Source organism: Symsagittifera roscoffensis, chromosome 10 (assembly GCF_963678635.1).
Source record: "Symsagittifera roscoffensis chromosome 10, txSymRosc1.1, whole genome shotgun sequence".
In the NCBI taxonomy this organism is placed as follows: Eukaryota; Metazoa; Xenacoelomorpha; order Acoela; family Convolutidae; genus Symsagittifera; species Symsagittifera roscoffensis.
Window position 1 is genome coordinate 34,595,566 of NC_087071.1, and position 72,089 is coordinate 34,667,654.

Genomic DNA, 72,089 nt, shown 5'->3' on the forward strand with positions numbered 1-72,089 from the left:
GTTCATATGACATTGGCCCCGCAAAGTCCAACTTCATGTCCTCATGTCCTCGTTGGATTCTAGTACTTTTTTTCCAACTAAATTGATGTGTTTTTTTTGTAATTGCTTCCAGTTTCATACATTTTACTCATAGCTAAGATCGCACGATAAACGCCAGAGAACCGGGCGAGCTAGGTGCACATATCAAACAGACGATATTTTAAGTGGGTTCGGATTTCTACACGCTCACCAACTACCAGCCACTCTGGAACACTCAATCGGATTCTGATATTGTATAAATATGTAGATTCCGTACGAACGTTTTATGGCCTCAATTATTTGTCTCTAGGAGCAGCCGCTTCAAAAACTCTATGCCACAAAACTTTGTGTAGTTTTTGACTGTATAGAGGTGTGTCGTCATCTTCTGTCACGGTGTTCGAATTTTTTTGCTTTGTGGTGTCTCGCTTGGTGAGCCTCCTCCGGGTATTCCTGCGTGTTCCTCTCAATGTTCACCTCATGTTCAATTGTTGTGATGTCCATTGTCATAGTGATTAAATTAGTTCACAGTCTATTTCAGTTCCATTCTATTTGTTGCAATCTAGTTAATCTATCTGTCTGGCGCTAACTGGTATTTAACCTTCGGAGTTGTCTGTCACCTTAGGATGACATCTATTTTATTGTCTCCGACTAATTTTCTGTATTACAGTTCTCAACTTTCTGTCTTAATTTAACCTATCGAAATTTGTTTCTTCACACCATGTTTCTTGTGTTACTCTATCGTTCGCGTCGCGGCTGCGGATGCACGTGTGTTAGTCTGAGCTCTGTCATTAATCGATTTTCCATTCGCCTGTCGACATGTTTTTCCGTGCGCCGTCTACTTAAAATGGTTTTTTTGTTTGTATTTTTTTCTCTGTGGGTGCTTTTTCCTTTTTGGATCCACCTTTCACGTTTAACCCAGGTGAATGTTTCTTCTGAGTTTCTTGGCATTATCTTAAAATGGTCGGTGGTTTATGCATATGTCTTACCATGCAGTTAGTTTTTGAAGTTTTTTTACCGACTCAACAACAATTAATAGATTCAACCTATTCATAGAGTACTTTTCTTCTTACGAATTTAAGAGACTTGATGCATAAAAAACTGCCATTCAACTTTCGACGTCGAATTGCTCCAAGACCAATCTGAAGCAACCTGTTGAAATGTTTCATAAAATTCTGATTTCCAAGTTTTGGTCGAACCGTCCAAATTTTGTGTTCTTTACTGCTAGTTTCTTAATTTTTTTTATATGTTTGTCATGTATCTATTCCAACAGAAAGCTAATCTTTTCCACTGTTTTAGATGAGATGATTAAACGATCGCATAGAGTTTTTTAATTGTTGAGTTTTTTCTGCAACTTGAGTTTTTTTTGTTTCATTCAGTTTTTTCATCAATGTCCTAACCCTTCAGCATTTATGTTGAACCCTAAACACTCCTCTAGTTTGGCTAACATATGGCGAACACTTTTGGTTCTAACTTATCGATTACGAACTGTAGCGCTTTTTGGTTTTCTGTTTTTTTTTAGTTTTTCTGTGCACGATTAATATGTCCAAAAAGGCAAAAATGCCCCTACAATTTGAATCCCTAAAAATCCTATTTGAACTTGATAAGCTTCTGTAGCTTGTCCGCCTACCAAATTAAACTTGCACTGCTCTGTGGTTTTTTTCCGCAGTAGGATTTGTGGGTATGTATATCTTAAGTTCAAACTCGAAAAAAAAATTTCTGCTTCAACTGCGTAAATGATTGCCTGATCGACAGTGTCTAATAGTGATTCGATGCATGGTAATTGATATTTGATATTGTCTATTTCAATTTTTATCTTTTTTGAGTTCAAAGCTAACTTGATGTATCAGTCTTTTTTAACTGTAATATCAATTGGCCTGATAAATTGTCTTCCGCTGACTTGTTCATAATCGATGAGTGTGTTGACTTCTCATTCTTGAAGTCTTGTTGGTCTTGCCTCGATTTTTGTTGTACAGCTTTTTAATTTCTTCAAATCCGGATTATTACCAAATGGATGTTTTTTACACCTCTCATTTTTTGTGCATTGAACTTGGTAGTGTTCGTTCACCTAATTGGCGATGAATGGGATATGTTTTTTTCGCATTTTGATGTTTTTTTCACCATTTGGTGTTTAAGTTTCGGTTGTTGTAGTCCCATATCAGTTTTTGGTAACAAATGCCGACAGAAATATCCATGTTCTACATTCAAGGGGTACAATCAGTCTGCGCAATGGTTCAATATGCTTACCTTTATAACAGAGTAAGTTTTATGGTAGTTTTGAATCTTGCTGCCACATGTTCATTAAAGTTAGAAATTGGTCTTTCTGAATGTGATGATCCAATGAGCGATACTTCCTCCCCTGTTGTCTTCAGTTTCGCCATATGCTCGCTCAGAACTTCTTCTTTGAGTCAGCCACTTTTTCTTATCGATTCCTTCCTTAGTTTCTATGAGCGTGTTATTATTGGTTGTGAACTCCGCGAATGCAACTGGTTCTAAATTATTATCAAGTTTTTTTCGATATTTGTCGTTCCTTTTCTCGCTTGGGTCATTCACACATAGTTTACGAATGTTGTTCGACAAGGTTTTTGAAAATGTCCATTTCTTCCTCTTTTTGAGCAAAATGAATCCTTTGCTGGACAAATCTGAAACTGTTCAGTTGAAATTGCAACGACACACTTGTAACATCGTTTACTTCTGCGTGGGGTTTGTTGACCGTTAGTCTTTGCTAACCTTTTTGTTTCTGGTTTCTGTTCCAGAGATTGATGCCTTTCCTTGTCCTCGACCTCTCTTGAATGAGGATTTGTTTTGTCCGTTGATGTTTGAATCCCATTTTGTTTGACATTAAATAGGTTTCCTGCTGAACCTGTGTGTCCTTGACTATTGTTTTTTGATTGCTTGTTGTGTTAATGCGTTTATATTGTTTTTGTTCGTATGCTTCTTTGGATGTTCCTGTCAACGCTAGCTCCTTGGATATCTTTTTGTGTAATACAAGTGCCGTAAATATATCCTTCCACCATTTTCCTCAGTGTTTCGGTAGCCCGCTTCGGAGGCTAGTTTCACCAAAAACGAATGTAATTTTTCCAGAGACTCAATTGTTTTCCTTCTGTTTTTCTGCATATGAAAGAGCATCTCTTAATTGCCATAAATTTTTTCCGTAACGAAGATATCTTCTAGTTCTTTCCAGATGCCTCTTGCTGGCACTGTTAGAATGTCTTTCTTTGGTCTTAGTTGTCTGAAATTTCGCTGTGCTTATTGTTCTAAGTATAACTAGAGGTAACAATTTGCTTTCTTGTAGGTGTCATCCCATGAGTTTTACCGCACAACACCCATTTGCTAATGATTCTTTCTTTTTCTGTTTGGGTCTATTTCTTAGGTTCTGTATTACCAGTCTACCTAGTGAATCTTTGTCTCATTTGATACTTGTTCTTTGTTTTTCTAGGAAGCGCGACAGTGGTCTACTCGGTGTACTCGGTCGATTTCATAAACGTTTTTGTATATCAATAAACTTTTTGGCAAAAACTGCCATTCGGTGTCCTTAATCATAATTGGATCGATCCACCGGAAATTCCGCTGTGTGTTTATTCCAGAATGACTGGATGTGTAGGAAACTTTTGCCAGCATGTGATAAATGCGCTATGTTAAAAGTATAGTTTGACTTCTATTGTATGAAATGTCCTGAACAGATAGATATCTGCTCTGAGTACATGAATAAACCATTAATGAGACAATGTATGAAGGTATATTGGATGAATATTTCTTAGAATGACATATCGTAGATAGCTTTACAAGTTCCCTGTAAAAAGTCATGATGAATTCTTTGGTTCTTCGAAGGTCACCAAACATCAAAGGCGATCGAGGCCGAACATAAATGGTAGAATCCGAAGAACTGAAATTAAAATTGTGTGACTAGCACATTTGGTCAAACCGGCAAAGGCCCAAAAGTTAAATATTTCAAGCTCAAAGCTTTCGAATCAGCAACCTTTTTAGTCCACTTTTTTGACGAATTTCAATCCATTGAAATATTGTATTTCACGAAACTGAAAATTTCTGGTTCGTATGGCTAAGACTTGTCTCGGGATTGCAGTAACCTACATGCACAATCATCCCTAAGATATATGCATACATCCCTAACTTCATGCATACCTACATAAATACATAAATATCTAAAAACACATACATACATGCATACATACATATATTATTACATGCCTACATTCAAACAAATACACACACACACATATATATGTACATATATATGTGTGTGTGTATTTGTTTGAATGTAGGCATGTAATAATATATGTATGTATGCATGTATGTATGTGTTTTTAGATATTTATGTATTTATGTAGGTATGCATGAAGTTAGGGATGTATGCATATATCTTAGGGATGATTGTGCATGTAGGTTACTGCAATCCCGAGACAAGTCTTAGCCATACGAACCAGAAATTTTCAGTTTCGTGAAATACAATATTTCAATGGATTGAAATTCGTCAAAAAAGTGGACTAAAAAGATTGCTGATTCGAAAGCTTTGAGCTTGAAATATTTAACTTCTGGGCCTTTGCCGGTTTGACCAAATGTGCTGGTCACACAATTTCCATTTATGAAAAACTTCTTACCATACAATTCCATACAATTTCTTACGTACAGAAAATTGTATGAAATCTCTCTGATTAGCATTTTACATATATGAAACTCGTATGACAAGTATTTTTCCATTAACTAAAAAGTAGATTTTTTGATAATTTTGACTTTTGAAAAACTTTGGATTGTGTTCGTAAGCGAACGCAAGTGACAAAGACCTTGATTTACTCAAAGCACCAAAAATTGGACTGGTCTTGTATTTGAAAAGCATAGAAAACGACATGAATTGTCTAAGTGCTATCTTTCCCAAATGATTTAACGAAAGTAACAAATTTTTAAATTTTGGCAAAGGTTTTCAATGGCGACCTTTTTAAAAAAAACTTCAGTTTTCAATACTCAGACATTGATTAGGGCAAAAATAAAACCTGCAATACAAAAAAAAGAGTATTGGGCATTTTTGAGAAAAAGTTATCCTGAAAAATGAAAAAAAAATCAATTATTGTGTATCCAGGACTACGTTATGCACACAAAAAAAAATTTGCATGCAAAATAGTTTTTGGAAAATGTTTGTTTGACTAAAAACTCAGTTTCAAAATTACTGGGAAACGTTTTTGTTGTTGCCATCAAAAAAAAAGCTAGTCATACAATTTTAAATTCGATATATAGAAATTGTTCAATTAGCATTTTTTTTGACAATTTTTTTTATTGAGTACGATAAGCTGACTGTTACGTCCGAACAAGAAAAAGTTATTTAAAATTTCGATGACACCATTTTAGCAAAACGTTTAAAATTTGTATTATTAAAACATTTTTGTTACAGTTTTAGTGTATGGAATTGTATGATTAGCATTTTATGTCTATGGAGGTCAACCCGGGAAATTATGTTATTGATCCTGCAAAAGTCAAATTTCAATTTTTGACTTCACAAAACAATTTGAATCACAAACTTGTGCTTAAAAACCGTAATGTTTATGGGATTCCAAAAACAGCAATCTTGCATAATTCGGAACCTTATCATACATAACAATAATGGCTAGAAAACAGTTTTACGCCCAAATGCAACCCACAGGAATTTGTGAAAATTGACTGATCGTAGCTGTTCATACAAACTCGTAGCTCGCTGGTCTGTTGCCGCATTGACAATGATAACAAGACTGCTCGTATCAGGGCGTAAACCCCGAATGTTCCGACTGCCTTTTAAGGTCTATGGAGCAGTAATAGCATGGAAAAATTAAATGTAATAAAGTAATATTCATTTTTTTATTTGAGATTTTTTCTGAAAATTATCACCCCATGCGCCATATTCAAAACAAAATGATAAGTTTTAGTCCTATTAACAAATCAATTATGGCAAATAAGCTTGTTTGAACCAATTTGGAACAATTTCTTTGACGGATTAAATATTCGCTTACGCATTAATAGCGTGAAATATATCGCGCACGTAATTGACCCAAATTGGCCAAAATGGCAATCTTCAAACCCCCATAACTTTACAAAAAATGATCACAGTGGTTGATATTTAAAAACTCCGTCAAAATGGCGTGTTAAAATGTCGAGTTTAGTCTGAAGAAAAAGAACAACCCGATCACAATTATTCCGTTACTTTCGTTACGAAAGTCGGAATAATAAGTATTTTTGTTATCAAACCTATGTAAACGCAATATACAAAATATGTGAAGCTATAACACGCTCGCGATCTAGCACACGACATACATCACAAACGATTGTTTTGTAACCATAAAATATCTCAAATTAAAAAAAACTTTGCAAAACAAACTGAAAAAACAGGTTTTTGGATATTTTATATACAATGCATAAATTATAACCACAATCTGAAGAAATTTGTATAACAAAAACCGACAAAATGTTACAAGACTTTTTTTTTGCAATTATTCGCACTTTGAGTTGTCCTGAGCATTTTATCCGAACTTTAATTCGTAATTCCCTTTTTCAAAATGATTCTACATAGTCTTTTTCAAGAGTAAAGAATAATCTTCTATAAAAAAGAGTTTGAGAATGTTCATCTTGCATTTAAGAAAATTTGATTAAGATTTTTCTGTTTTCACATTTCTTGAATGATATCTTTGTTTAAAACTCTTATTTAATTAGACACAATAAGCAACAATTGTGAAATAAATTTTTTCGGCCTTTTAAAAAATGATATGAAGCAACTTTTTTGTACATTTATTTTGCAAGTTGCATAGTTAAGATCTCCAGTAGGGAAAATTTTCTACAATTCTTATAAGAAGATCTAGGAAAGGGGAATTCCAACATGAGATGGGAGGAATCTGCCATTTTTGAAGGTTCCAGTAAGATTTCTAAATGATAAAAAAGCTAACAATTGAAATCTCATCATTTAAAAACCTGAATTGAAAAATTTGCCCATCACACAATTTTATACTGGGAAAAATGGTAAACATATTATTTCATTTACTAAAAAAATATATTACGAGAATAGCATGACAAGCATTTTTTCCATACAATGAAAATTTATAATGAGAATTTTCCCCCCATTTTGGAAATAAACCACAAGTTTTTGTCATACTTTTTTTATCACAGAGGCTTCATAAAAATAGCAGAAGCAATTTCTTGTACTATGAACTTGTATGATAAGCTTTTTGTTGATGCTACGAAACTGCATGATAAGTATTTTTTCCATAAATGAAAATACAAATTTCATTGTTTTACAACTTTGTGTTTCAATGGAAGCGCATTAAACAAGGATTTTTTGTCGTAAAAACCCAGAGTGTAACTGGAAGTTACCACGCTGATAAACTGAGTTTGGTGATATTAACCATGTATGTTAATCTCAAAGCGTATGCACAAAATTTTATAACCAAAACGTAATTTTTTGTATATGGTTTTAAAATTCGGTGGTTGAGATGGAGGCGCGTTTCTTCGACAAATTTATGTTTGTTGCACAAATTTATGTTTTCTTGCATATGAAAACAAAAAATAATAATTTTTCTTACAAACAAACCTTTTTGGATTTTTTTGAATGAAAACTCACCTGGACTACGTTATAGGCAAGAAAATTGGACAGCGTTTTCATAAATTGTACAGAAGCAAGTTTGCAACCAAAAAATGGATTAAAACTTTCTTACCTCAAATTAGCTTTTTTTCATAGAAAAATGCATATCATACACTTTTCTTTTATGAAATTGTATGTTTGTCAACTTTTGTCAAAAACAGTTATTTTGGGCCAAATTTGCTCTCATTTAGCCAAAATTGCTACCAGCTTATTTTGTTCAAGTTTTGAATAATTAATATAATTTTTGAAACCAAAAATTTTGATTGAAAAAAAGCTTGACATACAAATTTTTACTTTGAAAGTTGTATGATGAGCATTTTGTCTATCATCAGATGAATGAAATTATCTGAGAGGCTTTTTTTTCTATGGACGTTAAACCGGCAAATTAACAGTAGAACTGTTAAAACCCATCTATTAACAACGTTCACTAATTTTTTTAGGTTTGAATCAGCTTTCATTGTGGTTGTTTTTGAATTGTTTGAGAGATTGTAAAGGGTTACGAGAAATCAATATTACCATTAGTTTTTGGAACAAAAAAAATCATCATTAGCAATCGCGATAAAGCTCACAAGCAGCAATTTGTATGAAAACAAAATCAGAAACTAGGTTAAAAGTCAACATCAGCTGTAACAAAACACAAATTTACATAACCAAAAACATCACCAAGAAAAATTGGGGTAAGAAAAAGGTTTGTCAACAAAACTAAACAATTTAAATCATCTTTCATCTCAACTGCTGAAGTTACCATTAAAAATATCTGAATGAACAAGTTTATCTCAAAAATGGAGGAAGCTCATTTATTTGTATATCCTATTTTAGTTACAATACTGAAAGGTTTAAATCGTACGTTTTTTTAAATTCAAAAATTTGTTTATGTCGATACAGATTTTTGTTTAGGCTACCTACACGTAAGTTACAGCTCATTGAAATGAGTTGAATTTTAAAAAATTCGAATTGAAAAAAATATGTATCTCCAAAACCAACTAATTTTATCCACGTTTTAGTTTAAAAAAAGGTTTTGAAAATTTAGCATTGGGTTCCAATAACAAAAATTATAAACTTGCTATAAAACTTCACTCTAGCTAGATAATAAATCTAGCTGTAGTTTTGAAATATTTATGCAAAAGGTTTTTTAGTTCAGTGTTATAATCAAAAAGAAGTGTTATGATTACATTATCGGATTCCAGAGCAACTTGCTATATTCAATCGTTGCCGAATCTGCGAGAGAAATAAGTTGTCTTTCGTTTTCGATGAGTTACACACAGCATATTTTTTGCATATAAAGTGCTCTAGTTGGCCGTGTTTAGAAATTCGTTCTCTCTTTCTTTTTTTTGGAAAAAAACACGAAGCAAAATAAAATACCTATACTGATCCAGAGTTTGACCGAAAAAAGAGTGCGGCCAAAATAAATCATTCGCATCAGTAAGAAGTAAATAAAAAGTTTAGCAGCATTTGACACAAAAAATAGATTGGGAATTTCTGCCTACACCTAAATTACAACTCATTGCAATAATTTGCATTTTAAAAAAATCGAATTGAGAAAAAAATCTCCAAACCAACTAATTTTATCCACGTTTTAGTTAAACAAGATTTGAAAATTTAGTATTGGGTTCCAATATTAGTAATTATAAACTTGCTATAAGACTTCGCTCTTGCTACATATTATTCTAGCTGTAGCTCTCAAATGTTCATGCTAGAATTTTTTTTAGCTCACAGCAAGTTTTTAGTTCACAGAGCAGTTTGCTATATTCGATCGTTGCCAAATTTGCGACAGAAATAAGTTGTTTGTGGTTTTTGGACGAGTTACACACAGCAAATTTTGCGTAAATGCAGTGCTCTAGTTGGCCTTTGTGATGCAAACTTGTTCAGAAATTTTTTTTAATTTTCTTTTTTTTTGAAAAAAAAAATCATTTAATACGATCCAGAGTAAAATACCTATACTGATCCAGAGTTTGACAAAGAAAACAGTACGGCCAAAATAAATCATCCGCATCAGTAAGAAGTAAAAAAAAGATTAGCAGCGTTTGGCACAAAAACTAGATTGGAAATTTCTGCCGAGTGAATCTACTGCTCACCTGCAGAACGAGCAAAGATATTTGATATGATTGCAAAAACAATTGACCAAAAAATGATAAAGGCTTAAAGCACTAAAAAACTGAGTAACTGACACTAAAAAGTTGCTGCAGAGATAATTTTTTCACTGTGAGATTATTGAAATGACTGGAGCGAAGAACACAAATTTCGTTCATTTATTTTTTAAACAGGTCTGACTTTTTTCATGAACCAAAAATGTTGATAGCAGGAAAAATAACAACTTGCTTTGGCTTTCAAATTGTCACTATTTACTACCAAAGACAACTAATACAACTATCTAGTTATACTAATTTCAATTTGAACAATTACAGTTGTTTTTAGCTGATAATTTTTAACATTTGTTTCCTATTTTACTTTATGGTTGATTTGTGTGGTATCAGTAGTGTGATGTTTTAAGAATGCAGTAACTCAGCTCAAATGCTTATCGCGAAACTCAGCTTTTTGCACAGAAATCTATTAGTATTTTAACGTTCCGACCACACTTGAAAAATTGGGAATAAAATTTGTAATTTTGAGTCTTCGCCAGTTAGGTATGCGCTACAAAAAAATTTATCATTCAAATAAAAAATCATTTTATGCAAGTTCCAGTGAAATATATAACTGCAAAAACTCAATTTTTTGTTAGAATCGACAAGATTGGCTCGAGTATTACAACTGCTCAAGCTAATTTATTCCACAAGTGGACACCGAAACAAGTTTTTGTAACGTTCGCGCTTCTTAATTGTTAACGCAACTTGCCAACCATATCAACTTCCTCTCACTAGGAAAACAAGTAACCAAAAAATATAAGAAAAAAAATACTTTAGAAAAACTTTTTAAATTCCAATCATGAAGAGGCATGGTCGGAACTCTCAAGTATTCTTGCGCAGCATAAAACTAGCTCTCTTCCATTTTTCTACGAATAATAGTTTAGAGCAAATTCTAAATTAATTGGCTTACAAACTTAACATTTTTATAAGAAAGAGTTTTATAATGGCTGCTTCAAATCTACTGTTCATAGATATTTGTTTAACAAAAACTTAATCTGAGTCTCAAAACAAATATTTTTAAATTAGTTCTGTGGAGAAAACGGCCTTGAAGAAAAATGCTTAGAGAAAAAAAAAGATCCACATACCAGTCTTTTCTTTTCAAGAAGAGAGAAGAAATTGTTAAAACGAAACTAAAAAACACTGAGCCCAGTTTGGTCCATTATTCGAGAAATTGCGATATCAACATTGTAATTACAGGTCAGAAACCACCATTAATTCTTCTCCCAGATTAGGCCAAGTGTTTTCTTGTTGGGCGCAATAGACAGAACGTTTGGCAAAACTCCAAAGCCTTTTGGTTTCTGGTTTATGATGTACAACTTTTGATTAGCATTAAAAATGGTTTTATAAACTGAGATTTTTGTGAACTGAAATTTTTCACTCAATTATTCTTTTTCGCATCAAACGAAAATTTAAACTGACCTTTAAATATTTAAGAAAAAAACTCTTTAAGAGAACCATTAATAAACAACCTGTTTCGTTCAAGAAGAGAGGGATACTGTTAAATTAGTGAAAACATTTCTAAGTGGCAATGAGCAATCTTAAGCTCTGTTCCATAACAAAATTTTGGAAATACTCTATTTGGTGAGCGTTTTATTTGAATTACATGCACTAAAATATTTTCCAATTAAAACGATGACCAAGGTGTCAATTAGGGCGCAATCTTGATGTTGACTCTGCTTCTTTTCATTTTATTATTCAGGACATGGGCTTTTCTTTCAATAAAAACGGAAAAGCTGCCGAAAAATACCTTATTAAACAATCTTATTTGTGATTACACAGAAATTGGGTATCAAACAAAATCATTTGTTTTATAACATCATAACTTCATTGCCATAGCATCTTCAATCTAAATAACAGGAAAGCTTCTAAACTCAAATGTAACTTTGATAAACGTTTCAAATAGGATCTTTGTGATCATGAATTTCAAAATACTTTTAATTATTTCTCACTTTAATCTTTTGAATGGGGCAGATATTATTGTATATCCCACGGTTGGAGCAAACTGGACTTCAGCGACATTTTTAATTCCAGGTGAAGCGCGCAGCATGTGTTTCTGGCCCGTCTGCGGCAAACAAAGCTCTTTCTATTGTCTTTTTGCTTATGAAACTGATGAGTATAATGGCGAACCAGCAGTTGCGCTGGATGTAATAAACTATGGCGTACGAAATTTAGAATTGATCGAACGCAGCCAAAAATTTTCAGTTCTCACACATAACGCTTTTCGTGCCGCAGAAAAAGTTTTTTTACCAATGTATAAGAGGCACAACTTTTTCGTGGCTCCAGACGGCAGATGTTGCGCTGGACAGTACAGCAGTTATTATCGCTATGGTTTACAGGCATTAAAAATCCTGCCAGAATTGTACGTAACCAAAATCACGGATTACTCTGAAGTAAATAAAACATTAAACCTCATTTGGTCTTATTATTTGGAGGACTGTGATATCAATATTGTAACTAAAGTGGGTTTTGGCAAAGGCAGACTGGTCAGAAACCACCACCATACAAGCATAGTTACTTCTCGTAGATTTTGTTGGGTGTTTTCTCTTGCAGGGCCTATCACCCCTCCCCCGTCAAGAAATGGGGGGACTTTTAAGTAGAATAAATCAGTCAATTTTTCGACCAACCAGAATGCAGCAAAATTATAATTCTCAAAAAATTGCTTTAGTTCTACTTTACGATTGTTTTAGAGGGCATGGGATGTTTTAGTAGATACCACAGGGGGCGATGGTAAAGTAAATTTAGATATTTTTACCCAGTTTCTGTTCCAATTCCCCTTCATAAAAATTAAACTTGAAAATGTTTGATAAGGGTTCATATAGTTATTTGTTTGTAGACATACCTCAAAAAATGGTCCTCTTATTCACGCCGACAAAATTAATTGCAACTTAGATTTTCGAAAAATTTTTGAGTTAATTTTTACAAATCTAGTTCTAGAAAAAAATCTAATAAAAGTAGAGGAGTCTGAAAATGCAATATTTTTGTTCGGCAATTTTTTTTGTTGCTTTGAAAGAGTACTTTTTTGCTTCGTATTTTCGTTTGAAGTAGCAACTTTTGTTTTGCAGTATTCAAGTCAGCAGATTTTAAAAAAAGTACTTTACGCAAAGTTGAACCTGAAAAACGGTCAAGGGAAAGATGAACCTTTGTTTTGTAGCAGTCTTTTTGTTTTGGAATTTTCAAACTAGTATATATGGCCGTTCAGCAGAAAATTCCCAATAGCTGTTCCATATCGTATTAAAATTGGCAACTCATGGAGTCCGGATATTCCGTATGAAAACCCAGAAGATTTTGTGACTTTCAAGTGGTTTAAAAAGAAAATCATGTGTCAGGATCAGCCTTGGATATGTGAAAAAGCCGAAACCTGAAACATACTTGAAAACCAAGAAATGGATTCTTCTATAGAAATTGTCGTCAAAACGAGATAACTTAATCATTAGTTTCTGTTAGTAAAACATCTTATAAAAAATTCAAAATATATTTTCGAAAACCTATACTTTTTTGCTAATTTGTTTAAATTTAGATCTGTTGTGTATAAAATAGATGTGCAGCTCATTTCAACCGTTTGTATCTTAGTAAATAAAACTCAGAGCGTATCAAAATTATCAGTTGTTGGGTAACATTTGAGGAATAATGAGCCGTGAAAAAGTAGTTTCAAAAAATAGATTTTAACAATAAACAGAAAAATGCTTTGATTTTTTTAAAACGTGTTCCCAATATTGAAAAATGTGCTATCGTATGTCCGATCATTCAACGGAATTGCGTTTTTCAGAGGATTCAGAAGTCGGCAATCTTCTTTTGCATCTATGAAACCATATATGGTGCGACTTATGGTTGCACATTTTGGTTGACGCAGGGAAAAAACTTGTCTAATTTTAATTTTACGCATAAAGGAAGTATCAACACTCGATCTGTTCAATCTTTCACGGAGAACCGCTGTTGTGCCTCCGATTTGGACTGACGAAGGCAGTTTTTGATTTTTGCATTTTGAGAGGGGGGGCTATACCCTTAAACCTTGGGTACGAATCAAAGTATTTCTGTCGACTGTTTTATTATTCACTATTGGTAACTCCAATAACTTTAACTATTGGTAATTTGTTTTATAACTTTTATAAATATTGCATAAAGTTTAAAAAATGCATGAAATTGTATATTTTTCTAAAAAGTTGTATATAAACGTATCAGCAGCAACTAGCAACCATTTCTCTCTGACACTGTCTGTAGTAGTCTTTTCTCTCAGCCGGCAACATCCTCCTAAGAGCCACAGTCTCGCTAGTGTTGCAACACTCCACGGAGGAGCCACGCGGTGACACCATGCTGCTTGACCTCACTGAGTACCTGGTAAAAAGTACTTTTTGTGAGAAAAATTTCATGTTAAAAGCCAACTGTACGATTCAGAAGGCTAGTTTTCACTGAATACAAAGCAACATATTGGTTTAAGTTTTTCATTGCGTTAAACAAACACTTCAAAAATCTTTGAAATCGATACAATTGAAGCACTTATGAACTATAATTACCAATCAGACAAATTAGTCGCAAAGTGCTGCGTAATTAGCAAAAAAACGTGAGCGATGGTTGCGCAGAGGCAAAAGAGGTTGAAAAAATGTTGTCGATCATTTGTATGAAATTGTATGCCAAGTTATTTTTTTGTGTGTGGAGGTCGACCCGTTTTTATTATTTCTCAAAATTTCACCTGATTTTATTTTTGCTTCCGTACATTTTTAGACAAGTATTTTCAAGGCCATCCGGACTGCGTCAAGTTGATTTCTGTGATTCTCATTTTTACCGCTGTTTTTGGCTATTTGCGTTTTTAGAAAAAAAAAAGCTCTTAAAGGTAAATACAGCAAGAAATTGGTGGTCTAGCCAATTTGAGATAGTCGATTTAAACCTCCTTGGGACATTTTGCTGACTAAAAACAGCCTGGATGTAGCATATTTCCGATCAGTAAATAGGTTTGAAATAAGTTATTTAATGAAATCCTTGTTTTATTAAATTATTTTATTAAGAATTTTGCATCAACAAAATCATTTAAAATTTTTTTTTGTTTCTCGTCAGAAACAAATAAATTGTCCAGTACGAGCACGCGACAGGTCTACGATTCTACGAAGTCTGTCAGGTTAGTGATACCGCCAAAATTGTTTGGGATAAAACCATAAGCTCATGATCGTTTCAAAATAATTGGACGACGAATTTGCTAGTGGTATTTTTTGTTACTTATACAAACTCTTTCCAATACACTTTATAAAAAACTTATAAAAAACAGATAAAAAAGCAAGTACGGATTCGAAGGGAGATGTTTAAGTGGGCAAAAAGTAGTTTCATCTGAGTTTGCACATTGACAACTCAAAGGGTCGCCGTTTCAGCATTATTTTACATCATATTTCGGTCAACCAACCTTAAAATTTTCATGTAATGTTTTAGAATATTTTTTTCAAAGGATGAAAGAAAATCTATCACTCAAAATATCGCAGCAGCCTAACTGAATTTGGGCGCAAAAAGATTTGAATTTTTAATCAATTTTTTTCAGTCAGGTTTTTCTCAACCTAATTGTTTCACAGAAATTAGAGAAAAGTTCTGGGAATTTTGGTAATTTTTTCTTTATTTTCAAATGTAGTTTGTTTCACTTTTGGATTCATGAAAGATAAGAATTGTCATGATTCGTATTAAACAGTTGCATTCTTTTGAAAATTTCAACACAATTTTTATCAATAAATAATTTTTTATGAAATTTTTTACTCTTCCGATCACCACTAAAAAAACTTGACGAAAGTACTCTACGCTGAACGACATAAATTATAATTTCAGATATTTTGTTTCAGATCGAAATAACGTTTGGCTTCGTGGCGAGTACAATTACCTATATTCGACTCTTTCTGGGATCTCTTTTCCCGGAAACCAGCCAAATCTGTCTTGATCGTTCCGATGAAATTTCGCATCGACGCTTTCTCCGAAAGTAACGTTTTTCTGGCTCTGAAAGTTTCCAGGTCTCATTGATTTTGAGCAGAAACATCGAACTTTTTTTTCATGCGGGTTGCTCGAACTCCATTCACAAAAACAGCCATTAATACTAGTATTCGCCGAGTTTTGCAGTTTCTGTTGTTGAAATTGCTGGCCTTCATTGTCGTTTTTGCAATTACATCTGCCTGAAGAAACATCCGATCCATTAGTAAGACAAATTTGATGTGACTGATTACCAACATCACCGCGGAAAGTTTGATCCTTTTCATAACTTCGATTGCCAAATTTTTCATTTCGGCTTCTACATAGACAGTTTCGAGGCGTGTACGTATTGATACCAACACTGTTTAAAGGTGAGTTTGTTCTCTCGTTATTTCTGTTGCATGATGGTCGCTCATCGTTATAACTTCTAATTGTGTTCCTAATTTGAAGCTCATTTTGACTAGCTGCCAAATTTTTCGGCTCTTCGCTTATGATTTCGATAGATATATCAGTGTTAACAGATCGACAACAGGTCGGAGGTTCGATCCTCGATGATAACTTAAAATCTGAACCAGGCTTTTGGTCATACTTGCAATGGCAGTTCGCGTTTTGCTCTATATTGTTTGCGTGGTTAAACAAATCATTTTGACTGAATTTATACAGGTTTCTTTCTCGTTTTGGACATTTTTTGTACCATGGAATTTCACACCCATTTTTCTCATAGTAACTTCTCGAATCAGCCTTAGTATAATTTTGATGTCCGATTTCTGGTAAATTTTGATAACTGTTGCTACAATGGCAAGTAGTTGTATTTTCTTTGTTTCCCGGAAAACTGTTAAAACCATGACCCGAACTCTGCACATGAATATTGAACTGTGAATTCGGCCTTGAAATTTGTCTCTCTGTGTAGCCAATTGAATTTATAGAAAAGTCACTGCCACGGGAATAATCATTTTGAGATCTCAATTCGAGTCCCTTGTCTGGCATATTTGAGGACTGTTTTCTGCAATTTGGATTATAATTATATCCACTTCGAGAGCTAGAATTGTAACAACGTGAAATATTTGGGTCATTTTGAGAATAATTGTACAGTGGTTGATTGGAATTCAGTTGATTTGAAGATTGACAGCGACCTGTTTCCTGAGACTTCGAAGCACAACAACATGAGCAATAGCAGTTTCCATTTTTGAAGCTAGCTTGCGGAGCTGAAAAATCTAAAACCTAGTAACTTCAAACAACTAAAAGAAGCTTATTTGCCATAATTGATTTGGTCCAAGCAGCGAAATCTATCACTTTTTACTTTATATGGCATTTGGGGGGTTAATTCATTTTATTTCATTACATTTAATTTTTTCTTGTTATTACTGCTCTATAGACCTTATAGTCGGAATATTGAGTGCGAAACATTCCAATTCTATTCTCGCCACACTCGCGACACCATTTAAATGACAAATAAGACGCAAGTTACGAGGGAATGGCTACTAAATCCGCAATTTTTGTGGCAGTAATACTATTGCGAATTCCAATCCATTGAGTGATTGATATCAAAGACTTTGGCGATTTGATTTTTCATTGTCTGACTTTCGAACAGACGAATCTAGTGGTTGGGTTACCCCTAGATTCGTCTGTTCAATCACTCTTCGAGAGCTAGAATTGTAACCACGTTAAATATTTGGGTCATTTTGAGAATAATTGTACAGTGGTTGATTGGAATTCAGTTGATTTGAAGATTGACAGCGACCTGTTTCCTGAGACTTCGAAGCACAACAACATGAGCAATAGCAGTTTCCATTTTTGAAGCTAGCTTGCGGAGCTGAAAAATCTAAAACCTAGTAACTTCAAACAACTAAAAGTAAAAGTATAGTCGGTTGCTTTTTGAGTAGCTGGAAACATTCTGTAGCTAGAAAAATTTCAAAAAAAAAAACATTTTTTTTTGGGGGGGGGGGGGGTGCATAAAAAGAGGAGGGGACGGGAGCGCTATTAAGTACTCAAAAAATGAGTCTCAAACTCAGCATTGTTCTGAAAACCAATTTTGAAACTACCGCTGCTCTACATTGGTCTAAATAACCCAACCCCTAGATTCGTCTGTTCGAAAGTCAGACAATGAAAAATCAAATCGCCAAAGTCTTTGATATCAATCACTCAATGGATTGGAATTCGCAATATTTTTACTGCCACAAAAATTGCGGATTTAGTAGCCATTCCCTCGTAACTTGCGTCTTATTTGGCATTTAAATGGTGTCGCGAGTGTGGCGAGAATAGAATTTGAATGTTTCGCACTCAATGTTCCGACTATAAGGTCTATAGAGCAGTAATAACAAGAAAAAATTAAATGTAATGAAATAAAATGAATTAACCCCCCAAATGCCATATAAAGTAAAAAGTGATAGATTTCGCTGCTTGGACCAAATCAATTATGGCAAATAAGCTTCTTTCAACTAACTTTGAACGATTTCTAAGACGGGTTAAATCTCCGCTTACACGTTAATAGCGCGAAACATATCGCGCGGTAATTGTCCCAAATTGGCCAAAATGGCAATCTTTAAACCCCCAAAACTTTACGAAAAATAATCACAGGTGAAATATATTTTCAAATTCAAGCTCAGGACAACAAAACTTTTTGTTAAATGGCTAGTTAAAAAGTCGAGATTTGTCTGAAGAAAAAAAAACCCACCCGAGCACAAATATTCCGTTACTTTCGTATCGAAAGTCGGAACAGCAATAAGAAAGCACATATTGAGCCAAGCGAAGCTTGGAATGCTTCTCAATCAGTTTATGTGTTAACAAATTAGTAGCTTGAAAAATTTGGCAACTATTTTCTCGGACAATTCGACAAAGAATTGGGCTAAAAAATATCCGTATCACAGATTATCAAAAAAAAATCGGAAAACAATTTTTTCTTATCTACAAAATTCATAATTTTTAAACTTCAGTGGTATTTTTCAAAGCGAAGTTAATGAAAACTTTTTGATAAATTACAACAAGTACTTTTGAAAAAAATCTCTCTTATAACAAAAAAAAATGTAATTTTTAAACCATTGAAAAAATTTTCTAAATTTCCCCAGACAACAAAAAAAGTCTTAGCTTATGAAATGTTTTTGGAATTAATTCGATAGTTTTTTCAGCAAGATAAATCCTTTCTGTTTATGAGGAGTCTCTTTTTTTGCTCAAATCTTTGTCCTTATACACTTAACTTTCTATGCTTTTCCTGCTGCTTAAATATAACTTAATTAGATCATTTTTGAATCTCATCCATCATTTTTGCAGGATAAAAAACCTCGCTTTTTAACTTTTTTAGACAGTGAGTGAAATGCAATGAAATTTTGTTAACTTATGGTTGGTTAAAAATCAAAATTGAAAATTCTTGGCACCGATGAAAAGTACTGTCTGCTGTTGAAGAAAACATAAAAATACCCGACAAATAATATTCAAGATGTATAAACAGGTGTTTGACGACAGTATTCTCTCAGAGGAAACTGATATTTTAGAAAACATGATTCAAGGGAAAATGAATCAGTGGAAAATATTTTTTTGATGTAAATGCTACAAATATGCGTAAAACAAAAAAATTGTTTTTGAAAATTAATACAATTAAATAGGGCATTCTCTTGTCTTCGTCAACTTTAATGTCTAAGTAAATATGAAAAGAAAACTAAAAGTCAGTTACATGTGTTTCGAAAATTAGAGATATTTCAATTTTTCTTGGAGATGTTATCACAATTAGAAAAAAATTAATGTGCTACAACACACAATTTCAATCATCTACAATGTTTAACTGACTTGCTTGACATGGGGCAATTTGATGTTATTGGTGAAAAAAGGTATGTTGAATCAAAAAACTAGGAATGAGGTGCGACTAAGTTTTATTAAAACAAAACTCCATAACAAATGTGAGTTATTATCACAAATGAAAATAAAATTAAGCCAGGTTCAAGCCACTACAAGATTAATTTGACAGACATAGTAAATGGAACTTCCACTTCAACCTTTATCAAATAAAACTCTTGTTTAATAATCTTGTTTTTCCAGCCACTCACATTCTTAGAATTTTGTCACCCAAAAAGCATAATCACCGTTACGTTACAATAAATCGTTGAAATGCTTCATCAGAAATATCAAATTACAGTATTGTATTATTAGCTCAAAATAGTTCGATGCAATGATGGAAACTTCCAGAAAATGAAAATTCCGAAAAAATGTGTCCATTTCTGAAAACTAGCACTCTTTCACGTGTTTTATACTCTTCACAGCTTTGCTGTATGCCAGCAACTTTTGCCAGCAGAATTTGCTTTTTATAATATAAAAAAAAGAATTGAACTGAGTTTTAGACGAAATCCAAAACCAGACTGATCAGAAACGAATGAAGAAAATCAGTAAGACCCATGTAAAATACTCCTTTTATTTTCTACACTTAAACATCCCATACATTGTGAGCTTTCCGAACGTTTTTTTTGCAGCTACTGTTTTCGCATTAAAAATACACGCGAAGTTTTAGTCTCTTCTATTTTACTGGTCTCAAAAATCCGAATAGTTAGAAATTCCTAGCTCAGTTCAGTGACATTCTTCTAATTAGCATTCAGATAGCGCATATTCATTTCCCAGCAAGGGTAAGCAATAGTCGACACAACTGAACACAATTTCAATTGCACTCTTATGCTATAGAGAGACGAATTCTGTGCATCAAAAAAGTAGCCTACTATGCCTCGAGATTTCTGAAATGTGCACATTTACACTAAGGAAAGTATCCCTGGAAAAACGAATTATTGTATCAGTCAAAAGGAAAAAGTTATCGATTGAATTGAACGAAATAAAATATAAACCAACTGTAACCTGATAGTTACATCAAACTTCTAAACCCTCGCCCGTACCAATTTATGATCCTGGTTTTTTATCATTCTTAATTACATTAAATTATAGGTCATCAGAAGTAACATTTTGAAATTGATCAAATGAGTTATTTATCATTACAAAGCCATTGAACGAAAATTTCTGTGTTTTGTTTGACGTGATGAAAAAACCGGCATTTCAGAAAAATCTGAGAAAACTTGTAGACTTTAAAAGCTGAAAAATTAGATAACCAAAAAAAGATAAGAAACGGTCCAGTAGTTAGATTTAGCCCTCAGATAGCCAGCTCTCCTTTCCCAAAGAGGATAAGAAATCATTCACATAACTGAACAGAAGTTCATTTGTACTCTCATGCTGTAGAGAGACGCCAACTGTCATCATCGGGCTGATAAAAGTCATCTAGGTTGCCCCGTGAGACCAAGACACGCTCTCAAAAACTGATCACCGAAAGTACGATATTGTCTAATACGTAACTTGTAGGAAGGTAATTTCTCGATTCCAAAACTGAAAAAACGCACACACACACACACACACATATATATATATATACATTATAATTGTAACTCGATAGTCATATCAAAATTCAGAAACTAAACCCGTATCAATTTAAGTGCTGAATTCTTTATTGTATTTTTGAAAAGATTGAAATGAGAGTCTTCATGCATTTCAGTTAAGTCTATAAAAAGTTTTAGCAACACAGAGCCGTTTCACAATAAACGTGTCGCTTGTGGTTTTTAGTTTTGTTAAACGCGATGAAAAAATCGACGTTTGAGTTCCCCGTGATGAGAAAAATGAAACCAGTTGAAATTCAGATGTAAAATTTATCAGCTTTAAACGTTCAAACTAAGGAAACATAATAAATAAAAAAGAAAACCAATCAGTGGATAAAGTAGGCAATAATTGACACAAATTAACAATACTCAATTGCACTTATCATGCCGTAGAGGGACTTCTCTTGTCATAATCGGATTGACAAAGGACTCAAGAAATGATCCCTGAAAGAACGATCTTTCACATCTTGTCGTTTCTCGATTGAACAAATTGAAAAAAGAAAGATAAATGAAACTCCAACCTGATTTTTGCAATATATTTAAAAAACTCGTTTTAATTTTATTACTGATTTTTTAGTATTATTCTCATTTTAATTTATGACGTTTGTTTTTAATTATGATACCAAGCCAATTATTGATTGGAAGTGAATATTTTGTGTTTTGAGATTTTTTCAGTTTCAGTGATGAAAAATAGGCAAAAACTTAAAATTCAGAAAAACATTTCTTTGGTAAAACCTTATTTTACATTGAAAAGACACGCAAAGCTCTACTACTTTCTACTTTCAATGGTATCAGTTATCAGAAAATCTACACGTCAGTTTAGTAATATCTTTAATCCAAAATCATGAAACAATTGAGTAGTTAATATTAGCCTTCAGATAGAGCGCTCTTTTTTCCCAACCACGATAATCGATCATCGCCATATATAAAGTTCAACAAGCTCAAAAGCACTCTCACGCTCCTACGAGACTCTTCTTGTCAGCATTTGATTGACGAAAAGCTTCTAATTTGCCTCGAGAGGCCAATATATGCACCCAACAAATGATCCCTGAAAGTATGTTCTTAATTAGTATGCAACTTGCAAGAAAGAAAATTTGTCGACTGAAAAAAATGAGAAAAAAACTCTGATAGTTACATCTGATAGTTACATCAAAAAAAGGAAAATTTTAGTCACCAATTAAAATTACTGGATGTTTTTAACTTTAATTACATTCAAAAGAATGTCTTCAAATTTAAATTATGTGTGTCTATCAGATCAATTTGCTATCCATAGGAATTCGATTAAAGAATGCTCGTGTTTTTTTACTTGTTTAGTTTTTGTGATAAAACAACCGAAATTTCAGTTTCACTTGATAATAAATTGACCCAGGTTGAAGATCATACAAAGCAATATTGGCTGTGTACTCCACATGCAACCAACTCTTCGTGTTTAAAAGTAGTCCTCTGTTAGCTAGCTCTCTTTTCCCTGAAAGGGTAAGCAATCATCGACACAATCAAACAGAAGTTCAATTGGACTCTTATGCAGTAGACAGACGCCTACTGTCATCATCGGACTGACGAAGGTATCAACGTTGCCTCGAGAACCCAAGATACGCACTCAAGAAATATTTCCTGAACCATCACGAATCAGTCAGAAATGGCTTTTTCTCCTTTGAACAATTGAAAAAAAAACTACCCACTTTAACCTGATAGTATTATGAAAATCTAAAAAAAATATAACAGTACCAATTTAAGTTACTGGAAGTTTTTTGTGTTAATTACTTTCAAGTGAATGTCTTCAAATTTAACAATGTGAAATCCATCAAAAGAATATTTTATCCATACGAAATTGGTTAAGGTTTAGACAAAATTATTTGCTTATTTTGTTTTGCTTGATAAAACAATCACACTTTCAGTTCTGCTTGATGCACATAATGACTCAAATTGAAGTTCAGACAAAACACTCTTGTCGATAATTTCACAGCCAAAAAAGATCAGTGTTTAAAATTAGCCCTCAGATAGCGAGCTCTCTTTTTCTTTAAAGGGTAAGCAATCATCGACACAAACAACCAGGATAATCTACACTCTCATGCTCAAGAAAGACGGTATTTGTCATCATCGGACTGACGAAGGTAGTCAACATTGCCTCGAAAGGCCAAAATACGCACTCCAGAAATGATCTCTGAAAGTACGATCTTACACCTTCCGAATCGAACAAAAAAAACTATTTCTCGATTGGACATTTTAAAAAATTACTACTCACTAAAAATTGATAGTATTATGAAAAAAATCTAACACTTTAAACATACCAGTTTAGATTGCGTGATAGACGCAATCGAATTTTCAGTTTCGCTGGATGCAAATTTTGGCGCAAGTTGAAGTGCAGAAAAAATAAAATTATCTTTCAAAAACAATCAACGTTCAGTGCTTATAGGTAGCCCTCAAACTGCGAACTCTCTTTTTTCTGAAAAGGCAAGCAATGATCGACACAATCGAACAGAAGTTCAATTGCACTCTGATGCTCCAGAGAGACACCATCTGTCATCATCGGACTGACGAAGGACGTCAAGGTTGCCTCGAGAGGCCAAGATATGCACTCAAGAAATGATCCCTGAAAGTACGACTTTGGTCATTATGAATCATGCAAAAAAGCTATTTCCCGATTGAACAATTTGAAAAAAAAACTACCGACTAAATCTTGATAGTATCATGAAGAATTTAAACTTATAACCATAGTTTTTTTAGCTTACTGGATGTTTTTATAATTTTTATACCCAAGTGAACAAATTCAGATTTAACAAATTAAAATCTATAAAAAGAATATTTTACCCATAAGTAGCTCATCACTGGATGAACGTGTATATTTGCCTATTTTACTTTGTGAGACAGATACAATCGAATTTTCAGTTTCGCTTGATGCCACTTTTAGCGCAAGTTGAAGTGCAGACGAAATAAAATTATCTTTCAAAAATAATCAAAGTTTAGCGTTTATGAGTAGCCCTCAGATTGCGAGCTCTCCTCCCCTGTAAGGGTATGCAATCATCGAAACAAACGAACAGAAGTTCAATTGCACTCTCATGCTCAATGAGACGCCATCTGTCATCATCGGACTGACGAAGGTCGTCTAGATTGCCTCGAGAGGCCAAGATACGCACACCAGAAATGATCCCTGAAAGTACGATCTTACTAGTTAAGTATCCTGCTAAAAATTCATTTCTCGAATGGACAATTTGAAAAAAATTACCCACTAAAATTTGATAGTTTTTTGAAAAACCTAAAAAAAAAACCATACTAATTTAGGTTACTAGATGTTTTTTCTTATTGAATATATTCAAGTGAATGATTTCAGATTTAACAATTTGAAGTCTATCAAAAGAATATGTTATCCATACGTATCCAATTACTGAATGGACGTGTTTATTTGCCTGTCTTGTTTATTTGCTTGATGAAAACAAATGAAGTTTCAGCTTCGCCCTTTGCAAGTTTTGATGAAAGATGGAGTTCAGACATTTTATCAATCTTAAAAACATTTGACGCTCAGTGTTTATAGTTGTAGCCCTCAGATTGCGAGCTCTCTTTCCCTGATATGGTAAGCAATCATCGAAACAAACAAACAGAAGTTCGATTGCACTCTCATGCTCAAGAGAGACGTCATCTGTCATCATCGGACTGACGAACGTCGTCTAGATTGCCTCGAGAGGCCAAGATACGCACTCAAGAAATGATCCCTGAAAGTACGATCTTACTAGTTAAGTATCCTGCAAAAAGTCCATTTCTCGATTTGACAATTTGAAAAAAATTACCCACTAAAATTTGATAGTTTTATGAAAAACCTAAAAATATAACCATACTAATTTAGGTTACTAGATGTTTTTTCTTATTGAATATATTCAAGTGAATGCCTTCAGATTTAACAATTTGAAGTCTATCAAAAGAATATGTTATCCATACGTATCCAATTACTGAATGGACGTGTTTATTTGCTTGTCCTGTTTATTTGCTTGATGAAAACAAATTAAGTTTCAACTTCGCTCTTTGCAAGTTTTGATGAAAGATGGAGTTCAGACATTTTATCCATGTCTCAAAAACATTGGACGTTCAGTGGTTATAGTTCTAGCCCTCAGATTGCGAGCTCTCTTTCTCTGATATGGTGAGCAATCATCGAAACAAACGAACAGAAGTTCGATTGCACTCTCATGCTCAAGAGAGACGCCATCTGTCATCATCGGACTGACGAAGGTCGTCTAGATTGCCTCGAGAGGCCAAGATACGCACTCAAGAAATGATCCCTGAAAGTACGATCTTAAGCATAACCTAACTTGCACAAAAGGCTAATTCTCGATTGAACAATTCAAAGAAAAAAATTCACTCTAACCTGATAATAGTAACAAAATACTTAAATTATAACCGAATCAATTACGGCTACTGGATATTTTTTAATGTTAAATACATTCAAAATGAATTTTTTCAGACTTAAAAATATGTAAGTCCTTCAAATGAATTTGTTATTTGGTATCAAAGTTTAACCGTTCAACGAATAGTCATTTTCAGCTTCAGCTTCGCATGTCGATATTCAGAACATGTCGATATTCAGAAAAACATGACGAGTTTCAATCGACAAATGAACCCCACAAGCGATTGCAGCGGCTTTGATTATTCATTAAATATTTTCATCAAAGTAAAAAATATCGCTACATAGTCATAATTCAGAATATTTTTGGATTTTCAGAACCCAGTAGAAATTTGCTGTTATAAATACAACATGCTGAAAAAGCGGACAGTAGATTTTGTTACAAAAATCATGGAAAGAAGCGTCAAACCTGTTGGAGGCTCGAAGTTATACGAATGTTGCATATCATAATCGTCTGGTAGGCACCTGCAGTCAGGAATGTCATTGAAGTCGTTGTCTTTTTCATCTTCATAATCATAGTATGATGGATACTCTTCTTCGAACGATAAGCGAGGGTCATAATTACGACTCAATTCATGGCCGACTTGATTGCTTGTATTTAGGCTGCTTTTGTGTGACTCGACTGAAAGAAAGTGTATGAAGAGATTTTGGCCTGATAATGAGGGAAGACTCAGCGAAAATAAAAAGAAGAAAAGCATCATTGGATCTCAACAAAACCGACGAAAAAGACAATGGCTCTCCCAACCCACCCCCCCTCCGGTCCCCTAACCATGTTCGAGCATCAGTTTTATGGAGTAAAAAGGGGTTTACAAGGTTGGTTATGCAAATAAAAAAGTTTGTCTTAGCCAAATTAGTCTGCATGTCACCTTCTGAAACAGTCGAACTAGTTGAACAAAAATTTTACTTGTAAAAATTTGCAGACTGATAGGGGGATGGACAAAGAGCCCACCCGCACTCAGTAAAAAGAGAAAATAATAGATTATATTACAATTATAATTGAATTTGTATCAAATTTATAATTAACTATAAGCGCCAAATTTAGACGTTTAAACGAAATCCCTTGTAATGGTAATATTTTTCAAGACATTTTAATAAATTATAATATATTATAATTGATTATAATTTTTCCGAATATCTCTTTTAATCTATTATAATCGATTACAATCTCTTATAATAGAGTATAAACCTTTTTTCTGTCAAAAATCTCTAAAAGTGAGATGTCACTCTATGTTGTCACTGTTTGGTTCATCTGAACTCAAAGTCTTCCCACAAAACAAAAGTTTCATAGAGATCCCTTCATATAGTTGAAAGAATCCCGCGGTAGGTGAAATATAACTCTTCTATATAAATCTTTATAGTGAAGCAGTGTGCTGGTCAAAAAACGTAAAATATGCATCATGAAACAACTATAATCAAGAAGAAATGAAAAAAAAAACATTATAAATTTGAGTTGATTTGAAAACAGTTAAAGTAATTTTCCCATTTTTACATAAACCAACGTTTACGAAAAACATAAAACATAAGCAATTCAGGTGGAAGTCGATGTTGTAGCTTATGTCGCGGCAAGATTGCTGAAAAGTTTGCGCAAAAGTCATTTTGTTTAGCCAATTGATTATTCCGCTCATAAGACACGCTGACACGCTTTCTCTTTTTTGCAACCCTGACAACTTTTGATGAACCTTGTTCTACAATTACTTAATTTAAAGCATTTATTACAGCAAAATATTTGTCAAATCTGATCACAAGTACATGGTTTAAGACTGTACTTAGTTCCTTAAAACTAATTACAGTCTTAGACAAGTTTAACAAAACCGCCTTGAAGTTTTTGTAAATTTATTTTTGAACTTTTAATTTTTTTTTGTAAAAAACAAACAGAAAAAGATGTATCCTCAGCACACTGACCAGCTTTTTTTTCAACCTATTGTTTCGACTTTCAAAGAAAACGAAATACTTATGGTTTTTTGCTTAATTTATTTAGTCAATTTTCAACATAATAGTTTTCCACATATTAATTTTCCTGCACCATTGAATATATCGACTCCCTAAAATCAAATATAAAAAGATATTTTACCTCCAATCTTTTTTTGCAAAATTCTTTGTGTTTGAAGATGGCCAGTTTGGCCATGCCCTGGACCAAGATACGCGCGCTCTGAAGATTTTATTCATAATACTGAAAGCGCAACTCGGTCTAATTATGCATGACAAATTATTGCTGACTAAAATTGTTCCAAATTGAATTGATGCTAGCTATTTGGTCGTTTTATTTTCGTTACTTGAATTTTCACGCTTAATCGTAGAGTTTTTGAATAACTTTTTCCCCAAAAAAATAGTCGATATTGATTAAGGGGCAGTCGGAACTTTTGGGGCTTTCTTTATATATGCGCGCAGTCTTGTTCTGGTTTTTTTTTGAACAGTGTGAAAACGTAAAATCAATCACACTGCTTGTGGTATGCAGTGATTGACCGTTACACGATAATTTTTCTGCTAAGTTTTTGGTCTGAAAAAAATTGCAATTAAATCACAAGTTGTAATTAGATTTTTTTGCAGACAACTTCTTTATAAACAAAAGTTTATGGAGCTTTTGTTATGTTGATAAATTGGTACTTCTAATTTATTATAAAATTGATTGTAAGTTTAACCAAGAATTGTGTTTGGAAAAAGTCTAGTGTTGCTAACGCGTGTCGTTCACTTGTGCGCAAAATTTTTTTTTGCGATGAAACACAATGATAGATGTAACTAAAATCTTACAATTTAAAATAATTATCACTCAAGGTAAAACATAAAATGAGACAAAGTATGGTGGAAGCTAGGTAAAACAAAAACCACTAGTAAAAAATTGAAAATAGATGAAACAACTGCCTACTGAGATGAAATATAACTTAAAACCACAATGAAAAAAGAGACGAAACAAAGACGAAATATAACACATAATACTTGAAACGAAACAAAAATTTAACAGCCCATAAAACCTTGGCAACCGGAAAAATTGCTAGTCAAAATATGTCTACATCAATTTAGTCTATCACATACTGAGTTACCACTCAATCTGAAATTTATTGGGTCTAAGAAAAATTTCAGCTAAAATTGTTCCGTAGTTGGTTGATTTCCAGTAAAAATTGACGTTGTACACCCTGAGTGAAAAAAGTCAAAAGCAAAAAGTCAGCAAAAAATCAATCACGCTGCAAAAAATCAGGGGTTTCAAGTTCAGACTTTTTCCTTTCAGATTTAAAGTTTTCCTTCTTTTACCAGTGAAACATCTACCTCTTGATTTGCTTCCTGTTTTACTTCCGCATCTAGTGTGGCTGACATTGATTGTTTGATGAAGTAGTCTGCATCAAATATGTCTTTCCGCTTTTCGTACCTGGAAATTCGCGCTTATTCTTTTCGAGCTATCTATCGTATGGAAGTTAATTCCGAGCTTGTGGAAAAAACCTTTTTTCTCTGTACCGGCCACTTCTAGCTTTGTTCATAGAATTTTGATAATCTGAAAAAAGAGAAGTTTTATGTATTAGAAATTTTTTGTGTTCGAGACATGCCCACACTGTTCTTATGTTTTGCGTGCCCTGTCGCGAGGGTTCGTTCGCTCATCACAATAGAGTTTAATGGCTTCATGGATTTCAGAGACTCCAGGTTCACAAGTGAAGATAACGCTTTTGGCAGCGGAGTACTCAAAAATTTCCGCCTTGCTTGCTGATTTTTAAAAAATCAATTTGTCTAGTTTTGTCTTTCAACTAAAATCAGAATTTTCAAAATTGTCATTGAAAGTCGAAACTGAATTTTCAAGGAGCTAAATTTCAGAAATTTTTTTCTATAGCGGTGTTGTCATTGTTCTTTGAGTTGGAGTGAGAGATAAGCTGGACAGACCTATTTTTGTGACCTAATAGGACTAATTTGAATCAAACGAAGGATAAAATCAGAGATTAACCCCTGGTACCTTGTGATTTTGATGAAAATTGTCAACAAATCTTGCGGATTTGAAACTTCTGCGATTGTGACCTAGCACGAATAAATCCTGAACGATTCGCTCCAAATCGGGTCGTTGGGCTGGTTTAAGCAATGGGTTGGTGCTACTGATTGATTTTCTGGTCACATTCCTCGAGCCAAAACTGCTCAAACAGAGTTTCATTATAGCAGCGCAAGCCGGATTAGTGATTTTGGAGCGAGCCTTATATGCCTATCGATTTTCATATTTTTCTAAAATTTAACGCGGAAGAAGCTCTGTAGAATTTTTCTTCCGATTAAAGCAGTGCTTTGTACACCCTGAGTGGAAAATTTCAATAGCAAAAAGTCAGGAAAAAGTCAATCACGGTGCAAAAAGTCAGCAGTTTCAAAATCTGACTTTTTTCTTGCAGATTTTAAGTTTTCCTTCTTTTGCCAGTGAAACATCTACCTCTTGATTTGCTTCCTGTTTTACTTCCGCGTCTATTGTGGCTGACAATGATTGTTTGATGAAGTAGTCTGCATCAAATATGTCTACCATGAACATTTTTGGAGGCTCATCCTTTGTAACTGTCCTTTAAAACATCAGTCGAATCCTTTTGATTGTTGTTTAATTCTTATAGAAAGTTTGGCTTCTGAAAGCAGCAGCCACTCGAGCGATTTCGTCTATGCGCGTAGCTATTTGCCAATAGTCACCCAATCCGATGCAACCTTATACCCCACTAAGGGCCACTGCCAAAACTGTATTTCGAGTCCCTCGCTCATTTTTTTTCTATTTTTCGTCGAATTCAGGATGTCATAGTTGAGCTCGGAATTAGTTTTCATAGCTCTTTAATTTTTTGTTTAGGTCTGATATGACTGAGGGCGGATTTGGGAGGGGGCGGGGCGGGGCGGGGCGGGGCGGGGCGAACGCTGTTCTTTTTTTGCCTCAAGGGGGATTCTACCCCCTCACAAACCAAAGGGTCACCCCTTTGGTATTATTTTATGACATCGAAACAAAATTTCGAAACATGTTCTAAAATCCGTACAATGTTCTGGACTCAATTTTCCTTTTTTGCCCTGTAGAGAGCATCCAGATCACTGGAGTTGTTCATGTAGCTCGACGATGCCAAGGTGGCCAAGAAGCATTCAATCATATAACAGACAGCTGTGACGAGTTCCTTACCACCGGATTAGGCCAATTTTACAACAATCGTAAAATTTTCAATCATCATACAGGATTCCATCAGCCAATTTTTATTGTTTTCCTTCGAATGGGACCCAGTAAAGACAACAAACAATACTTGTCTGATTTGTTTTCAAAACAAATAATCCATTAACCTGATTGCTTGCATTTTCTTATCAATTTTTTGCCAGCTTTTTGATTAAGACGATCTTCGGGTGTTACCTTACATATCAATCAGCTTGTTTTAGAACTTCTGGGTGTAGATTAACATTACGAAAAGTTTTCGCAAAAAGCCATCAAGGACTAGAAGTCACATGCAGAAAGTTGGTGGGTCTGCACTCGGCGACATTTTGTGATTGACAGTTTTCAAGCTCACCCAATACTACTAGTGTTAGTTTTGCGGGCCTTCGTTATCTTTTTTTGGCTCTCATCATGATAGTTGCACTTGAGTTTGTAAAAATTAAACTTTTCATGGTGATGACTTGTCATTTCTCACTAGCAAAATTATGAGTAGGTGTGCAGGTAAACGAGTAGCCACTCTTGATGAGTTGCTATCTGAGAAGGCAAAGGATGATCTCACGTCTGAAAATTTCCTTTGCAATCGGCGCACTACTGGCTCGCTAGAAAGAAGACATTTTTCAGCTTTAGCATGACTTCCTTCTGTTATATATCTTTTATCCTGTTAGCTTCCTTGAACACATTAAACACTAGATTTGCTCTTGAATTATTTATTAGATTGTTACTTTGTCCACAAAAAGCTTAGCTTACATGTTCCCCCGTAATCTAGTCGAAGAGCACAATGCCGTAGATAATGTGCGTACGTACCACTAACAATCAGTGGATCTAACAGGGATTTTATAGGTAAAAAGCTAGATTTTCCACGCTTGACTGCTTTAAAAAATCAATGGTGGAAAGCCACCTTTGTGGTAGAAGTATTGACTTTGCTTAGTTGAAGATCCACATACCAAGTTTTCGCAAAAAGCCATCAAGGACTAGAAGTCACATGCAGAAAGTTGGTGGGTCTGCACTCGGCGACATTGAGTTGGGGGGTCTGCACTCGGGTCTGCACTCGGCGACCTCTAAATGAAATCCCTATCTAAGTGATTGACAGTTTTCAAGCTCACCCAATTCTACTTGGGTTAGTTTTGCGAGCCTTCGTTATCTTTTTTTGGCTCTCATCATGATAGTTGCACTTGAGTTTGTAAAAATTAAACTTTTCATGGTGATGACTTGTCATTTCTCACTAGCAAAATTATGAGTAGGTTTGCAGGTAAACGAGTAGCCACTCTTGATGAATTGCTATCTGAGAAGCCAAGGGATGGGTTCACGTCTGGAAAGTTCCTTTGCAATCGATACACTGCTTGCTCGCAAGAAAGAAGACATTTTTCAGCTTTAGCATGACTTCCTTCTGTTACATATCTTTTATCCTGTTAGCTTCCTTGAACACATTAAACACTAGATTCGCTCTTGAATTAATATTAGATTGTTACTTTGTCCACAAAAATCTTAGCTTACATGTTCCCCCGTAATCTGGTTAAAGAGCACAATGCCGTAGATAATTTGCGTACGTACCACTAACAATCAGTCGATCTAACAGGGATTTTATAGGTAAAAAGCTAGATTTTCCAAGCTTGATTGCTTTAAAAAATCAATGGTGGAAAGCCACCTTTGTGGTAGAAGTATTGACTTGCTTAGTTGAAGATCCACATACAAAGTTTTTTAACCAATCAATGACGTGGTAGTCGTTGTTGCGCTTTTTGTCGGCTAACTGTGATAATCACAAACAGCATTTAATTGGCTCGATGTTCAAAAATTGTAATCCATGGTGACAGAGTTCATTTCTAAAAGTCCTCTTTTTTGGCGGCCAGCCACATCATAATGATGTGCCGAGGTGATTGCTCTATCATGAATGGCGTTCTGTGGTGATATTCTATAAACCTGAGATCCACAATTCGTTTTTTTTAGCTTTACACAGAAAGTTTTTTTAAATTGAAATGAGTAGAACTTTGATTTTAACCTGCTTATTTTTTATTTATTTTTTTCAACGTTTTGACTTCATTCGTTAAGTTAGATAGTTTGCTCTCCCTAAATTGATTCAGATTGAACTCAGAACTTCAGAAGGCTGTGGGTTTCGATGGGTTACCTCATTTAATGGATTATAATGGATTTTGTGGTCTGAAACATGTAAATTCAAAAAACCGCTTTGTAAAACATACATGCTGCTACAAAATGAAATTATCATAATGAGTTTAAAATCAACAATTACACCGGCATTTAAAAATAAAAATACATTTGTAAAATAAGAACGAACAAAACAATACTAATATTAGATATAAGATTAATCTCGAAGAGAACAAATGGATCAGTCACTAGAAGTTTTTTTGTGTATTTCTACTAAAAAAATTTTAAGTTCAAATTTAACTTTTTGCTTAGTTTTTTTTTCTAAGCCTTACGTTAAAATTGCCCCATTTTTTACAATTGCTGCCTACTACAAATATCTCTCCCCGATTTGTTTTTAGAAATCTGTTTTGATTTATTTGTTTTGTAAAATCGTTTAGTTTCACAGGTACTCTGTTATAGATAAACTGCCTACCAGTTTCAATTTTTGTAATATTTTTAACCACATCGAACAGTCTAGTCATGATTTAAGAGTAATGAAAAGTTTGGCTGGTAAAACCTTACACTTGTGTAGTAGATCTCGTGCAAGATCATATTTTATGCGGAGATAGCACACTTTGATTCCCCAATTTATTTGTCTGTTTTTTCTGATAATTTGAGACATGGTTAGACTTTGAAAAATTGCTGAAATGAAAGATAAATGTGACGAAACCAAGGATTTGAAAAGCATAATTCTCGTTTCTAATGATACCACGTGTCGAACGCGGTGATTTGTCTTATTGGAACAACCGTTTTGCTTAAACATTTATTCAATTCAGGTGAAAAAATAAGTTGTCCACTAAAACTTCAAACTAACGCGGCATGTTCCTTTGCAGGTATTGTTTTTTCTCTATAAATAATTGTTTCTAACCCAAACACAATAGGTACTGTTTTATCAACATGAAGGAGAAGTTTGTTTTCATTTAAAAATTCATATGTTTTTTCTAGTGTTTCAAGAATTGAGGTTCTTAGGTCCTCATTTGAGTTTCCTGTATATAAGATACTGGTATCATCTGCAAATTATTTTAAATTCATGTTTCTAATGATTTGGTTTTTGAAATCTTTTACATAAAAAATGAAAACCGATGGTCCCAATGCAGTACCTTGTGCAACGCCATGATAAAAAGGTATCCGGTCACAGTTTTGATTTTGAAGCTTTACACATTGTTGATAGTATATTAAAAAATCGTTCAGTAGATTTGATGCATTTTCGGAAAAACCACACGTTTCAGTTTTTTCTAAGAAGGTTTCATGAAAAATAGAATTGAAAGCTTTAGCTAGATCTAGGAAAAGTGCACTTGTTATTCTTGATTGATCCATGTTTTCACAAACCATTTCAGAAAAAAAGATAACTGCATCAGTCTCAGATTTGTTTTCCTGTAATCCAAATTGGTAAACGTTTGATAACGAATTTTGGTGAGAACTTTCCATGATTTGATTCGAAATGTAGCTTTCAAAACGTTTTGGAAGCTTGTGTGTCACACAAACAGGCCTATAATTTGATGCAACCTAATTCACATTTTTTGAAGACAGGCTGATATGTGCTTTTTTTGATGGAAACTGGTTTTGTATTATACTTTAATTTAGTGCAAAATGGAGGTGTGATCCGATACCAGGCTTGTATTCTTATTGGCCCTGTAGATTTATTCAACGTTAATTTATCTATTTCTTCGTAATTTTTTTTTACTTGTGACGCAACGAAAATCAAAAACTTCATTTGTAGTTTGTCCTTTTAGTTTTCGTTGTATATGTTCACCATTAGAAATACCTAATTATGGAAAACTTCATTGAAATGATTTGCTATTTCAGTAACATCTTTTGTTTTTTTTGTATTTTCCAGATCTCTTTAGCTAATAGTTACTGATTTTTGATTAATCTTTTTCCCTATTTTTTTCTTATGAAATCACATTTTTTTTTTACTGTTGAAAAATTGCTGAATTTTTTTCCATGTGATTTTTTTTTTGTAAAGCAATTGCCATTTTTCGGTTGACCAAATTTCTAAGCTTTTTGCTTTCTCTGTGCGCTTCCTCACAACCAATGTTTTTCCATATCTTGAAATGCATTCGTTTAGTATTTATCAGAGTCATCAAAGCTTTATCAATCCATGTTTTTTGTTTTTGGTTACCAGTTTTTGATTTATGGTTTTTGTGCGATATGGAGTTTGCGCACTAATAACTTTTTCATCAATAATTCCAAAAATCTCAAACATTTTGGATCCCGAGGATTTTTCATACATTTCTGATCAATCATAGAGTGCATGGTCTAAGCTGAAAATTCGCAATAAAAGTTTTGGAAATCTCTTGTCTCAGTTTCAAAGATGTCTTTTTTTTAGTTTGCAAGAATTTACTTTTTCTTATGTAAATATATAGTGGTCTCTGTTAAAAGGCAGTTAGTACAAATTAACTTAACTTAATTGGTTGTTGGAAACTAAACAATGATCGATAAGTGAGATATTATTTTCGGTTACACGTGATGGTTTTGTGAAGTTTGGTAAATAGTTAAGCAACAATTTGCAGCAAAGTAATTAAGTTTTGATGACTCATCTTGTTTTAAAATGTCTATATTGTAGTCCTCAAATTTAAAAACTTCCATATTTGAAGCAAAAGCTTGAGAAGTATCACCACTTAATTCGTCGAAAAAGTACGGAGAGAGGTTTTTTCTTGAGCAATACGAAACTTTTATTGGTTTTTGAAACATTGAATTTACAAAACATCAAAATTCCGAAAAAAAAATTTTTTTTCATGCATGATGACTTAATTTCAACCCACAATGACTCAAAAAATTTTCTAACAGCAGTCGTCAGATCTTTACCAAAAGGCATTTTGAATGATAAAGGAACCCAAATTTCAACACCCCACCCCCTCTTTTTAGACCAGTCCATTCTGAGCGTGGAACATGAACAAAATTATGCCCTGAGCCTATAAAAGTATTTCCTACTGTCTTGTTATTGAGCCATGTTTCTCTTGCTATAACTATAGTGATCACCGTAATTTCACCTAAAAAATTGACAGTTTCTTGATATTTATGTTGCACGCTTCTGAAAATTATCAAGCAAAAATTGACTGTGTTAGGTTGGCTTTCAGTTTCCAAAGTTTTTCATAAAATAATAGTTCTTGCAGGTCATTAAAGTGGCCTGGATTTTCTCAACGTCTCCTGAAACGACTAATTTGAGCCTTTTTACGATACGCAAAAAATTTAAGTTAAAATATACAATATTACATACTGATATAAATCAGACCGGTATTTGATTGTGTTAATTTCCGTTAGTGGAAGAACGTTTCAGTACATAACGTTTTGCAATAAAAGGGGTTGTTTTTGTTTTTCAATTCCTGAGCTAAAAAACTGAAAAAACCGCAAAAATGCAAATTCAACAACTGACAGTCAATTGATATAAGTGATTCCCATGTTACGTTCAAACAAAATTAGACTAGAAATGGATTAAAATTCATTTTTTAAGCATATAATGGATTATAAGATAGAAAGTAGAAAATCACATTAAAATGATTTTTTCCATTTTTTCCAAATTTTGCAAAGCGAGTGTACGGCCTTCTCCTTTTCTAAACCTTAACCGAACCACAAAAGCCAGATACGACACTTGAATCAAACCCCCACCCCCCACCTCCTCCCCCAACTGAGTCAACCCAACCCCCCTAATTTGTTAAAGAAAAATGTTGAAAGTAACAAAACCAAGTTAATGAAAAACATAAAAACGAAACAAATATCAAAGTTGCGCAGAAAAAAAATTAAACTGAAAAACACGTAACCAGTTTTAGTTTAAAATGTAGAAAAGCTTTCTCGTGTGATGAAATTTGCTTCTCAATAAAATAAGAAAAAATTATTTTAATTAAGTTTTCTGAGCAGTGTCCACAAAAGTGGAAAAACTCGATTATAATGAATTAAAAGTGGATTTTGTTGCCTCGAAAATTCCTAATATTGTTATCCATTTCTAATTGAAAATAACAGATTTTCGTTTTTCATTTTTGTGGACACTGACAATAAAATTCAATTGTCAAGAACTCAAATGCGGGTTTTCTAGTTGTTGGGTTCAAACCAAAGTTCTAAATCGAAGCAAAAGTCAAACTTTAATGAAGTTATGACCTTAAAAAGGACCTCAAGCTCAATTTTGGCCGGTAATTTTTATCAATATTTCCCTGCAATTTTCATATTGATTTCCATGGGTAATTTTTTTTCTTTTTGATTCATTTGTGTAAATAACTGAGCCATTTTTTGCTTGACAATTTGAATTTTTTCTCAACTTTTTAGGCATTTTGTGCATTGTTTAAAAGTATACTTCAGATTGGTTTATAGCTTTCAAACTGCTTAACACACGTGACACTTTTGACCCAAATAACTTTAGATTTAACCGAAATAGGAGCTAACGAACTAATTTTAAAGCTAACGAATAGTGAAAATTTTTTAAATTTTCCGCGCTTATGATTTAATTTCAAGTTTCTCAAAATGATGGGTTTCAAACAAAATGTGAAAAAATTGGAGAAAAAAAACGATAAATAACGATTCTCATGGTCTTTCTGATACTAACAATCTTCGTGTCGGTAATCTGAACTTCGGTTCAAATATTCATCCGATTCACCGCTGGAGTAGCGAAACACTTCTCTTTCATGGCTATCACCAGCAAAAGTCACTCGTCTTCTATTATTTCGAGACCCATCATAACTCAGACTGTTTCGCTCAGGCGAAACTCTAGCCGAACTGCTACGTCTTCGATATGAGTCGTCACGACTGTTTCGTTTGCGAGAACTGTTCGGATGACGGTTGTTTTGCGAGTATCGCGAGAGTTGGCTACGCCGAAATTCCTGACTTTTTCTTTCTCGGCTAAATTCTGCTTCACTGAAAAATGTTTTTCAGTTGAAACATAACACTTTTTTGAAATACCAACTAGATTATTAAAGTTGGTAAAATGAAGTCTTCCTTTTTAAACTGGGCCGTGATTTTTAGCTTGCTTTCAGGAAGCGGCAATGCATTTAGAGGCATTTTTCTGCGTCACTTCATTAATGAAAGTATGTTAATAGTCTGAAGTATAACAAAAATTGCACCGTTTTTTTCTTTAAAAATTTCCCTTCATTGACTTGCACCCCCCCCCCCCCCCCCCATATCATAAGCATCAATTTTATGCTTAACTATAAACACCAAATATTAATGTTTTTCAAGGCCTTATTAGTCCGCATGCCAAATTTGGTAACAATCGAACAGTGTGACCAGAAAAATAGCAGATAAAAGTTCGCAGGTGCGTATAAGGGGGGAGCTTATATTTGAATTTGATCAGAAACCTCGGTATCTCTCTGAAATCTGACGGGTGGTCTTCAAAGTAACTGTACCTCCCCGCACCCTGGCCACCATCACCATCATAGTCCCCACCCCCTGAACCGATGCTGTATCCTGTATGAGGGTCATACACATCGTATGGTTCTTCATAGTATTGGCTGCTACTGTTGTTATTGTTATTGTTATTGTTGTTGCTGTTGTTGTTATTGTTACTGTTGTTGGTACTTGGGTTGCGAGGTGGTCGGCCGGGGTAGTTTTGATGGTCGGTTTTGGAAAAACGAACTAGGCTGAAACAAATCTGTTGAAAATTAAAATGGAACCAGGCTCAATGATAACAGTAGACGTTTTAATCAGAATCAATAATGCTGATATAGATAACTAATTATCAAAAAAACCGTGATTATTACACATTAAAAAAAGATTTTAGGTTAATTGATTCACTTCAATCCCAATAGTTGCTAAAAAAAAGTATATGAATATCTGGACTCATCATATAAAGGTTTCTTACTCCAGAAATAATCACAAATTACAACATTTTCTACACTGTTAGGAAATATTAAAAACATAATTTTTTAAATCAAATCTTTAATGTCAAAATGGTCATGGAATAACAACTTGGAATCAAAGATTATTGGAATAAAAACCATCGGAGTCAAAAAAAGTTCGCCGATGAATTCTGTCTTGTTTCGATTTTGTCTGAACATTTTGATCTTGACTTTCAATAAACCTGAAATGTTGACAAGCCACGAAACATGAGCTAGAGATCATTCAATTTAGATAACGAACGCTTTTATGAGAACTTCAAATTATGTCAGACATTCACAAAGAAATTGATTGAAGACAATTTGATCTGTCTTTAGACTGACAATATGAGCTACAAAAGTAGTTTTGGCCTCCTGTTTTTGGATATTAGAAACATCTAGGTTGGCAATTTGTTCTAACTTGACAAATAGGTCTCGCTGAAACCTCTAGTTACGTAAGATCGTGCTTTCAGGGATCATTTTTGGAGTGCGTATCTTGGCCTCTCGAGGCAAACTAGACGACCTTCGTCAGTCCGATGATGACAGATGGCGTCTCTCTAGAGCATGAGAGTGCAATCGAACTTCTGTTCGTTTGTTTCGATGATTGCATACCCTATCAGGGAAAGAAAGCTCGCAATCTGAGGGCTACAATTATAAACACTTAACTTCAATCGTTTTTGAGGCATGGATAATGTGTCTGAACTCCATCTTGCATCAAAATTTGCATAGAGCCAAACTGAAACTTTGTTTGTTTTAATCAAGCGAATAAACAGGACTAGCAAATAAACACGTCCATTCAGTAATCGGATACGTATGGATAATGTATTCTTTTGATAGACTTCAAATTGTTAAATCTGAAGGCATTCACTTGAATATATTCAATAAGAAAAAACATCTAGTAACGTAAATTAGTATGGTTATAGTTTAAGATTTTTCATAAAACTATCAAATTTTAGTGGGTAGTTTTTTTTCAAATTGTCCAATCGAGAAATGGACTTTTTGCAGGATAAGTAACTAGTAAGATCGTACTTTCAGGGATCATTTCTTGAGTGCGTATCTTGGCCTCTCGAGGCAAACTAGACGACCTTCGTCAGTCCGATGATGACAGATGGCGTCTCTCTAGAGCATGAGAGTGCAATCGAACTTCTGTTCGTTTGTTTCGATGATTGCATACCCTATCAGGGAACGAGAGCTCGCAATCTGAGGGCTACAATTATAAACACTGAACTTCAATTGTTTTTGAGGCAAGGATAATGTGTCTGAACTCCATCTTGCATCAAAATTTGCATAGAGCGAAACTGAAACTTCGTTTGTTTTAATCAAACGAATAAACAGGACTAGCAAATAAACACGTCCATTCAGTAATCGGATACGTATGGATAATGTATTCTTTTGATAGACTTCAAATTGTTAAATCTGAAGGCATTCACTTGAATATATTCAATAAGAAAAAACATCTAGTAACGTAAATTAGTATGGTTATAGTTTAAGATTTTTCATAAAACTATCAAATTTTAGTGGGTAGATTTTTTTTCAAATTGTCCAATCGAGAAATGGACTTTTTGCAGGATAAGTAACTAGTAAGAGCGTACTTTCAGGGATCATTTCTTGAGTGCGTATCTTGGCCTCTCGAGGCAAACTAGACGACCTTCGTCAGTCCGATGATGACAGATGGCGTCTCTCTAGAGCATGAGAGTGCAATCGAACTTCTATTCGTTTGCTTCGATGATTGCATACCCTATCAGGGAAAGAGAGCTCGCAATCTGAGGGCTACAATTATAAACACGGAATTTTAATTGTTTTTGAGGCATGGATAATGTGTCTGATTTCCACATTGCATCAAAATTTGCAAAGAACGAAGCTGAAACTTCGATTGTTTTCATCAAGAAAATAAACAGGACAAGCAAATAAACACTTCCATTCAGTAATTGGACGTATGGATAATAGGATACGTATGGATAATATATTCTTTTGATAGACTTCAAATTGTTAAATCTGAAGGCATTCTCTTGAATATATTCAATAAGAAAAACATCTAGTAACGTAAATTAGTATGGTTATGGTTTTAGATTTTTCATAAAACTATCAAATTTTAGTGGGTAATTTTTTCAAATTGTCCAATCGAGAAATGGACTTTTTACAGGATACGTATCTAGTAAGATCGTACTTTCAGGGACCATTTCTTGAGTGCGTATCTTGGCCTCTCGAGGCAAACTAGACGACCTTCGTCAGTCCGATGATGACAGATGGCGTCTCTCTAGAGCATGAGAGTTCAATCGAACTTCTGTTCGTTTGTTTCGATGATTGCATACCCTATCAGGGAAAGAGAGTTTGCAATCTGAGGGCTACAATTATAAGCAATGATATTCAATTGTTTATGAGGCATGGATAATGTGTCTGAACTCCATCTTGCATCAAAATTTGCAAAGAACGAAGCTGACACTTCGATTTTTTCATCAAGAAAATAAACAGGACAAGCAAATAAACACGTCCATTCAGTAATTGGATACGTATGCATAATATATTTTTTGATAGACTTCAAATTGTTAAATCTGAAGGCATTCTCTTGAATATATTCAATAAGAAAAACATCTAGTAACGTAAATTAGTATGGATATAGTTTTAGATTTTTCATAAAACTATCAAATTTTAGTGGGTAGTTTTTTTTTCAAATTGTCCAACCGAGAAATGAAGTTTTTGCAGGATACGTATCTAGTAAGATCGTACTTTCAGGGATCCTTTCTTGAGTGCGTATCTTGGCCTCTCGAGGCAAACTAGACGACCTTAGTAAGTCCGATGATGACAGATGGCGTCTCTCTAGAGCATGAGAGTGCAATCGATTTTCTGTTCGATTGTTTCGATGATTGCATACCTTATCAGGGAAAGAGAGCTCGCAATCTGAGAGCTACATTTGTAAACACTGAACGTCAATTGTTTTTGAGACATCTTTATAGTGTCTGAACTCCAACTTGCGCCAAAATTTGCATGAAGCGAAACTGATACTTCGATTGTTTGCATCACGCAAAACATGATAGGCAAATAAAAACGTCCATTCAGTAATCGGCTACTTATGGTTAATATATTGTTTTGATAGACAAAAAAATTGTTAAATCTGAAAATATTCGAAAAAAATTTCAAATTTTAGTGGGTAGGTTTTTTCAAATTGTTCAATCGAGAAATGACGTTTTTGCATGATGCGTAAATTTCAAGATCATAATTGCAGGGATCAATTTTGACCTCTAGAGTAGACTTAGACGTCCTTCGTCAATCCGATGATGACAGAAGGCGTCTCTCAGAGCATGCGAGTGCAATTGAAATTATGTTCGATTGTATCGATGTTTGCTTACCCTTTCAGGGAAAAAAGAGCTCGGTATCTGAAGGCTGCTTATAAACAATGAACGTCAAATGTTTTTGAAAATTAGAGACATGTTCTTTTTTTCTGAAGCTCAGCTTCGACATATTTTTTTTGTCTGAACTTTAAATTGCGCCAAAATTTGCATCAAGCGAAAATGAAACTTAGAGCGCAAATCAAAAATTAGTTACGTATGGAGAAGATATTCTTTTGACAGACTTCAAATTTTTAAATTTGAAAACATTCACTTAAATGTAAATAATACGAAGTATATCCATTAACCTAAATTGGTATGATTATAGTTTTAAATTTTTCATAATACTATCAAATTTTAGTGGGTAGTTATTATTTGAAATATTTCAATCGAATAATAATTTTTGCTTGATTGATGACGTGGAACATCTTAATTACAGGGATCATCTCATGAGTTCGTCTTTTGGCCTCTCGAGGCAACCTAGACGAACCTCGGTCAGCCCAATGATGACAAAAGGCAAAAGCGTGAGGGTGCAAATGAGCTTGTGTTAAGTTGTGTAAGTGATTCGATAATTGCTGGCCATTTTTAGAGCTCCCTATCTGAGGGCTCCGACAACTAACTGAATATTTTCATAACTTTACAAATTTAAGCTGCTTACTAAACTCACTTCTACGTATTCGAAATACTGAGACCACTAAAAGTATAAAAGTCTAAAACTTTGCGTGTCTTTTTAATGAAATTGGAGAACTATCCAGGGGCGGATTTAGGGGGGGGGGGAGGACACCCCCTCCCTCAGGGATTTGACCCCCTGCCGACCCAAAGTGTCCCTCCCCCCTTTGGTAATTTTTAAGAAATCCAGTTTTGTTCGACCAAACCCACAATTTTTCTAAAGGCGCCTCAAATCGGTCAGAAAAAAAGTGACCTACCATTTTTGGACTGTTTTTTCAAAATTTTGCCTGCAGCGCAGAAAATTTCAGCAGAACAGGGACTAAATCGAGCTTAGGGAGTGCTCAAAAAATCAATTCGGTCGACCTAAAAAAAGCCGCCCCCCCTCGAGAAAATCCTAGATCCGTCCCTGGTACTATCAAAGAAGTACTTTTCCGAAATTTAGAGTTTCGCCAACTTTTTTCATCACGCGAAAATGAAGAGTTTCATAGCAAAAAAGAACACGTCAAAGCTCTAATCGGCTTCGTATCATATGTTTAATTAACGAGATTATTTTGAATGAAATTAACACTCCAAAATCCATTAACCTATATAGGAACGAGTGTAATTTTAGAACTATAATAAAACTATAAGATTACAATTGTTAGTTTTTTTTTCATTTTGTTCAATTGAGAAATATCCTTTCTTGAGTGATACTTGATGTGTAAAACTGTTCTGTCTGGGATCAGTTTTTGAGTGCGTATATTGGCCTCTTGAGGCAACTTAGACGACACACGCTAGTCCGATGACGATACAAGGCGTTTTTTATAGCATGAGAGTGCACTTGAATTTGTGTTTCAATGATATGATGATTGCGTACCCGCTCAGGAGAAAAACTCGCTATTTGAGTGCTAATTTTATACACTCAACTTTTTTTGACTTTTTAAACTAAGATGCAAAGTGTTCGCGTGTATTTTCAAAGCAAAATCAGGTACTCGAAAAAAATGTTCCCTGAATTCCAACTGGCTTTAATTTTACAACACGGAAACTGAAACCGGAAAGATCTCAAAACACATAAAAAACAAGTCTGTTGATTATAAGGTTTCGTATTGATAAACAAATTCAATTTATTGGTTTAAAATTGCTAAACTTGTATACGTTTGTTTGAATGCAGTTAGCATTAAGAAATTTCGGTAAATCTGATTTGATGTGGTCATAGTTTGTCAAACTTTGATATAACTACCAAGTTACAATTGGTAGCCTTTTCAATTTGTTTGATCGAAAAGTATCTCTTTTTGCATGACACGTGATGCATACAGTTATACTTTCAGGGATCATTTCTTGATTGCGAATCTTGACTTCTCGGGGCAACCTAGGTGACCTTAGTTTGTTGATGATGAATATAAAGCATGGGAGTGCAACTGAATCTCTGTTCAATTATGGCGATGATTGCTTACCCTTGAAGGAAAAGGAGAGTTCGCTATCTCAGGGCGCCTTTTATTCTTTGATGCGTACAATTTATGCATTTTTGAATTCAAAAATCCCATTTTTCATTGCAGTTACTCACTACGTTCATTACGTGTAGCAATAGTCAGATTTCCAGTGTTTTCTGCAGGGTTGATTATTTGGTTCAGTTTCATTACTTTAGATTGATGAAGTCTGTTTTAAAATTTTTTAAATCAAATTAAAAACAGATGAAGAACTCTATCTAAAAGGCTGCAAGTGTCAATTTCAAACCAGCTACGGAAATGAACAGCTAGAATTTTATATGAAAATTAAAATTTTTCTTAACTTTTTCATATGTATAGAAAAACTGAGTTAACTTCATCAAAAAGTGTCAGCCTAATAAGACTTGTAAAAATCATGTTCAAAAATTCATACGCGCAAACTGTGATAATCAACTAAACACTAACTGTTCAGTTTTTTTAATCTTGTGGACTTTTCAAATTTTCACTAATTTAAAACACGAACTTGAAGTGATTCCAACTAGAAAGTAAAATTGAAACTAAGAAAAATAATTGTGAAGAATTATTGCAAGGTTTTTTGGAGGAAAAACACAAAATTCCCAACTAAAAAGATGCCACAAACTTTTGTCTTGAATTTATGAGTCACAATGATAAAAAAACAGACCTCGGTGCTTGAACACTTTTCCTGCCTTTTTCTCGGTATGGATTCCAAACCACAACCGGTGCCTGCCTGCATGTAGCTAGTTTCTTCCGAATGGGAAACTTGTACGCTATCTCCCTTGTCTTGCGGAAGAAGGGATTGGTTGGTTTGTTCGGCAATATCACAAGGTAGTTTTCCTCGCCACCTAGTATATAAATATTAGTTAAAAAATTCTGAAAACGGACCAAAAGTCTCTTGACTATTTCTCAAAATAAACTTTAATGGTTATAAATCCGATTCTATACTAACATTATTCGTTTGTTCGCCTGAAATAAATTTATCACGAATATTATTAACATAGCCAATCGAAGATTAGAAAAAGCAATGAACGCAAGTAAACATATAAAAAAAACTGACTTTGTTGAAAAATTTCATCTTTCAAAAAATATATGCATTTTAAGCTCTTTAAATTCTAGAATGAGTTATGACTGTGATAACTTTAACCAAACTTGAGAAAACTGTATCAACAGGTAAAGTTTTTTTTTTTTCCACTGGAAATCTATAAATTAAATTCCACTTTCGAACCATTTCCATTTTCGTATTTGGAGAGTGCTATTTACGTCACTTTCAACAGATGAATTTCTATTGAACTCAAAAAGTGCATAAATGCCAAAGTGCATTCATAAATTCATCAGTATGTATGAATGTACATCTGTCGTTTTTAGAGACTTTTATGCAAATTTTATGACTTTTCCTTAAAAAAAAAACGAAAAAAAAAAATCAGCAAGACCTGAATAAGAGTCTTCACTGCGTTCATTACTCTTTAAAAAAATTATAAAAAACCCTCCTTTTCGAGCAAATTGATAATTCAATCTTTTTTAGAACCTCAAAAGGAAAATTGTTAAAAAAAGCATGTATCACAGCCAGGGTCGGATCTAGGATTTTTTCAAGAGGGAGGCGGATTTTCAAAAAAAATTCGAAAATTTTGTTGACCTTTTTTTAGGTCGACCAAAACGATTTTCGGAGCTCTCCCAAGACACTAAAAAGACCCTGTTTTGGCGAAAATTTCAGCGCGTTTTTCGCCACTTTTCGGAAAATTTCTACCAAAAATTCGCGTTTTTTTGGCGCGCGCTTCCCCCTAAAAATTAGATTATATTAAAAAAGTTTTGGGTCCGTCAGCCAAAAATGGATATCCCTAAATAGTGCAAAGGGGGGACCCTTTGGGTCGGCATGGGGTCGAATCCCTGAGGGGGGACATCCCCCCTAAATCCGCCCCTGATTACAGCCAGAGACTCAGGACTAGGCGAACCAGATGAAACAATCTCCTAACTCAGGGAGAATATCTTCAAATTGATCAAAGGTTGTTTAGCCTGAAAACTCATTTTGGATCATACCTACTCAAATTTGCCACTTAATTTTAGGGGGCAATCGTTCACTTTGTTTCTTTAAGGGTAAATTTTTCAAACGTTGGGGTGTTGTTTGTGTTCTGTTTGTTAAAAAATTGACAAAAAACTTTACAAAGTTGTTTTTGTATATTTAAGAGGTTAATTCACTTAAACGTGAAGAAATGAACATCTCTCATTTTTGCGCCCTTTTGAATCAGTAAAAAAAAGATTTAAAAAAAAATTGTTCATAACTTCATAAGAAAATAACCTGCCGACTGTTGGAAGTTTTGTGCATCAGAAATCGGAATAGCGACTCGTACTCTGGTATCTTTCGGGTTACCCGGAACGGATCGTTGCCGACTCTCCTTCTCCGAAGTGGGTTGCCCCGATAATGCATCCTGATCATTTGAACTCGTCGTTCCGGTTTCATAATCGGCATATTCGTTGGCGTTTTGACTGTCAGAAACACTACCAATAACTGAACTTTCAACACTTGATTTTTCAGAAGATCGTCCTTTCAATGTTGATGATGCAAACTTTGAACTGTTGTCCTCAACTTTCGATGGTGTTTCTGATATGCCGCTTTGACCGCTTTTGGAGTTGGCTTCTTCAGGGGACTCTGTTTTCGAATACGTTGTCGAGTCTAAAAATAAAACTTGATTCTTGACGATTGAGCGCCATCATTGAAAAAAAAAGTTTTTAAATTTTTGAACCCAATTTGTGCTTTTTTTGCTCCTCAAATCAACCAGAAAAAATTGCAGATTACATCATGAAAACCATTTATATGTTTTTTGTAGGTGAGAAAGTGGGGTGTGGCGATGGACTTTAACTGAATTTTTAAACCGGTTTTTCTCGACTCTTTTATTTAAAAAATCATTCAATCGAGTTAGGACTTAAAAGGCCATATCACACGATCCATTCTAATAATTGTTTGTGTATTTTTTGTAAATATAAAATGAAACACATCAAAGAGAAATTTCCTTTCCACATTGTCCTCGAAACCACAAGAATTGCCAGTGGTTGAACAAATAGCACAGAAGTTTCCGATCAAATTCACGTATGTAAATATTTGGTAAATTTACAGAGATCATTTTTTTCTAGGTTTCTCTACGCGTGTTGTGGGGAAAGAACCTAACGGGTTCTAAATGCATTATTATTAATTGTTCTTTTTTTTCTACATTTGCAAAAGAAATTTTGTTGAAATAGAATGTGAAACCAGTTTTCATTTTTTTTTCAGATTAATTTTTTTTGAACTTGGTGCCGGGATGCGCTAAAAGAACTTATTTAACTCAGCTAAAAACAGCAGAATGTTTGCTTCGAATGTTCGCTTAACTTGCCTTACTTGCTGTAAATCCGAAAAAAGCAAACAAAATTCTAGACAGGTTTTTGAACGTTAGTTAATTTCTAAACATCGTTCAAATTGCGACAAAAATGGGTGTAAAATCAAATATCAATCTATCCTATCCGACAGTTGCTTGTGGTAACAAAAGCAAAAAAAAAAGAAACAAATCATGTTAAAACATTTTAAAAAATTTTTGGGGAAATAACTAAAAAATTGTCTTCCGAATTTCGAAGAAAGTGACCACTTATTTGTTTTTTTTTCTCCACATGAATTTGAATTTTTAATTAGCCTTTTTCGACGGAAAATGAAACCTACTAAAGTCCTGAGCTCAACTTGGAAAACACTACTCTTACCTTTGGTTAATTTTTTCAAAGTTATGATTATTCGAAAAGCCACAATGGGATATTTTTGTGCTCTTAACGGTTAAGTGGCGGTTTCATCCGTCTATGATATCATTTCAAATTGAACTGAGAAATGATAGTTGTTCGAGTTATTACTTCAGTATATGCTAAACACATCACTATATCTTGAAATCCCATGAGCAATCTTGAAACATATCCCATGAACAATCAGCCAACCAAGACGATGAACCGTCAATTTTGAAATCCGCGGTGCCCAGTGGACAACCAGGACCTCCTGGATTGTTATTCCAGCGAACTGGAAACCGAAACCTCAAAAGGTATAAACAGCTTCATTCGAAAGTTAAAGCAGAGAGCGCTGATACGTTGACTTTAAATAATGGGGTTGTGCTTAGGAAATCGGGGGTAGCCACAAAAGCGAAACCAAAGAAGACTAAAGCCGGGTCAAAAATCAGTTTTACCACCACCAACTCCGCGGGAAGTTAAAGAGCGAGCAACAAAGAAGATTGCTCCACAGAAGCAACGGGAGAAAAGCGGCCGCCGATTTGAGAACAGTGGTTCTGAATCGGAAGATAGTGACAACTTACCGATTATTTCGGTCAAACGGACAAAACAACCATCCGCGGAGGCTTCAACAGAAATCGCACAAGCAGATCCAACGGCAATGCAACAAACGGACGGACGCAGATATTGGAAGCGACCAAGAAACAATTCCAACACGCAGCGGCGACTTGGGTAGAAATCCAAGGGATCCGTCTACATCAACTTCAGGGGACCAACCAATGCCAGCACCCGGGAAAAAGAAGAGAACGTCAAAAAAGGCCAGACGGGTATCCCATAGCAGTCAGGAAGATAGCCAGAACGACACGGGATCTATAGCATCGAGAAGAAGCGGAAGAAAAATAACGGCGGTGACCAAAATGGGAGGGGTGATGATTGATTTCATCAATCAAAACGAAAAGGAGGGAAAGAAGTGATCTAAAAGAAAACAATCAAACTGAAACATAAAACAAAACTATTAGCTTATTTAGCCCAGGGAGAGGGTCGGTCTTCATTGACTAAAACTCAAACGCCATCACTGCTAAGTGATTTTTTAGTTGATAAAAATCGTTGTCAGGAAAGTTGTTAATCGAACTTTAAACAAGAACTCAGTATCTTTCTTATCAGTAGTTCTTAATTAACATGTTGTCAATAAATTTTCAGTCATCTAAAGCTTCATCTATTGAAGGGGAAGTGTCGTATAGTGTGGTTTAGGTCAAATTGCAAGCTGTCAATCAACTGTCATTCGTGGTGCTTATTAATCTATTAGCAGGTGCTGTCCTTGGAACAGTCTGTCACCCTTGGATAATCTTGATAGTCACTCTTATTGTTAACTTTGCAAGATCAAATTGATTATCTTTATTCGAATTAAAAACATCACAACAAACGTTTTCAACATGGCGCAGCCAGCAGTCTCAGGTGGGGGGAAGAATCCACTGGGTATTACAGGATTTCGGCCAGCAAAATGTATTGAACCACCTATGATGTGGGAATTGTGAATCAACAGATTCCAATGGGGATGGTGGCTAAGCATTCAATTAATCCAAAAAATTATTATTACTCAGCGACTCTCGCTGCAGCTCAAGTTACCGCTTTGCCCGAGGAAGTGGATGGGAAGAATCGACTGGAATCAGAATAAGTTCTGATCTCAAATTTGTATTTGTGCCTGGGAGAAAAAAGACAAGACGAACGCCACAAAAGTCGACCGCATCTAGATCTCTCGACGGTCCGTTACCCAAGGATGATAGACGTACTGGAAACGGAATTCAAGAAGGAAAGGAATGAGACATACGAGACATATCACCTTCTCTCTCGGAAACAATTCATCAATGAAAGCTTGGAGCAATTACATTCCGTACTGAGCGGATTGGCAGCGCGATGCAATTTCGGAGTGTTGGAGGATCGTATACTAAGGGATGTATTCATTGTCAATATGAATAACCGTGAAGCACAAAAATAACTATGCAGGTCAACAAAAACACCGGAGGAGGTTCATGGGATAGCCCTCTCGTACGAGCGGGGTAACAAGTATGCCACATCCTATGTCGCCACGGGATCATTGGGAACCCAAGGATCATCTTCAGGCGGTGGAATCCAGATTAAATCAGAACAGGTTTGAACGATCCGTGGAGGTTACCGCAATAATCGCGCACGAGGCCGAGGTTCATATCGAGGGCGAGGCTCGAACCGAGGTGGAAATTCGTTTCAAAACAACCGATGCTACAACTGCGACCAACCAAACTTTACGAGAGAACATTTGGATAGATGTCCGGCAAAAGGAGCTACGTGTAATTTTTGTCATAAAATTGGACTTTACGAACGTACCTGTAGAGGAAAGCGCGGAAATCAGCAAGGACGGGTAGCAGTCGGAATGATACGTGAAAATGTTGACGAGACACACCTGGATAATTCAGCGGACAAAGAACCTTCCCAGTATGCAAGTTCCATTGGATGGGTAAACAAAAATCCAGTGGTACACTCGTTGGACTCGAGCAGTTCAGACGGGAGTTATATGGTAATTGCAATAAAACACAATTGATCCAGGGAATTGAAAATCGCTGGGGCACAATTGCCGATTACAATAAATGGAAAATCTACTCGCGTTTGGATTGATAGCGGATCTCCGATTTCAATTTTCACCATTGGTGAACTGAGAAGAACGCTGGGAGCTTCGGGGATAAAACTGGATACTCTCTCGGAGGAGGACAATGCATTTCGAGATTATGGGAACAATCCACTGCAGATGATTGGAGCGATGGCTGTCACATTAGAATCCAATGACTGGAAGATAAAAGCAAGGATAAAAGTCATAGGAGGAAATCGCCCATCGATTATTGGAAGAGACTTGATTCCTCAGCTCGGACTACAGTTGGTGCAACAATCAGCACCAGGGGACCAGATAATGTCCATCGATGAAGTGGATTCGGAACCATCGGTGCCAGAGGGGGAGTTGGACTCGTGGCAAACCTACTTCAGTAAGCAGTTTTCAAACCTTTTCAATAGGTAGGAAAAATAAGAAATTATAAAGTGCAAGCAGAATTTTTTGAAAACCTCATCCCAGTACAACAAAAGAGACGACGAGTTCCCATTTCATTGCAAGAGAAAGTGGATACTGAAATCGATAAACTACTGAAACAAGGTCATATCGAAAACTGACGGAATGCTCGGTCAACTATTTCGTGTCTCCAATCGTAATAACAGTAAAGAAAGATGGGTCTGTAAAACTAGCGCTCGAGTCCAGGGAATTAAATAAACAAGTGCTTAAGAACAAATATCAAATGCCGAATATTGAAAAACTAAGGGAACAGTAGGACAAACGATTAGCGAGAAAAAATCTGGGGACATATTTTTTACAACGATGGATCTACCATATGCGTATGGTCAATTGCCACTAAGCGCTGAAACGAGTGTACAAGGTAATTGTTCTCTCATTGGAGGTAGATCGACGGGAACGTACCGGTTCAAGACCGGATTCTATGGTTTGACTACGATGCCAGCGGAATTCCAGCGCGCAATGGACTGTATTCTTGCGGAATATCCGAAGGCGCATGCGTTCATCGACGATATTTTGGTTTTATCCAAGGGAATCGCGATCGACCATATAGCAACGGTAGAGAAAATTCTAAAACAAACTGGATCAGGAAAATATGTCTCTAAAACTATCAACATGCAAGTTCGCGCAACGGAAATGCGAGTGGCTAGGCCACAAGATACCATCTACTGGAATAACTCCCTTGGTACGGAAAACAGAACCGATCGAAGCATTAACGCCGCCGCGGACTTTGACGCAACTAAAATCGTTCATGGGGTCAATACACAGTCTCCACAAGAATCTGCCAGCGTTACCTGAATCATCCGCGCCGTTGCGACCCTTAACAAATAAAAGTAATGCATACATTTGGACTTCCGAATGCCAGAACGCGTTTGAAAATCTAAAAAAAACAAGTGTCTAACATTGTTGAATTGCGACATTTCGATATCCACAATAATATTCGGATCGTGGGCGACGCAATTCACAACGATCTCGGTGCTGTACTTGAACAATTAGGACCGGAGGGGTGGAGACCTATTTCTTTTGCTTCAAGATACCTTAACGAAGCGGAAAAGAAATATTCAACGAATGATTTGGAAATGTTGGCAGTAGTGGGGGGGGGGGCAGAATAATTTCGAAATTATATATTGGGACGGAATATTTTAATCATGACCGATCACAAAGCGTTAATCTCTCTTTTGAACGGCATTAATAAAAAAACAAGACGATGTTTAGCAGTTTGACGCGTTGGTTAGATCGTCTCATTCCCTTTGATTTTCAAATTGATCACAAACCAGGGGCGAAAATTGGCCTAGCAGACTACTTATCCCGCCATCCATGTAATGAAGCAACGCCAATTAGTACGTACAAAAAAATGTTTACTGTGGCAAAGATCAACTTAATTCGTGCCGCTCTCGGTTTCAATGAGAATACTGCATCCAGGGGCTACAAATCCTCCATAATCAATCCAAGAGACCACATATCAAAGAGGAAAGTAAGCAAACTACAAATAGATTGAAAGTTTCGTTACGAAATGAACCAGTAGAGGGCGCAAAACCATGTGAGTGGGAGTCAACCAATCAGAATCGAACACATGGCTTGAACCGACGGCTACGCAAAATACGCGGAAATTTAGTTGGTGCTATTATTCAATCAAAAGAAAGTTGTTGTTTAAATCTCTCAAATACATCTAAAAACTCACAATCTCGAATCGCAATGGATAAAAGTATGAGGAAATGGCAGAAATTCTTACAGCAACACCCAAGTCTAAACAGCAGCACTGATGAAATTGAAGAATTACCACAGAACACCGTATCTTTGGAAGCTATTACTAAAGAAACCAAATCAATTCGGACGAATACTACATTTTCGTTACCCTCGGCATTCAAAGGTGAAACAATACCACCCGTGGATAACAATTCAATATGTATGTCTATTATCCCTCGGAATTGCAAGATCGTTAGTAAAATCACTTCTTTACCTGATTTGTTTAATCTAAAGTTCATTGAGTCTAATTATAGATCTGACCCTCAGTTGAGCGCAATTCGTGACCTTATAGTTTCACAGGGTCCTAACATTCATGATAAATTTACTGCTATGAACTCTTATTATTCTAAATTTGTTAACGACTTTTCGGTGAAGGAGAACGTAGTGTGGATGGATGAAAAACTCGTAATACCTATGAACTTACAAACTGCGATTAACAATAGAATTCATGCATACAATCACGGAAAATTTTGATGAAAATTTTGATGCGGCAAAAGCTGTGTGGTACCCGTATAATTACCGATCAATAGCTTCAATAGCTGAGGATTGTCCCGAATGCACTGCTGCCGGTAAGAACTTAAAAACGATCTTAAGAAAAAATCAGCTTGGAAATATACCGGAACCGAAGAAACCAAATGAGTCAGTTCAACTAGATTTTTTGGGGCCCATTAGCTACTTAAATGAATCCCGGAAATAAGTGTTAGTGGCAGTTGATCGGTTTTCTCGTTGGCCAAAATGGGTGTGACCAAGAACGGCGGTGACCAAAATGGGAGGGGTGATGATTGATTTCATCAATCAGAACGAAAAGGAGGGAAAGAAGTGATCTAAAAGAAAACAATCAAACTGAAACATAAAACAAAACTATTAGCTTATTTAGCCCAGGGAGAGGGTCGGTCTTCATTGACTAAAACTCAAACGCCATCACTGCTAAGTGATTTTTTAGTTGATAAAAATCGTTGTCAGGAAAGTTGTTAATCATTCTTTAAACAAGCACTCAGTATCTTTCTTATCAGTAATTCTTAATTAACATGTTGTCATTAAATTTTCAGTCATCTAAAGTTTCATCTATTGAAGGCGAAGTGTCGTATAGTGTGGTTTAGATCAAATTGCAAGCTGTCAATCAACTGTCATTCGTGGTGTTTATTAACCTTCTATCAGGTGCTGTCCTTGGAACAGTCTGTCACCCTTGGATAATCTTGATAGCCACTCTTATTGTTAACTTTGCAAGATCAAGTTGATTATCTTTATTGGAATTAAATACTGCACAACAAACGTTTTCAACAAGACTTTTAATTTAACATCAGAACTCACGAAAGTCTTGGCAGCTGTTTTCATTTAACTAGTAGAAAAAAATAGTGCAGTTAATCAACTTTAACCTCAACAAAACTGCTCTTATAGTAAGGCAAAGCCTTGAATGTTCCGACTGCCCCTTAATTCTTATCGAATAGGTTTTGAGATAAAAAAAAATTGAAAATTTATAAACTTCGGACAATATTAAAAATCAAGTTGAGTCGTACGAAGTTAATCCGACCTAGCCTCAATTCAAAATGGGACGATTTATTTGTGCAGGCTAATTCGCGTTACGCTCTCAGCATGAATATGAATGAATTCTTCAACGTGCGCATGATATAGTCCAGAAGATGGACAAATTAGATTTTTCAAACTCCCAGAACTTTACAAAAAGTAATTGGAGGTAACAATATCGATTTTTATTTGAACATGAAGTTGAACTTTTTTTGTTAGTAACGGTTGTTTGTTAGTAGCGGTGAGTTTTTTTGTTAGTAACGGTGAGTTTTTTTGTTAGTAACGGTTATTTTGATCGCCAAAAAATGACTGAATATAAAAAGCCACCCAAGCACAAATTTTTGTTGTTTTCGTCGAATGTCGGAATAAGAATTTATCTTAAGTTTGTTGCTGTACAGCATTTTCAATAAAAAAAAATTTTATTTCTCAAGAATTACCAGACCTTGGTACCTCACACACAATAATCAAAATAGTTTTACTTCTTTAAGCATTACCAGACCTTGCTAGCTCACATACCACCTTTTTTACACAAATCAAACTTCGAGAAAAATTGGTCTGCGTGAAGTCTCAAACATGCAAGTATTGTGCAACAATAGGACAATACGGGATGAGCCAATTGAAATGCCTAGTGATCACAGTCAAGATATTTCAGCAAGAATATTTTCAAGCTAGAAAAGTACATGTGAGCGTACTCTAGCCTTAAACAATTAGGGCACTTAAGCTATGGCACCAACTGTTTCCATTGCTGTTTGCCGGTAACGATAATTAAGCCACTTAACTTGCCCTGCCTGCTAATCAAAACCTAAGAAGAACGGCCAAACGCTCTCGAAAAAATGTAAGTTTGTCTGCTAAACATGCTGTCATTTTTTGATATCCCCAATTTTTTCTTTATTGAAAAAGATTATCACAAATGGTTCATAAGCCGAGATGACCCTCAAAGTTTCTAATCCGGAAAAATCATTTTTTGATCAGCAGCAATGATATACTGATACCTGCGCTAGAAAGACTTCCAATTTTTGCTTCGAAAAATGAAAAGAGTTAGAAAAATTAGATGATATAATTATAGAAGCAAATGAAAAATCATTTAGAAAGATGGTGGCAATTAGAAAAAATTGGTTTCTTTTTCTCTTTAAGCCAAAAATAAGGCCATACTTTGAGATATAATTTCCTTTTAGTCTCCCTCACCCTAGCATGTGGAAGGTAATTTGCAGTCTACAAGAACACGCTGCAATGCAAAAAAAACTGTTCGTTTTTGAAGTTTCTAGCAGTTATCATTGCAAAAAAATGAAAAAGATTAATCGTATCAGGGCAAAATTCTGAAGGTTCCGACTGCTTTTAAGCTCTATGAAGCAGTAATAACCTGAAAAACTAAACCTAATAAAAAACCTTTTTTTTCAAATTTGAGACTTTTTGTGAAAATCACTCCCCACACGTCATACAAAGTTCAAAGTGATAGATTTCGCTCGTAGCAACAAAACAATTATTGGAAATAGGCTTCCTTTAACCAATTTGGAACGGTTTCTAAGACGGATTAAATCTCCGCTTACGCGTAAAGAAAGCGAAACATATTGCGCGTTAATTGTCCTAAATTGACCGAAATTGCAATTTTTAAACCCCCATAACTGGTCATCACGGAAGAAATATCTTTTTAAGTTTAAGCTCAGGACATTACTATCTTTTGAATGATAGAGGAAAAAAAGTGTCAAAAATTGCTAAAGGAAAATTCGATATTTGTTTTAAAAACCCATTTAGGATCAGTATTGACTTGTTTCTCCGGTTCTTTGAAAAAATGTTTCTTCTTTGCGGAGACGTACTAGTGCAATACACTGGACGAATATTGAGACCGAGAAATTTGACAATGAGACAATCAGCCTTTTTGATGCGTGAGATACTAGAGGCTGGTAAGGCATTTAAGCATTTCAGTTTTGTTTTCGTGCCAATATCTCAATTATTCAGCAAAATCTGAACATAGCAATTTGTTTATAGTGTTAGCGATAAGGTTGATATGAAAATTAATTTAGTTACAGTTTTCAGGTGTTTGTAAAACTTTATTGCCTTAATTGGTAAGAAAATTATCTCGCTCTTTTTTTTATCTTACCGACGTCCCTTTTGATTAAAACTTTTTGAATAATAATGGATGAAAGACATAGAATTGACATTAAATTGTAGTGGTGTTGAGTTATTTAGGTACTAAATGAAATGAAGTCAAATTTTATGGTGTTACGGTCATAATTGTTTGGCTGTTAATAGAGGAAAGCCATCCAAAAAAACCTCAATTTTATGCAAGTTTCCTGTTTTTGCCATTATGGTTTATAAAAAACATACATTTCACACCATAATCATCACAAAAGTTACTTTGCCATCTAATATCATTTTAATTGTCAAAACACTTAATAAAAAGTATTATTAGTCCTGCAGAACAAATTAGAAGGGAATGAAACTTAAAAATTGATCACTCAGTCTGAAAAAAAACTAACATGTTGATTGTTTATCCGAGGCGTTTGAGGACGAACTACTTTTCTTGGTTTTTATCGTCTTCGAAGGATGTGCTGAGCTTTTATCGTCTTCGAAGGATGTGCTGAACTCGGCTCTGCTTCGTGAATCATCTTTACTTGGCTCTTTTACATTATAACGCGCTTCGAAAAAAAATTTAACATAACGACAGCATAAAATTTTCTGCCGTTAATATTTTGAGGGGAGGGGTTATAAGTTTTTATTCCAACTTTCGAAGAAAACGGAGTATTTATGCTCGGTGTGGTTTTTTACTCAGTCACTTTTCGCCGATCGAAATATTAGCTTTCTACAAAACTTTTTATACCCCATTGAATATATTGACTTACTGGGTTCAAATTTAAAAAGAAATGTCACCTCGGATACTTTTCGATAAGTTCTGGTGGTTTGAAAACTGCCAAAATGGCCATGTTCTGGACTAAATTATGCGCGTTTTGAAGAATTTATTCATATTGCTGAGAGCGTAACGCGAATTATTTACGCGTGGCAAGTTGTCCTTCAAAACAAAATCGATCCAAAATGAAACAAGACTGCTCGTATCAGGGCGAAGCCCTGAATGTTCCGACTGCCTTTTAAGGTCTATGGAGCAGTATTGACCTATAAAAATTAAGGTAATAAATTTCAAAAAAATTTAAAAACTTTTTCTGAAATTTGAAATTTTTTTATTTTTAAGTTTCAAGTTAAGGTTTAAAGATAAGTGCATTAAAAATTGGCTCTAAGGATGAAATGTAACGAGTATGAGTAAAGCTTCATTGATCTCTAAATGAGCAATGACGGTCAAATTGTGCATTATTTTTGTAAATTTGAGCTTATTATTGTGAACTGGTGCATAAATTTCAGATACATTAAGACGTCAAGCTTGGTTTTGTACCTAAATGCATAATTATGCCACGACGTCTCTATTATCCAATAAAAATGATTTTAATGTTTGATAGGCCCTTGTCTTCGATAGGCCCTCGCCAGAGTCAAGTAAAAAATAAAACCTACGACAAATATTTCGATAAAGTAAATTTCTTTGGCTTTGATAATAGAAAAAAAATTTTTGATTCTATTTTAAATTTTTTTGGTATTAAAAATTTTTGCCGTCAATTTTTTTCAGACTAATGTCTGTCGCGTGCACTTAATATTCACCAGAATTTTAATTAGGATGCCTTTTTATATTCAGTGGAATTCGGCGCAAAAGTTACGAGTTACAAGGAAATAACCATGAAACTCAGTTTGCCACCAAAGAATCCACAATAAGATTTAAAAGGTCTGCTCGTATCAGGGTGAAGCCGTGAAAGTTCCGACTATCTTCTAAGGTCTATAGAGCGGCAATAACAAGCAAAAACTATATGTAAAAGAAATGGAAAAAAAATGAGATTTTTTGTGAAAATTATCGTCCCACACGCCATATAAAGTACAAAAAGATAAATTTCGCTCCCTGTTGCGAATCAAAATTGGCAAATATGCTTCTTTCAACCAAATTGGAACGATTCTAAGACGGATTAAATCTCCGCTTACATGTTATTAGCGCGAAATATATCGCGCGTTAATTGTCCCAAATTGGCCAAAATGGCTATCTTTAAACCCTTATAAATTTACGATAAACTATCACAGCTGAAAAAAAAAGTTTTTTCAAATTTAAGCTCACCACAACAATACCTTTTGATTGATATAAGAATTCCGCCAAAATGGCTAGTTAAAATCAAAATTTGTCTGAAAAAAACCACCCCGAGCACAAATATTCTGTTACTTTCGTATCGAAAATCGGAACAAGGAGGCTAGCTGATCAGATCGGTCGTAATAATTTTGTACTCAACGTTTTAAACTTTGATGTTGTCCAAAATTTATAGGTTATCAGTTTTTTCTATTCCCAAAAACTATTGAAAATGAGTTAGGGGATATAAAGATATAAAGGGAACATTAAGGGCTTTGCCTTGATACACGAGCAGTTTTGCTTGTTTCTAGTATGAGGTTTTGCATCAGCTTATTTTTTATAGAAAAAAAAAAACAAAATTAAAATAAACACTAATTAAAAATAGGAAGCTTATATTGTAGAAATATAATGAGGCTAATAAGAAAATAAGAAATTAAGAAAAAGATCAAGACTACTCGTATCAAGACAAAATCTTGAATGTTCCGGCTGCCTTTTAACGTCTATGGAGTAGTAATAACATGAAAAGATAAGTGTAAAAAAATGAAATGAATCATCCCACCGGACGCCATGTAAAGTTCAATTTGATAGATTTCACTTCTAGTAACAATTCATTTATGGCAAATAAGCCGCCTTTAACCGATTTGGAATGTTTTTTGAAGACGGATTAAATCTCCGCTGACGCGTTAATAGCGCGAAAAAATAACGCGAGTTAATTGTACCAAGTTGGCCAAAATGACAATTTTTAAACCCCCATAACTTTTCAAAAAATAATCACAGGTGATTTTTTTTTTTCAAATTTAAACTCAGGACAACAATAGTTTTTGAATGATATAAAATTCGGTCAAAAATGGCTAGTTGAAAAATTCGAATTTTTTCTGAGGGAAGAAAAAAACGAGCACCCCGAGCACAAATATTCCGTTACTTTTGTTACGAAAGTCGGAACAATAAAGCAGCTATAATGTGAAAGAAAAGCAAACAAAATTCTAGACAGGTTTTTGAACGTTAGTTAATTTCTAAACATCGTTCAAATTGCGACGAAAATGGGTGTAAAATCAAATATCAATCTATCCTATCCGACAGTTGCTTGTGGTAACAAAAGCAAAAAAAAAGCAAAAAAGAAACAAATAATGTTAAAACATTTTAAACAATTTTTGGGGAAATAAGCTAAAAAATTGTCTTCCGAATTTCGAAGAAAATGACCACTTATTTGTGATCGAGTTTTTTTTCTCCACATAGATTCGAAATTTTAATTAGCCTTTTTCGACGGAAAACGAAACCTACTAAAGTCCTGAGCCCAACTTTGAAAACACTACTCTTACCTGTGGTTAATTTTTTCAAAGTTGTCATTATTCGAAAAGCCATATTGGGATAATTTTCGTGCTCTTAACGGGTAAGTGGTGGTTTCATCCGTCTATGATATCAATTCAAACTGAACTGAGAAACGCTAGTTGTTCGAGTTATTACTTCAGTATATGCTATACACATCATTTTATCTTGAAATAGATTTGAAATTCAATTTTTTTTTGAAAAATCGACCAAGTTTTATAAATCTAACAGTAATCCAAAGACGTAAGCAGACCATTGAAAACTTTTCCCGGATGAAAGCAATCTCTTGTTTTTGTTTATTGTGTCCATGCAGCTATCACATTTTTATTAGGTATATCATTTACGTTCGCGTCCAGTGTTTAGAATGTCGAGAATTCGAAACTCATAAAAACTCAATTTATCATCTGTATCATACAATGAGCTCCACAAAAAGGCTGAACCCTATAATTTGTGGTATTGCTTGCATAGTTTAAATCATTTCTCAAAAGTTATTATCATTTAAGATGTAATTAAGTTATTCTTAAAGCACTATAACCTGCTCGATGAAAATAAATATCGAAAAAGTTTTCAACACGCTCAGTACTTTTTATAGTCTAGAAGTATGCAGAATGTGTACCAGCTCATATGAAATATGATTAAATTTTAGTTCAAGTTTAGCTGAGGATCAGAAAATTTAAAATCACAAACGTTGAAATGTTTTTCCCAGTCCGAAATTGCCATAAAATACTTTGGATGTTTAGTATGCGAACCTTTGTGTCAAAAAAACTAGTCATTCAACAAAACCATTGCAAATTTTTGCTTCCGAGGCTTTTGAAAAATTTTTATTTTTGAGAGCTGGAACATATCGATGGACTTGTTTCAATTATACCTTAAAAAGTTTCAATGTGTTTTCCAATCTTATATTTTATTCAATCAACTGTTTAAATTTAGAAACAAAGGATAAGCACTAAGGTTTATAATCTTTTATGAACTGAATCAAAATGTTTCTTAAATATAGATCAAAGAATGTACTGTAAAATTTAACGTGAAACCTAGGCAAGAACCATCCAAAAGTAAAAATTTTTAATTTAACATCAGAACTCACGAAAGTCTTGGCAGCTGTTTCATTTAACTAGTAGAAAAAAAATGCAGTTAATCAACTCTAACCTCAACAAAACTGCTCGTATAGCAAGGCAAAACCTTGAATGTTCCGACTGCCCCTTAATTCATATCGAATAGGTTTTGGGATAAAAAAAAATTAAAAATTTTTAAACTTCGGACAATATTAAAAATCAAGTTGAGTCGTACGAAGTTAATCCGACCAATTAGCTAGCCTCAATTCAATATGGGACGATTTATTTGTGCAGGCTAATTCGCGTTACGCTCTCAGCATTATGCATGAATTCTTCAACGTGCGTATGATGTAGTCCAGAACATGGACAAATTAGATTTTTCAAACTCCCAGAACTTTACAAAAATTAATTGGAGGTAAAAATATCGATTTTTATTTGAACATGAAGTTGATATCTCAAATAAGCTATGAGTTTTTTTTGTTAGTAACGGTTTTTTTGATCGGCGAAAATTGACTGAATTTAAAAAGCCACCCCAAGCACAAATTTTTCGTTGTTTTCTTCGAATGTCTGAAAAAAAATTCATCTTTAGTTTGTTGCTGTACAGCATTTTCAACATAAAAATAATTTTATTTCTCAAGAATTACCAGACCTTGGTACCTCACACACAATTTTTTTCTATACACCTTTACACCAAACGTTTGTTGCTGTACAGCAATTTCAACTTAAAAAGTAATTTTACATTTTAAGCGTTACCGGAACTTGCTAGCTTATACACACCATTTTACAACATCAAACTTCGCGAAAATTGGTCTGCGTGGAGCATCAAACATGCAAATATTGTGCAACAATAGGACAATACGGGGTGAGCCAATTGAAATGCCTAGTGATCACAGTCAACGTTTCAGCAAGAAATTTTTCAAGTTAGAAAAGTACATGTAAGCGTACTCTAGCCTTAAATAATTAGGGCACTTAAGCTATGGCACCAACTGTTTCCATTGCTGTTTGCCGGTAACGATAATTAAGCTACTTAACTTGCCCTGCCTGCTAATCAAAACCTAAGAAGAACGGCCAAACGCTCTCGAAAAAAATGTAAGTTTGTCTGCTAAACATGCAGTCATTTTTTGATATCCCCAATTTTTTCTTTATTGAAAAAGATTATCACAAATGGTTCATAAGTCGAGATGACCCTCAAAGTTTCTAATCCGAAAAAATCATTTTTTGATCAGCAGCAATGATATACTGACACCTGCGCTAGAAAGACTTCCAATTTTTGCTTCGAAAAATGAAAAGAGTTAGAAAAATTAGATGATATAATTATAGAAGCAAATGAAAAATCATTTAGAAAGATGGTGGCAATTAGAAAAAATTGGTTTCCCCTTCTCTTTAAGCCAAAAATAAGGCCATACTTTGAGATATAATTTCCTTTTAGTCTCCCTCACCCTAGCATGTGGAAGGTAATTTGCAGTCTACAAGAACACGCTGCAATGCAAAAAAACTGTTCGTTTTTGAAGTTTCTAGCAATTATCATTGCAAAAAAATGAAAAAGATTAATCGTATCAGGGAAAAATTCTGAAGGTTCCGACTGTTCGTTTTTGAAGTTTCTAGCAATTATCATTGCAAAAAAATGAAAAAGATTAATCGTATCAGGGAAAAATTCTGAAGGTTCCGACTGCTTTTAAGCTCTATGAAGCAGTAATAACCTGAAAAACTAAACCTAATAAAAAACCTTTTTTTTCAATTTTGAGACTTTTTGTGAAAATCACCCCCCACACGTCATACAAAGTTCAAAGTGATAGATTTCGCTCCTAGCAACAAATCAATTATTGGAAATAGGCTTCCTTCAACCAATTTGGAACGGTTTCTAAGACGGATTAAATCTCCGCTTACGCGTAAAGGAAGCGAAACATATTGCGCGTTAATTGTCCTAAATTGACCGAAATTGCAATTTTTAAACCCCCAAAACTGGTCATCACGGAAGAAATATCTTTTCAAGTTTAAGCTCAGGACATTACTATCTTTTGAATGATAGAGAAAAAAAAGTGTCAAAAATTGCTAAAGGAAAATTCGATATTTGTTTTAAAAACCCATTTAGGATCAGTATTGACTTGTTTCTCCGGTTCTTTGAAAAAATGTTTCTTCTTTGCGGAGACGTACTAGTGCAATACACTGGACGAATATTGAGACCGAGAAATTTGACAATGAGACAATCAGCCTTTTTGATGCGTGAGATACTAGAGGCTGGTAAGGCATTTAAGCATTTCAGTTTTGTTTTCGTGCCAATATCTCAATTATTCAGCAAAATCTGAACATAGCAATTTGTTTATAGTGTTAGCGATAAGGTTGATATGAAAATTAATTTAGTTACAGTTTTCAGGTGTTTGTAAAACTTTATTGCCTTAATTGGTAAGAAAATTATCTCGCTCTTTTTTTTATCTTACCGACGTCCCTTTTGATTAAAACTTTTTGAATAATAATGGATGAAAGACATAGAATTGACATTAAATTGTAGTGGTGTTGAGTTATTTAGGTACTAAATGAAATGGAGTCAAATTTTATGGTGTTACGGTCATAATTGTCTGGATGTTAATAGAGGAAAACCATCCAAAAAAACCTCCTATTTTTCAAAATGTTTCATTATTCTTATTTTTGTTTTGCTTTTTCATTCATTTTTAAGCAAGTTTCCTGTTTTTGCCATTATGGTTTCTAAAAAACATACATTTCACACCATAATCATCACAAAAGTTACTTTGCCGTCTAATATCATTTTAATTGTCAAAACACTTAATAAAAAGTATTATTAGTCCTGCAGAACAAATTAGAAGGGAATGAAACTTAAAAATTGATCACTCAGTCTGAAAAAAAACTAACATGTTGATTGTTTATCCGAGGCGTTTGAAGACGAACTACTTTTCTTGGTTTTTATCGTCTTCGAAGGATGTGCTGAGCTTTTATCGTCTTCGAAGGATGTGCTGAACTCGGCTCTGCTTCGTGAATCATCTTTACTTGGCTCTTTTACATTATAACGCGCTTCGAAAAAAAATTTAACATAACGACAGCATAAAATTTTCTGCCGTTAATATTTTGAGGGGAGGGGTTATAAGTTTTTATTCCAACTTTCGAAGAAAACGGAATATTTATGCTCGGTGTGGTTTTTTACTCAGTCACTTTTCGCCGATCGAAATATTAGCTTTCTACAAAACTTTTTATACCCCATTGAATATATTGACTTACTGGGTTCAAATTTAAAAAGAAATGTCACCTCGGATACTTTTCGATAAGTTCTGGTGGTTTGAAAACTGCCAAAATGGCCATGTTCTGGACTAAATTATGCGCGTTTTGAAGAATTTATTCATATTGCTGAGAGCGTAACGCGAATTATTTACGCGTGGCAAGTTGTCCTTCAAAACAAAATCGATCCAAAATGAAACAAGACTGCTCGTATCAGGGCGAAGCCCTCAACGTTCCGACTGCCTTTTATGGTCTATGGAGCAGTATTGACCTATAAAAATTAAGGTAATAAATTTAAAAAAATTTAGAAACTTTTTTCTGAAATTTGAAATTTTTTTATTTTTAAGTTTCAAGTTAAGGTTTAAAGATAAGTGCATTAAAAATTGGCTCTAAGGATGAAATGTAACGAGTATGAGTAAAGCTTCACTGATCTCTAAATGAGCAATGACGGTCAAATTGTGCATTATTTTTGTAAATTTGAGCTTATTATTGTGAACTGGTGCATAAAATTCAGATACTTTAAGACGTCAAGCTCGGTTTTGTACCTAAATGCATAATTATGCCACGACGTCTCTATTATCCAATAAAAATGATTTTAATGTTTGATAGGCCCTTGCCTTCGAAAGGCCCTCGCCAGAATCAAGTAAAAAATAAAACCTACTACAAATATTTCGCTAAAGTAAATTTCTTTGGCTTTGGTAATAGAAAAAAAATTTTTGACTATATTTTAATTTTTTTTTGGTTTTAAAAGTTTTTGCCGTCAATTTTTTTCAGACTAATGTCTGTCGCCTGCACTTAATATTCACCAGATTTTTAATCAGGATGCCTTTTTATATTCAATGGAATTCGGCGCAAAAGTTACGAGTTACAACGAAATAGCCATGAAACTCAGTTTGCCACCAAAGAATCCCGAATAAGATTTAAAAGGTCCGCTCGTATCAGGGTGAAGCCGTGAATGTTCCAACTATCTTCTAAGGTCTATAGGGAGGCAATAACAAGCAAAAACTATATGTAAAAGAAATGGAAAAAAAGAGAGATTTTTTGTGAAAATTATCGTCCCACACGCCATATAAAGTACAAAAAGATAAAATTGGCAAATATGCTTCTTTCAACCAATTTGGAACGATTCTAAGACGGATTAAATCTCCGCTTACATGTTATTAGCGCGAAATATGTCGCGCATTAATTGTCCCAAATTGGCCAAAATGGCTATCTTTAAACCCTTATTATTTTACGATAAAGTATCACAGCTGAAAAAAAAAAGTTTTTTCAAATTTAAGCTCAGCACAACAATACCTTTTGAATGATATAAGAATTCCGCCAAAATGGCTTGTTAGAAGCGAAATTTGTTTGAAAAAAACCCACCCCGAGCACAAATATTCCGTTACTTTCGTATCGAAAATCGGAACAAGGAGGCTAGCTAATCAGATCGGTCGTAATAATTTTGTACTCAACAATTTACACTTTGATGTTGTACAAAATTTATAGGTTATCAGTTTTTTCCTTTCCCAAAAACTATTGGATATGAGTTAGGGGATATGAAAGTTAGGGAACATTGAGGGCTTTGCCTTGATACACGAGCAGTCTCGCTTGTTTCTAGTATGAGGTTTTGCCTCAGCTTATTTTTTATAGAAAAAAAAAACTAAATTAAAATAAACACTAATTAAAAATAGGAAGCGTATAATGTAGAAATATAATGAGGCTAATAAGAAAATAAGAAATAAAGAAAAAGATCAAGACTACTCGTATCAAGACAAAATCTTGAATGTTCCGGCTGCCTTTTAACGTCTATGGAGCAGTAATAACATGAAAAGATAAGTGTAAAAAAATGAAATGAATCATCCCACCGGACGCCATGTAAAGTTCAATTTGATAGATTTCGCTTCTAGTAACAATTCAATTATGGCAAATAAGCCACCTTCAACCAATTTGGAATGTTTTTTGAAGACGGATTAAACCTCCGCTGACGCGTTAATAGCGCGAAAAAATAACGCGAGTTAATTGTACCAAGTTGGCCAAAATGACAATTTTTAAACCCCCATAACTTTACAAAAAATAATCACAGGTGATTTTTTTTCAAATTTAAACTCAGGACAACAATAGTTTTTGAATGATATAAAATTCGGTCAAAAATGGCTAGTTAAAAAATTCGAAATTTGTCTGAGGGAAGAAAAAAAAACGAGCACCCCAAGCACAAATATTCCGTTACTTTTGTTACGAAAGTCGGAACAATAAAGCAGCTATAATGTGAAAGAGCTATTTACTAATGCTTCTCTCTCGGCTACTGGAATTTCTGTTGTCATCCTCATTTGTGGACAGTTTACTGGTGTCATCTTTAGAAGCTTTTGAAGATAATTTGGAGCTCTTGGCTTTTTTGGCTGTTGACTTCTAAAGTATGGTGGTTTAAATGTTGGTTTCAAGTATGTATGTTTCCTATTTTTTACCCCAAGTAAAACATTAACCCTTCTTGTAATTACATCAAATTTTTAAAAAACCGCGCGACTCTCGGTTTTTGCCTCGTTTTAAATTTAAAACCATGAAATGCCTGAAATTTCAAGGGAAGGAAGTAAAAAAAAACAAGCAAAATTATTTAACTCAAGAAGTTTCAAAAAACTTTTACCAAAAAACTATAAGCCACCTCAAACCGTAAAAAAACATATATTAAATCAAAAACACTGGAAACAAACTTACGGTTTTGCTTGATTTGTCTTTCAGTGAAATGGTCGAATAAAAGGACTCATGTTTTTCAGACGGGAAAAACAAACCAGGTTCCAATGTTAACTCGCGGCAAAATTCACCAAAGCTAATACGGTATGAAAAAAGAAGTAGTAGAGCATATAGGGAAACAGACAGTTTGGGAGTGTTTTTTGAAGATTTTGGGAATATTTTTTGAAAAATCTCTAGTGAGTCAATTTGAACTACTATTTTTAAAAAATGATACTCATTATTTTAAAACTAAAAACACGCGCTTAAAACTCAGTTTTTTTGGTCAAAAGTCTTCAAAAAGCTAAGGAACTAAAAGTTTGGCTCTTTGATTCAAATAGGTATAGAATAGTGCATCTAGTAGTTTTTCCCTTACCTCACCTGAGCGTGAATTTTATTTTTATGAGGGGTCTTACAAAAATAAGTTTGAGGACCAAATTTGTTTGTCATAACTTAATTAGTCAACCCGGCCATTCTTGAAACACCGCGGACAATTTGAACACAAAAACTACTTATTAAAATCGCAGGTGGGTGAAGAGGGAAAAATGCCCTCGTTTTTCATAACTAAACTAATTTTTTGGTTTAATTAATTAATTAAATTAATCACTGGGAACCTGAGCTGGTGATGATGATGCTTTGGATTTGTCATCCAGAGACATGCTATGCTGACTGCCACTCTTGTTGCGACTGAAAAGACGCAGTCGTGCTCGTGTAGCCATTCAATATAACTTCAACAAAATAAAAAAAATCAGGGAACAAATAAATTTATTAAAATTATTGTTGAAAAAATAAAAATGTAAAAACAAGCGTTGAAAATTTTTGAATAAAAAGAACCGATCTCGTCAAAAAGCGTGTGCACTCTAGTAGAAATGACTAGTGTGAGAATTATTAGAATTTGAGAAGTTTCAAATTGAGATTTATAGAAAAGTGCATTAAAAGTGGACTCTGATATGAAATATACCGTGTATGAGTAAGGCTTTATTGATCTCTAAATGAGCAATGACGGTCAAATTGTGCATTAATTTTGTAAATTTGAGCTTACTATTGTGAACTGGTGCATTTTTTTTTTCAGATACATTAAGACGTCAAGTTCGGTTTTGTACACAAATACATATTTATGCCACCACGTCTCTATTATCCAATAAAAATGATTTTAATGTTTGATAGGCCCTTGTCTACGATAAGCCCTCGCCAGAATCAAGTAACAAGTAAAACCTACGACAAATATTTCGATAAAGTAAATTTTTTTGGCTTTGGTAATAGAAAAAAAATGTTTGATTCTATTTTAACTTTTTTTTGGTAGAAAAAAATTTTTGCCGTCGATTTTTTTCAGACTAATGTTTGTCGTGCGCACTTAATATTTATTCACCAGAATTTTAATTAGGATGCCTTTTTATATTCAGTGGAATTCGGCGCAAAAGTTACGAGTTACAAGGAAATAACCATGAAACTCAGTTTGCCACCAAAGAATCCACAATAAGATTTAAAAGGTCTGCTCGTATCAGGGTGAAGCCGTGAATGTTCCGACTGTCTTCTAAGGTCTACAGAGCGGTAATAACAAGCAAAAATTATATGTAGAAGAAATGGAAAAATGAGATTTTTTTGAAAATTATCGTCCCACACGCAATATAAAGTACAAAATGATAGATTTCGCTCCTAGTAACAAATCGTTTATTGCAAAATAGCTTCCTTAAACCAATTTGGAACGATTTCTAAGACGGATCAAAACTCCGCTTACGCGTTAATAGCGGGAAATATATCGCGCGATAATACAGCCCCAATTGGCCAAATTGGCAATCTTTAAACCGCCATAACTGTACAAAAAAATTATTACAGGTGAAATAACTTTTTCAATTTCAAGCTCAAGACAACAATACTTTTTAAATGATATAAAAAACTTCGCCAAAAATTGCTCGTTAAAAAGTCGAAATATGTCTGAAGAAAAAAACCCACACCGAGCACAAATATTCCGTTACTTTCGTTATGAAGGTCGAACAATAAAAAATATTACAAGTTTCCTGTCTTGAAATACAACGTGGTTTATAAAAACTTGACATATGTTACAAAAAGGAACTCAACGCCCAGTTATCATCAGGACGCTAGACATTCTGCGCAAATAGCTCAATGAAACTTTGAGCGGACTTCAGATAGTTTTTATTGACAATTTTTAGCAACCAGCGCAAGATTCTTTGATGAAAATAGATTAATCAGTTATGCTTGATTGCTTGAAGCTTTTTACGGCTCAAGCTCTAACAATAAACTAGAGAAAAAACTACTTTTTAAAAACCAACCAATAACTATTGGATGATTCATCGTGTTGATCAAAACATGAAATTAATCATCATGTTTTTTTTATTTCGGAAAATTTTTTTAACAAAAACATATTTTCTGAAATTAGAAAAAAATTTCAGAGACTTTCTGATGATCAACATTTTACCATCTCTCTATGAGTAAGCACAAACTGCCCAACCTTTTTTTCGGAAAATACGAAGAATGAACCTTTAAATGATTCTAACTTGTTGTCTAAAGCATAAGTAACATAATCAACTAGAGTTAGAAACATCGAAAAATCTGAAATTGAGTGCAATTTTTTTTGCTGATATATATATTTTTTAAATATTTAAAATATACAAAAGATTATATAGTGTTCCTTTTTTAAAAAAATCTTCATGTTGCAAGCAGCTCAGTGGGATTTCAACTTTTAAAGTTTTAAAGTTTTTGTAAAAAATTTCTGCAAAAAAAAATTATTTGAAAAAAGGTTCGTTCACATTCTTGGTATACTGGTAGTAAAACAATAGGACAAATGGAATCTCAAATACACCAACAGTTTTTTTTTAAACCTCAATTCAAATTTTTTTAAAAAAAATTGGTCTCATTGTTTTGCAACTGACGCTTTTCGTATTTTAGTTTCTCCTATTTGCTTTTGTGAACTAAAAGTAACTTTATCAAAAAATAAAAAATAATTTGAAAAAATGTCCAGTTGCATTTTCTTTCTTTTTCTGGTAGTAAAAACAAAGGAATGAATGGGTCTTTTTAGAGTAAAATGGTTTCTCGTTGTTTATTTATCACGTTGGAAAAGATCAAGAGGTCTCGTTTTTCCTATGTCTATTTTGCCTGATTGAATTTGCCATGAACTTTCGCAAACTTTTTTCCGTCACAATTGTACAGTGCTTTCGGAGACAAATTTTACTAATTTGGGGATAGGGGACAGAGAGTGTGAAATTCGGGAGAATGAATGAGGGGGAGTTTTTCAATTTTTTTCGAACTATCAGTTTTCTGCCTTGAATATAACATCTTTTCAAACTATAGCGTGTCTACGTTTTGTTTGTCACCTTTGTCACCGCAGCACGGACTAACCTTAAAAATAGGCATTCCGTGCAAAATTTTCTTTTTTATTCCGCTTTTTGTCAAACTCTTATTTTTCCAGGCATAAATTAGAGAACTTCTTCATGGCCTTGAAAAAGTTAAGCTGCAATAGATTTAGATAAATTAAGAGCAAAATACAGCCTTTTGAAAACAAAACATCTGATGGAATGGAAATGGCTATCAAATGCTAGAGATCATCAAAAGAAATTTTTGAATATATTATAAAAGGATGCAGATAGAAATAAATGATTCAAAAAAATAAATAGAAAGAAATGATCTGAAAAGGATAAGATCGATAGCGGATTTAAGGTACGAACAGTTCTAAAAATTTGAACTGGAACTGAGCAGCAAACATGGGAACCGGTCTAAGCATGCTCAAATATAAAAGCGCAATTAACTCGTTCGGTACTTCAAGATTTCTTTTCTCAAATTTGCAGCTTTACTTTGCGTGCACTTCGATAAAAACCCTACCGTGTGTTAACAGAATGAAAAAATACCAATTTCACGATAGCAATTTGTGCACGCAAATTTAAAATTGCAATTCCGAGAACAAAAACTTGAAGCACTGAACGAACCAAATGCGTTCTTATACATGAGCATGCAAATTGACACAATGGGCCGGCCCCTACGTTGGTATCAAATCTGATTTTCGGAAGAACAATTATTTTTTGTTTTTACCCAGTTATCTTACTTCTCTGATGCTATAGCTTCTGTTTAACCTCAAAAGGTCTTGTCTTCGAGCCCGACCAATGGTTGTATGTTTTTTTTTGTATACAAAGAGTTCAAATTTTTGCTCATGGAGTAATTTGAGTTTTCACTGTGTCGTGCTTCTGTCTTTTTTGCCCGTTTAAATGTGGCAGCCTGGACTTGTTTAGTAGTGAGCAATTTATGCAATATTTATAAAATGTTCATGTTTTTTTTTAAATGTTTGCTTGCGTTCTCGTTTTAATGGTATAGAAAAAGATAAGTTTAATGGAGTTTTATATGTACTAACAGTTTTTTTTCTTAAAACCATTTGTTTTGTTTAAATGGTCACATTGATTTACAGCTGTTCTATGTTCTTCTATTAGTTTTTGTAAGCTAAAAGTAATTTTGCCAAAAAAATTATCTTAGTAGAAATTTAAAAAAAAACATTGATTGTATTTTGTTCTTCTGGTAATAAAAAGAAAGGAAGATCCTTCTATAGTAAAAAGGTTTCTTTTTACTTATTTAGCAAGTTTGGAAAGATCAGTAGGTCTATTTTTTTCAACTGACTCTTTTACAGGATCGATTTATCAATTTGTTTCCGTGAACTATAGACAATTCCGTGAACTACAAACAAATTGTTTGCTGTCAACTTTTTTAACTGACTTTTATGGCAAATTAAACCAATTTTAGAAGAGGGAAGGGAATCGTGCAGTTTTTAAAAATTTTTGTACGAACTTTAAGTTTTCTGCCTTGACTAAAACAAGTTTTCAAACTTTACTTTGTCTCACTTTTCCTTGTCAACTTAGTAAACGCATCACTGTTTCATTTTAAAAAAAAGCATTTTTTGCAAAATTTTTCTCGCTTCTGAATTTTCTTCCTTTTTTCGTGTAACTCTAACCTTTTTAGCATAAATCCCGGGTCGAGTTGCTCATCTCATGTTTCGACTTTCAAAATCGAGTCAGTGCTAGACCGAAAAGTAATAGTCGAGACAGGGGCTTAGGTCGAGCCCGAATTCGAAACATACCTCGACTCGAGCACAGTCGAAACGCACCTCGGGCAGGATCGAAGCAGCCTTGAGCACAGTTGAGCACGGTCAAAACACAGAACAAAATCTCAAGCACAGTCGAAAATTACATTGAGCACAATCGAGCACGGTCGAAGCATGCCTCGAGCATATCGAAAAATACCGATTATCCCGCGGTAATTTGAAGTCAAAAATATAAAATTTCTTTTTAATGTCAACTTACTTTTCAAGATTTATAACGTTTTAATTTTGATAAATCATGTTGTTTGAGATTCGAAACATAGCCAAATTTGGTCGAGCATAGTCGAAACATAGCTTGTTTGGCTCGAGCACGGTCTAGCACATTTTTTGACCAAGCACAGTCGAAATAAATCAAATTTTGGTCGAGCACGGTCAAGACACACCGAATTTTGGTCGAGACGGTTGAAACATAAAGTGAGCACCTCGACCCAGGATTAGATAACATATTCATGGCCCTGACTTTGTTTAGC

At 34.3% G+C, this 72,089-nt stretch overlaps 10 non-coding genes across 10 annotated transcripts; 5 read left to right on the forward strand and 5 right to left on the reverse strand.

Moving 5' to 3' along the window:
- Positions 1-23,071: 23,071 nt before the first annotated feature.
- Positions 23,072-23,260, reverse strand: LOC134855811 (small nucleolar RNA U3). Its single transcript, XR_010164654.1, has one exon. It is a non-coding gene; the product is annotated as a small nucleolar RNA U3 (small nucleolar RNA).
- Positions 23,261-23,498: 238 nt separating this feature from the next.
- On the reverse strand, positions 23,499-23,689 carry LOC134855812 (small nucleolar RNA U3). Its single transcript, XR_010164655.1, has one exon. It is a non-coding gene; the product is annotated as a small nucleolar RNA U3 (small nucleolar RNA).
- A 369-nt stretch (positions 23,690-24,058) lies between these two features.
- Positions 24,059-24,247, reverse strand: LOC134855809 (small nucleolar RNA U3). The gene has a single exon (XR_010164652.1). It is a non-coding gene; the product is annotated as a small nucleolar RNA U3 (small nucleolar RNA).
- Positions 24,248-24,616: 369 nt separating this feature from the next.
- LOC134855805 (small nucleolar RNA U3) lies at positions 24,617-24,806 on the reverse strand. Its single transcript, XR_010164649.1, has one exon. It is a non-coding gene; the product is annotated as a small nucleolar RNA U3 (small nucleolar RNA).
- A 371-nt stretch (positions 24,807-25,177) lies between these two features.
- Positions 25,178-25,367, reverse strand: LOC134855801 (small nucleolar RNA U3). The gene has a single exon (XR_010164645.1). It is a non-coding gene; the product is annotated as a small nucleolar RNA U3 (small nucleolar RNA).
- A 13,628-nt stretch (positions 25,368-38,995) lies between these two features.
- On the forward strand, positions 38,996-39,185 carry LOC134855810 (small nucleolar RNA U3). Its single transcript, XR_010164653.1, has one exon. It is a non-coding gene; the product is annotated as a small nucleolar RNA U3 (small nucleolar RNA).
- A 372-nt stretch (positions 39,186-39,557) lies between these two features.
- Positions 39,558-39,747, forward strand: LOC134855804 (small nucleolar RNA U3). Its single transcript, XR_010164648.1, has one exon. It is a non-coding gene; the product is annotated as a small nucleolar RNA U3 (small nucleolar RNA).
- A 373-nt stretch (positions 39,748-40,120) lies between these two features.
- Positions 40,121-40,310, forward strand: LOC134855803 (small nucleolar RNA U3). Its single transcript, XR_010164647.1, has one exon. It is a non-coding gene; the product is annotated as a small nucleolar RNA U3 (small nucleolar RNA).
- A 385-nt stretch (positions 40,311-40,695) lies between these two features.
- LOC134855808 (small nucleolar RNA U3) lies at positions 40,696-40,885 on the forward strand. Its single transcript, XR_010164651.1, has one exon. It is a non-coding gene; the product is annotated as a small nucleolar RNA U3 (small nucleolar RNA).
- A 370-nt stretch (positions 40,886-41,255) lies between these two features.
- LOC134855807 (small nucleolar RNA U3) lies at positions 41,256-41,445 on the forward strand. The gene has a single exon (XR_010164650.1). It is a non-coding gene; the product is annotated as a small nucleolar RNA U3 (small nucleolar RNA).
- Positions 41,446-72,089: the final 30,644 nt, after the last annotated feature.